At 31.7% G+C, this 72,089-nt stretch overlaps 6 protein-coding genes across 7 annotated transcripts in view; 4 read left to right on the forward strand and 2 right to left on the reverse strand.

Moving 5' to 3' along the window:
* Positions 1–5,112: 5,112 nt before the first annotated feature.
* LOC130968711 (two-component response regulator-like PRR37) lies at positions 5,113–13,284 on the forward strand. Its single transcript, XM_057894121.1, has 12 exons — positions 5,113–5,325; positions 5,473–5,532; positions 6,160–7,048; positions 7,616–7,777; positions 7,882–8,015; positions 8,377–8,538; positions 9,974–10,154; positions 10,239–10,686; positions 10,788–10,815; positions 11,353–12,123; positions 12,723–12,796; positions 12,899–13,284. Exons 3-12 carry the CDS (start codon positions 6,709–6,711, stop codon positions 12,963–12,965), a joined length of 2,367 nt encoding a protein of 788 aa, XP_057750104.1. The 5' UTR covers positions 5,113–5,325; positions 5,473–5,532; positions 6,160–6,708; the 3' UTR covers positions 12,966–13,284.
* Positions 13,285–29,648: 16,364 nt separating this feature from the next.
* On the forward strand, positions 29,649–33,257 carry LOC130968869 (probable serine/threonine-protein kinase PBL7). The gene is made up of 5 exons (XM_057894344.1): positions 29,649–29,928; positions 30,660–30,913; positions 31,064–31,253; positions 31,345–31,736; positions 32,740–33,257. Exons 1-5 carry the CDS (start codon positions 29,832–29,834, stop codon positions 33,037–33,039), a joined length of 1,233 nt encoding a protein of 410 aa, XP_057750327.1. The 5' UTR covers positions 29,649–29,831; the 3' UTR covers positions 33,040–33,257.
* A 2,482-nt stretch (positions 33,258–35,739) lies between these two features.
* LOC130968868 (uncharacterized) lies at positions 35,740–38,158 on the reverse strand. The gene is made up of 3 exons (XM_057894343.1): positions 37,079–38,158; positions 36,393–36,935; positions 35,740–35,986 (listed from the first exon to the last, which is right to left on the reverse strand). Exons 1-3 carry the CDS (start codon positions 38,009–38,011, stop codon positions 35,879–35,881), a joined length of 1,584 nt encoding a protein of 527 aa, XP_057750326.1. The 5' UTR covers positions 38,012–38,158; the 3' UTR covers positions 35,740–35,878.
* A 5,292-nt stretch (positions 38,159–43,450) lies between these two features.
* Positions 43,451–53,112, forward strand: LOC130968890 (phototropin-1-like). The gene is made up of 21 exons (XM_057894373.1): positions 43,451–44,271; positions 44,412–44,594; positions 46,507–46,598; positions 47,329–47,644; positions 47,807–48,017; positions 48,333–48,403; positions 48,674–48,780; positions 48,942–48,991; positions 49,080–49,184; positions 49,273–49,332; positions 49,412–49,501; positions 49,584–49,660; positions 49,882–50,047; positions 50,155–50,258; positions 50,995–51,044; positions 51,137–51,243; positions 51,353–51,475; positions 51,648–51,699; positions 51,982–52,094; positions 52,650–52,790; positions 52,875–53,112. The coding sequence occupies exons 1-21, from the start codon at positions 43,757–43,759 to the stop codon at positions 52,977–52,979; spliced, it is 2,838 nt and encodes a 945-aa protein (XP_057750356.1). The 5' UTR covers positions 43,451–43,756; the 3' UTR covers positions 52,980–53,112.
* Positions 53,113–56,734: 3,622 nt separating this feature from the next.
* On the forward strand, positions 56,735–59,205 carry LOC130967836 (BTB/POZ domain-containing protein At5g60050). Its single transcript, XM_057892866.1, has 2 exons — positions 56,735–57,391; positions 57,879–59,205. The coding sequence occupies exons 1-2, from the start codon at positions 56,843–56,845 to the stop codon at positions 58,839–58,841; spliced, it is 1,512 nt and encodes a 503-aa protein (XP_057748849.1). The 5' UTR covers positions 56,735–56,842; the 3' UTR covers positions 58,842–59,205.
* Positions 59,206–59,492: 287 nt separating this feature from the next.
* The window catches only part of LOC130970234 (DNA-directed RNA polymerase III subunit 1), a 12,843-nt gene continuing 246 nt past the window's right edge, over positions 59,493–72,089 (reverse strand). Inside the window, exons 1-27 of one of the 2 annotated variants that reach the window (XM_057896245.1) lie at positions 71,997–72,089; positions 71,644–71,793; positions 70,898–71,057; positions 69,543–69,730; positions 69,243–69,352; positions 68,285–68,381; positions 67,678–67,893; positions 67,235–67,383; positions 67,000–67,141; positions 66,784–66,924; positions 66,225–66,413; positions 65,470–65,686; positions 65,081–65,174; positions 64,557–64,791; positions 64,093–64,284; positions 63,545–63,643; positions 63,013–63,216; positions 62,635–62,901; positions 62,293–62,440; positions 62,017–62,168; positions 61,674–61,829; positions 61,472–61,588; positions 61,259–61,344; positions 60,917–61,121; positions 60,629–60,831; positions 59,888–60,032; positions 59,493–59,809 (exon numbers count right to left, since the gene is read on the reverse strand). The exon at positions 71,997–72,089 is cut by the window's right edge and continues 246 nt beyond it. In XM_057896245.1, coding sequence (XP_057752228.1) covers positions 59,978–60,032; positions 60,629–60,831; positions 60,917–61,121; positions 61,259–61,344; positions 61,472–61,588; positions 61,674–61,829; positions 62,017–62,168; positions 62,293–62,440; positions 62,635–62,901; positions 63,013–63,216; positions 63,545–63,643; positions 64,093–64,284; positions 64,557–64,791; positions 65,081–65,174; positions 65,470–65,686; positions 66,225–66,413; positions 66,784–66,924; positions 67,000–67,141; positions 67,235–67,383; positions 67,678–67,893; positions 68,285–68,381; positions 69,243–69,352; positions 69,543–69,730; positions 70,898–71,057; positions 71,644–71,793; positions 71,997–72,089 — 4,065 coding nt within the window. In that variant the 3' untranslated portion in view covers positions 59,493–59,809; positions 59,888–59,977. Of the gene's footprint in view, positions 59,810–59,887; positions 60,033–60,624; positions 60,832–60,916; positions 61,122–61,258; positions 61,345–61,471; positions 61,589–61,673; positions 61,830–62,016; positions 62,169–62,292; positions 62,441–62,634; positions 62,902–63,012; positions 63,217–63,544; positions 63,644–64,092; positions 64,285–64,556; positions 64,792–65,080; positions 65,175–65,469; positions 65,687–66,224; positions 66,414–66,783; positions 66,925–66,999; positions 67,142–67,234; positions 67,384–67,677; positions 67,894–68,284; positions 68,382–69,242; positions 69,353–69,542; positions 69,731–70,897; positions 71,058–71,643; positions 71,794–71,996 lie in introns of those variants that run through there. The other variant, XM_057896246.1, reaches the window with a different exon arrangement.

The raw sequence follows: 72,089 nt of genomic DNA on the forward strand, positions 1-72,089 counted from the left end.
ATTTTATTGAATAATTATGTAAAATTATTTTACAGTATATGTACATCAAATTAATTCCTTATTAGTTTTTAAAAATATTTTATTTAATTTTAGTGTTAAATTCCATGTGACTCATATCTCACTCATTCTTTAATTAACTACCCTTTAGGAATAATTCATTCATAATTTTGTTAATTTTTAGTATAAGAAATCACTTTCAAATATTTCAATTTTAATGAAGATGGATAGTAGTTTTAATTACCACGCAAAAGAAGTTATATAGCATATCATTCACGTAGACAAGGAAATTTGTTTCTTTTAAAATGAAAAATTTTCTCTAACTTTATTTTATTAAACTATCTTCCTAATCTTCTTAAATAAAAAGTTGAGTATTTTTTTTAAATGATTTTAAGACATTTAATTACATTGAATTTTTTTAGTAAAAAATTAGAAAAAATAACTAAAATATGTTGAAGAGTATATTATTATTATTATTATTATTATTATTATTATTATTATTATTATTATTATTATTATGTGTGCAGTCCTTGATGAGTTGAGCATGTAATATATTTTTTTGTGTCTAGATATTTCTCAATTCGAAAGGATAATGATTAATTTGTTGTAAATTTAAATTTTATGATAGAAAAATTATTTTAAGGTTGAGAGATCATATTTTATTATTTAATATAAAAATTTAAAATTTAGAAGATCCAAATTTTTATTTAATAGAATTCTATTAGCCAATAAATTACTATATATATAAAATAAAATTCGAATTTTCTGACACTTATAGCTTGTTTGGGTGAGTTTTTAAAAAAAAGATTTTTTTTGAGTTATCTTTTTCTAAAATATCTTATGAAAAAGTAAAAGTAATTTTATATTTGGATATCTCATACAAAAAGATCTTTTTATCTATCAATTATATTTGGATATAATAACATAAAAATACTTTTTTATTTATTTATTACATGAAAAATATCTTTTTTTTAAGGAAAAAATATCTTAAAAAAATGATGTAAATTACAGGTTCTCAAATTTTTTTTATTTTTTTAGTATTTTTATTTCTACTACTATAAATTTATCAAACATATTAAAAAATAAATAAAAAATTTTATCAAAAGCCCAAATAATCTTAAGCGAACAAAAAAATTTAAACGGAGGAAAAAACTGATCACTTGCTAAGTTAACGCATGTAATATCTTTAGTTTAATTATTCAAGAGATTATTATAACCCTAATTATTACATCTTATTAAAGTGGTATATTAAAAGAACTTCTATTTGGTTTACTAATATAGATGCTACTAGCTAGAGAGTTTAACCTCATTTAGAATCCAATAGTGGGGGACCAACGTGGCTTAATTATATGCCATGAAACTATGGAGATAACATGTTCCAAATATCTATGATTCATTTATTAATATTAATAGTATTTGCATTTGCAACTTGCATATATAATCATTACATCCAGGAATATCACATGAATGAACATGCATGGTAATATGGAAATATTTTTCAACAAATAATAAAATCATTGGTTGCAGAAATTACAGGGGGAGAAAAATAATGAATATTATTAGAATATGTATATCTTACATAGTTTATATAAAAGGTCCAAAAATGTTTTCTCATCGTTCTTATGAATACCTTTCTCTGATACCACTCACGTCATCTTAGGTTTCACTATTTTCAAAGGAGGTATTTTTTTTAATAAAATAAAAAGAGGGTAGCCTTTATTATTATTATTATTATTATTATTATTATTATTATTATTATTACGAATTCATTTTTAAACATATAATTAGAGATTAATATTGATTAAACATTTAAAGTGCTCAACTAGCTAACTATATATGATTCATATAAGCAAAAGTAGGAAAAGTTAAGCAAGTATATAATTATTAGAGTTTAATTTTTATGTATTTAGTCATGAAATCACAATCTTTTTTTTGGATAATTATTTATGCGGTTAACATAAAAAATAGTTATTTTTGTTAATATAATATTATGTGATTGGATATACGTATACAATAATTTTATACTGACAGTATATTAAAATTAAATTTTAATTATTATGAAACCTAAAATTAACTGGACAATCTTCAATACAAATTTTCGAAAGTAGAATTCTCATCCTGTAATTAAAAGAATTACATAGGTTATATTTATTCATCTCAATCCTCACCAAACACTTCGTAAATAAGAACGTAAAAAATCCAATTTCAAAGTGAAGTAGACATAATATTCTCAAGACAATAAATAAATAAATAACTCGTAGTCCATAACTTATGTCTACGGTACAAATTGATTTCGTTTGAGATATAAATAATACAGATAGAAATAGTAACATATTAAAGATAGATACAAAATATGAATATAAAGACGAAATCAAAAGTGTAAAAAAAGTTTTGTTTTAGTATTCTATTTTTACAACAGTTTTTATAAGAAAAGAAAAATACATAACTTTTTAATCTCCACCAAAAAATTACATTACCATTTCTTAACTATATATCTTAATTATCAAATAAATTTATATCTCCCATAAAAATAACGAACTTTCAAATACTATTTCTAATATAGAATGTAACGTTTTCGTTTGCATATCAATTTGAACACTATTATCTATTTATTTTATGGCTGGATATGATCTGTTTTGCACTTCAAATTTTATTAGGGGTGGTAACGGAATAGGTAGTGGCAGATTTTTGCTCTATCCAACCCCGCCTCGTCCTATAAAAATTTGTATCGAATTTATTCCGTTTCTACCCGCAAATAATAAAATGTTAAACCCTAATCTGCTTTTGTGGGTACTCGTCCTGTCCCTACTCGATCTTATAATTATTAAATTTAACAAATAAAATTAAATTTTAAAAATTATATAACCATTATTAACTTACATAACATAAATTAAAATAAAAATTTAAATATGATACAATATTATTAATCATTTTATATATATTATATATATCGGAGCGGGTAAAGGCGGTCCATCCCGTCCCATCTCGATGCGGAGGCGGATAATTACCCGTCCTAAATGGATAAGAACGAAGTGGGTATCCGCAAGTTTAATTCGAGTAGTGTTACTACCCCTAAATCTTATGATTTTATTTTTGATAATATAAAAATATTAAAATTCGTCATATCTACGCATTAAAATTAAATACGTCTATATATTAAAAAAAAAATTCATTCTCCTCTCTAATTGATGTGAGATTCACATAGCCCCTCCACCACCAATTTGTTGAATTATCTTCAATTAAAAGTCCATTGTGTTTTTGTCTGAGTTAATTAACCTAGATAAACATTTAGGTTAATTCCGGCCTCTTAAACACTAATAAAGTAGTGACACCAAACAAATATCCAAAACTAGCATCCATGAAGAATAATTTTAACTTTGACAACTTTTCCCCCTTCCAATTAACACAAATTCCCCAGGACCATCTAAGTATAAAGATGTACTTCTCATTCTCATCCTCCAATATGTGAAGTATGGTAACATCATTCTCATACCTTTTAAGCAGTGCTCGATGATCGATATTTATATTGTTTAGTTATGTAAAAAAAATTTAGCCAAAACGTGTTTTATTTAATATTTATTAATTATTATAATAATTAATAAATACTAAATAAAATAAATTCTGACTGTTTTTTTATTTTTTTAGTATTATCGCTTCTAAAATTTCAACTCATAATTACATCTTTAATATTTGATAGTCAATTAAGAGACAAGACAGGGATAATACTTTACAAAAATATATTTAAAATTAAATATATTTATTTCATGTTCTAACTACCAAACACACTATTTTAATAATAAGAACAAAGATCACCTTATCCAATCAACCCTGTCTCGTCTCTCCTATTACACAACACCTTAATTATTAAAAGAGAATATTATATATTCTTAAAACATATTTAATACATACTATATAAGCAATTTCCACAATTTTTCCAAAAAAGCAATTGCAATAATTAACTCTACAATGCTCATCTATAATGTTAAAAATTGAAAAAAATAATAAATAAATAATTACAAATATTGATATTTGGTTAGATAAAAGTCAATATAAACGAGTTTCACTAATATAATGATCAAATCAATAAAATATGACTCATCGTTAAAAATCCTTACTAATTAAATAGATTTTAATTATGTATTTATTATATTTTCTATTAATAGTTTAAAATTTTAAAAAATAACTTGTTAATAAGATTAACTATTTTTTAATATTATAAAATATAAAAAGTCAAAAAATACTAACTTATTTGTTACTTTTAATAGTTAAATTATATTATAAAAAAGAGTAAAGTGACAAATAAATTTTTTAAAAATTTATATTTTGAACATATTAATCCCTAAAAAAATACTAATAAAGTGATAACAAACATGGACAAATTAGTTTAAATTAAGATCTTCTTTATTATAGAGGCTAATTTAAAGTTAGTGTGTCTACATATGTTATCCTAAAAAAATTTATTGATATTTTTTAAAGAAAATATAAATCTTTAGTAGTTTATTTGTTATTTTACTGTATAAAAAAATACTAAAATACCTAATTTTTTAAAGATGAAAATTTAGTTACAGTTAACTTCATATGAAATTAATAACTAAAGTTTATTAAATAATCTGATAGATTTAATTAAATTATTATTTAACAATTTTTAACTATCAACTTCACATGAATTTAACTACACGGAAATTTTGACATTTTTCAAAACACATTAGCCAGAAATAAGAAAATTAACCAGATTCATTTTGTTTTGGTGTGGTGGATAAGCCCAATTGGAGGCCCATGTTATTGTATACTATTATTGGAAGAAGGTGGCACCGAAACTATAATCTATTTGTGCATAGTGAGGGGCTTGTGGGTTTGAAGAGCGAACCTTTATACTCCAAACGAGTGAGCCACGTGGTGGGTTCCAGATCTGGAAGATCGCATTTGATTCCATCTCTCTCTCCTCTCTCTTCTCTCAGCTTTTGATTTTCTCCACCTCACTCCACAATCCAATGCCTCTCACACCCGCCACGTCATCGTCCTACGTGGACTTCCCCAGCCACTCAAGCCTTCATTTTGTCCACGTCATCACCTCCCCTCCCTTCCCTCAGAATAATATCTTCTCCCTCTCTCTCTCCCTCTCCCTCTCTTTCTCTCTCAACACTCTTTCTCTCTCTAAGCAAAAAAAAAAAAAAAAACTTTTAAGCCTTCGCTATTTCTCTGCCAGTCAAGTATTTTTCCACACACAAACACCGCGCAAAAGCATTTTTCGGTTTTCGCAGAATAACGGAGGAGGAGAAAAGAGGAAGAAGAAAATTTACGGAAGAGAGGTTGTTGCATCTGATAAATGTTAGAACCTCGTTTGCTTGCTGAATTTGTTTATTTCTTTAATTTTTATTTTCTGTCTTTTGATATTTAAAACTAGATTTGGAGCTTTGACCATTATTTAATTTGTGTTTTGTTTCTATTTGGATTTGGAACTTTGATTTTTCCAAGTTGCTGAATCGAGCTTTGCGAGAAAATGGAGGTTTGGTTCTCCACGGTGAAGCTTTGAAGGTCTGTTCCGTCACGCTACATCTGTAATTCACTTTACTATGATTGATTCTTAGCTAGCTTTTGTGTATGGAAAAGAATAATCATAAAAGGAAAAAGAAAATAATGAAGAGAAATTTTATTTTAGATTGTAATTCTGAATTTGTGATACTAAGACATAGAAGCTTTATTGCTATATCTGGATTTGTGTATTCTGTTTTCTAGTTATTTTTTTTTCATAGGATAGAAGATGCTTGTCAGATATTTGGTGGTCCTTCTTCTTGTTGTTGTTATTTATTAATCTATTTATTACTATTATTTATTAATTAATCTATTGTTGGATCTTCCATTTTTCCTGCCTTGGAGTGCATCCGACTCCATGTTAATAGGTGGATAAAAATTACTGTAAAGTAAAAGAAAGGGAAAGAGAAAACAAAGAAGAAGGTATTGTAGATTATGGTTTATGGAACTTGTGGTATGTTTTGTCTTGATGAATATGCCATTGACTGTTTGAATTTCTGAAGTCCCTGCTGATGTCTCCCTGTAAAATAATATGTGACCAGTCTCACTATGCACGCATGTCATGTCAGATTTCGTCTGCAGTTTCTGTAGGAATGGTAAGTGAGTTTAATTGTCATATTCGTTTCTCAGGGTATCGTATGAATGGAAAGTAAAACTTTGTGCTGAGTCAGGACTCAGAAGCTTTGAGGGTTCTTTGATGCAGGAACAGGTTGTCGTTCCATTTCATTAATTTGCTTTGAAATTTTAGTTTTTGGGCTTTTGGTTTCTGTCTGGGGGCTGGAGTTTGGAGGTATGAATTTATTATACTTCTATGTTAACTTTCTTCCAAAGGACATTTATGTTTGTATAGTCAATTCAGGATTTTATTTTATATATTCTGTTAGCAGCTGCTGATATTACTGTTTGTGATATGTGTGATGTGTTTATACATATATTATTTTGTTTGAGCCTCTCTTGGGTGGAGTACCCCCAGGTATAGGGTATTCTGTCCTTCAGAACTGTGATGTTTGATAAAGTTTTGACTTGACTGATAACTATAGTTAATGTTTGCAGAAGTTGATAGTTGAAGTGCTTAGGATGTGGAGAATCCATGGGTGAATTGATGAGGGTATTGCGTTTGTGTAATCCTGTTAATTCTTCACCCATGTTTTTTGAGTGTGGTTGATATAGGGTGGTCCAATGAGCAATAATGTTGGGAAAAGAGGTCTGGCAGAACAAAATCATAAGTTTTTTGACAATAAGAGGCTCAATAATGGAGTAGTTAATGGAGAGCTGGGTTCTGGGTCATCAAATGATGATAACACAAGATTTAACAGGCAAACCAGGGATGGAAACAATGGGTTGCGGGGGCAAATTCAAGTCCATGACAGCATGCAGATTTCGCAACAACCACCTCAAGGACCAGTTATATGCTGGGAGAGATTTCTCCCTATAAGATCCATAAAAGTTCTGCTGGTGGAAGATGATGATTCAACACGCCATGTTGTCCGAGCTCTTTTACGAAATTGTAGTTATGAAGGTATTAATGTTGTCTGTTCCTATTTGTGGTTAATCGTTCCTTGGCACTGGAGTCCATTTCTGTCCACTTGTAACTCCAACATGATCGAGACACAAAAACAACACAAACATGACTTTATTATCCATTCCAATTTTACTAGGGGGAAAAAATTGATACTCTTTAGCTTTGTTTTGCCGAAGTCAGATGCTCAACTGCTAAGTATCAGCTCCTGAGAAAACAACTTATAGCTTACATGTTTCCTTAGTGAACTGAGAGATAGTTGTGGATATTATATTGAAACTTGATAGCCTATACATAATGTACTTAGTACTCCTTGTGTCTGGAAAATTCAAATTTAAAATGTGAGGATAATACTCCCTAGTTTCCAGTGCAAGGATTAGTTTCAATCAATTTTTTTGCATGTAAAAACTGTTAATAAATGGAAAGACTCCTTGGGGTGGTTTTCATAACATGTTTAACATTTTGGTCTTGATGTAAGCTTAGTTTTCTTTCTTTTAAGGAAAAGTGCTTGAACAATGAAGGCGATAATTCTTAAAACAGTTTTTTCTTTATCTATGGTATTTACAGTCACTGCTGTGTCCAATGGTCTTCAAGCATGGAAAATCCTGGAAGATCCAGGAAATCACATTGATCTTGTCCTTACAGAGGTAGCTATACCGATTTTATCTGGAATAGGTCTTTTGTGCAAGATCATGAACCACAAAACACTGAAAAATATTCCCGTGATTAGTAAGTCCCATTCCAAACTTATACTTTATATCAAAACTTAAGTATGTGTTTTTGGTAATTATTTTTCATCTGGTGTTTTGCTTTCCATACACGTTGAAATGCAGTGATGTCATCTCAAGATTCTATGGGCATAGCGTTTAAGTGTTTGTCAAAAGGTGCAGTTGACTTTTTAGTGAAACCTATTCGGAGGAATGAACTTAGAAACCTCTGGCAGCACGTTTGGAGAAGATGCCACAGTGTGAGATGCTTTACATTTCTTTTATGTAGAGATTGATGTATCAAAAAAGCTGTAGATATATAGTCATGTAAAACCTATCTAATTTGCACGTGATCCCAGTTTATATTATGGATCATATGTTGACGAGCTTGAATATCCAACTATTCTGCTCACCGTTTAATAATATCATCCTCAACTGATCTAAGGATTTACTAGACATATATTTATTCCTTTATAAAGAAGCAGTAATGAATTAATGTAGCTTACCTTATTTCTGTGACAAGATAATTATCTGTGGGTCTTTTCACTGATAACTTAGATATCAAAGTTTATTTGTCAAAATGATTTTCACTTCTAAACTTGGATTAACATGCTTCCTCAGTCTAGTGGTAGTGGGAGCGAAAGTGGGACACATAACAGAAAATCTGCCAAGACAAGAAGTAACGATGCCTCAGAAAATAATAGTGACAGCAGTGATGAGAATGATTGTGGAAGTAGAGGCTTGACTGTTCGAGATGGAAGTGACAATGGAAGTGGCACTCAGGTATTGGACAACTCTCATACTTAAATAGATGTGTTTTGAAAGAAAAAACTTTTCTATCTGAAGGTAAACCTATAGCAGTATCCAGTCTCAATAAACCTGTTTATTCATGAAAAAAAAAATAATTCAGAAATTTTATTACAAGAGAAGGAAAGAGTGCAAAAGAGGATAAGATTTCCGTACAAAGAAACCCAAAACAGGCAAAATACAAAAGATAAACCTTGCAAAAATGCATCCCAATCCATTTATATGTTATATGACAACATGCTCAAAAGCTCAATTACCACAATTGAACTTATCCGTTTGTGTGCATGCCAATCCCTATGTGGTAATGTGCAATATATGCCACTATTTAGAGCATTTGGTTCTAGTGCAATTTATGCACCTTTATTGTTAATTTTCAGATAAACAAGTTTTATGGGATAAAATTACACGTCTAGCCTCTATTTAGTGTAAAATCTCATTATTTTTTTTAGAGGACTTTCCCACTCCGACATGTTAAGAGCCAAAATATACAATAAGAGAAAAGGAATTGAACTGGATAAATTCAATTGTAGTAAATTTTGGTGCCTGGGAAACAGGTTTAAAGTTTCTAGAGTTGTATGGGTGTAGAAGGTCTGTAACTATGTACTATGACAGATCAAAATTATGGGGTGTATTTGAGCAGGTTTAAAGTTTCTAGTGGAAGGGCGGCAAGTTTTGTTTCAAATGTGTATGGGAGTGTTTTATTTGGTGGGGATGGTGGGAGGGTTGAGAGTGCCCCCCCTCTTGAAACATTGAGTTTTAGAGACCCACCAAAATTTGGGACCATAGCTTTCACCCTTATTAAATATACATATAAAAAAGTACACTCATAATATAAAAGGGTTAGTATTGGAGGGAAAAAAACAATTATACTTTTTTTTCCACTATTACCTTCCCCAATAACTGACCATTGCATTCCATTATTGATCCTCTTCCACCCTTTTTTGAACTCCCAAACATAGCCAAAGAGTCTAAATTTTTATTTTTGGTAGTTAACCTGAATGATCAATAAAGAAGGCATGAATACAGGGTATCTTTCATTGATCAAGTCCATTAACCATTACAACAAGCGTCATTGAACTGTCTTATTATCCATAAACTTATCATTTCTTTGTCTAAAATCTATTGATTAATGCTCTAAATGTTGGAGGCACTAGGGATATGATGCCATGGTTCATGCTCTTAGGTGTTTCATAAGTTCCTCTAAAAATAAAATATTGAATTTCATAAGTGGATATAACATTTCATATTGATATGTCAATAAGACTTCTTTGATGACTTGTCGGTGATTGTTCCAAAATGAATAAACAAGTAATATTTTTTCTAGGGATTCGTAAATTGTGAGTTCTTATTTAATGATTTAATTTTCATGTAAATACCCAAAAAATCATATTAACATTCCTATTTTATGTAGAGTTCATGGACCAAGTGTCTAGTTCAAGTTGGCAGTTCTCATCCAGTTTCACCTCATAAGCAATTGATTGATGCCCCTGATAGCACGTGTGCCGAAGTGATGCATACAAAGCCTGAAAAAGCTAGTAGTAGGTGGATGCATGCAACAGAAAAAGAGTGCCATGAACTGGTTGACCATCTTGGTATGAATTGATAGTATATATTTTATCACATATCTATCTAAATTTGCATACTTTACCCAAATAAACCTCTTGGTCACTTTACAGATAATGTTGCAATGGGTAAAGATTTAGCTATGGGAATAACTTTGAATGTGCAACTAGAGCATGCACCCAAGGAGTTGTCTAGCAATCCTTCGGGTAAAGGGATAAATATTATGTCTGATGTAGATGGTAAGCAACTCAATAAGGGACATAGTAATGTCTGTGAAAAAGGACAACTGGATTTCAACAGTGATAAAAACAGGCCTCGGGAAAATCATGCTATGAATGTTGTTGATGTTACTGATAGCAGCAGTCCGCAGGCTGAAAGCAGAGACTTGAATACTCCAAATGGATTTTCCGGTTTCTCACAAACTAAAGCAAGTTGTTCCTTTAAACAGCATCCTTCCCTTGAACTGACTTTGAAAAGACTTGGAGAAGCAAGAGATACTAAAATTGTCACAAGTGATGAATGCAATATTTTGAGACATTCAGATCTGTCGGCATTCTCAAAGTAAGAGGAAATCTTCTAGCATGATTACCTTATGGCTTATGAGTATAAATATTTATACTGGTTAGTACTTAATAATGTGTTTCTCTTTTTTCCTTTTGCAGATATAATACTGCTTCTTCTGCTAACCAGGTGATGTTTTGTGGCCCTTAAACAGCAGGAACCATATATATTTGAGAGAAATTAAGGGTGCATCTGGTTTGTGTTTTCATATTCTCTCTTCAAGGAGAGAAAACTGGAGGTGAAAACAGAAAACAGGATTTTATTGTTTTCATTGTTTTTTCTTTTTCCTTAACAAAATTTTGAAAACAGAAAACACTGAAAATGAAACATAAAGCAAACACATCCTAAGGTTTTTGTATTGCATATGCATATTTCTGCCCAATTTCCAGTCATATCGTGGATTTATGTGGTTATTGCTATACTCCTTGATATGTGTCAGATATGATGTGCAATTATGTCTAACCAACAAGGAGCAGGATAGTGAAAGAATAACTGAATTATCATAATAGTTCTCACATACAGGATTAAGAAAGGATAAACATGCTGTGACTCTTAGTACTTAATAGTTGGTTGGCTAGTAAATGCCAGTAGGGTTGCTGGAGAATAGTGTCCAGCTCCAAACCTCTATCCTAGTGCGAACCTTATGTTATCTGTTCTTTTTATCAGGCTCAAACTGGAAATGTTGGAAGCTGTTCACCACTTGACAATAGCTTAGCTGCACCAAATGCAGAGACATTACACAACTTTCCATCTCATTCAAACAGCACTCCTCCAAATCAGCAGTCTAATGGGAGCAACAACACCAATGACATGGCCTCCACTAATGCATGTCTTGGGACCAAACCTGAAACTTTGGACAAAAAGCCAGAATCTGCAAGAGGGATTGGCTCTTTTAATTCTTCCGCATTGCAAACTGTGCAGCACAATAGTATCACTTCATCTCAAAAGAAAATTTCTGCCCAAGGAGAATATGCAGAAATTGTTAAAGGACAAGTGGAATGCTCTGAACAAGGATTACAACTCCAGCAAAATCACTATCAAATTCATCATTACAATCACATCGCTCACAAAGCTGCTCTAGATCTCCGGTCAGGTCATGATGATCCCTCAATGAAAGGCTCCTCCAAGGCTGCCCAGCAATGTGTATCATCAAATGTCTTTGGTGGGCCAGCAGAAAGTAATGCTGCAAATTTTGGCATAGATGGAAATGCGGTTGAGAGTGATCATGGGAGCAATGGACAGGATGCATGCAGCAACACCTTGACAGTTACAACTATGAATGTGGAAAACGGTCATGTAGCAAGTGGGAGCAATGGAGGATGTTGCAATGATAGGAAAAACATTGGGAATGGTGCAGATGAAGAAAGAATGGCGTTGAGAGAGGCTGCCTTGACAAAATTTCGTCAGAAGAGAAAAGAAAGATGCTTTGAGAAGAAGGTGATTTATTCCTAATTACATCGTCCATAATATATCTGTTATATGCTGAAATCTTTGTAGCCTGCAGAATTTTCGAGTATAAGGATTTTTTTCTTGCGCTGCTCATCTTGTAATTCCTAGTTGGATTGATGGCTCATGGAAGTCCCACCAAGATGGAAGATGCTGTTAATAAGATCTACTTGTTTGAAAGAGTCTGATCCTATTATGATAATATCCTGTATGAAAATTTCATATGCCTCGGTTATGTTTACCATTGACAAGAGCTGTTATCTGGCTCTTCACCTGGCTTGGTGAAAACGTTTGGATTATGTAAATTTTCACTTGAACAGATCCATTCTGTATTGCCATGGACATTATCTCTCTGTGGCCTAATGTTCTACTCTCCATTCTGCATATTTTAAATTTCAGCTAATTTTTTCAAATTATTTCTGCCTTATTTACCCTTAAGATATCTTCGTAAAATTTATTTTCGTTGCAAGATGTGCTGTTCATGTTCAGGTCAATGACATGATCTCATTATTACTAGGTGCATACGTTTTATATGCTAACATAAATTTGACTTGTTTCTATGTTCTGGAATTGCCCTTTACTCTTTCCAGGTTCGATACCACAGCCGGAAAAAGCTAGCCGAACAGCGGCCACGAATCCGTGGACAATTTGTTCGACGGATAGCGTATGTTGCCACATTCTTGAATTCATTTAATCTTTTTCTCTTTTTTACGCATCTTTATTGTAGTGCTGGGCTAACTTCTGTCCATTCTTTTTCTCCCTTCAGGTCTGACCCCAAAGAAGAAAAAGATATAGAAAGCAACAACATGGATTCAAGCGATGCTCTCCAATGACAACAGCTGAGCCCACAAGATGCTTCTTGTTATTTAACTGATTTCGTTCGAGTAGCTGCCTCTAGCTTCAAGCTATCAAAACTAGCCACTTACACGCTCAACTCCAAAGATTTGTGAAGGTTTGTGCTAGAAAAATCTGTGAGTAGGTCTACCTTTGTTGTGTGAGAGACACCTTTATTAATTTGAGACCTGAAGACATTGCTCTATATTCTATTTATTATGTCTGTGAAACTTGTAAAAACTCCAATGGACCCATGGAAGTGGTTGCCTTTGGACAGGTTAACCTCTGATGAAATAAATTTTATCATGTTAGCGTGCATTCTCTGTGGCTAACTGTTATTCTAGAGAGTAGAGACCCACTTCTGAGTTAGGTTTTGTGGAAGTGGAATTAGTTAAAGTTTAGTTATGGTGGTTGAAAACGAAATGGGAGAGGGTTTACCTTGCCATGTGTTCATGACTAGGAAGCGCGTGAGGTTCAGGGGAATGTCTCAATCATGTGCATGTGTGTGAATTACACGTAAGGCAAATGTGTCAAACCTCAAAAACCAAGTCCATTTCATGTCTCAAGTTTCAACCATGTTCACATTCATCCAAATGAAAGAAAATCTAACTCTTCTAGATTGTCTTCAAATGGCAAAACTCCTCTTTTAAATTTTTACTATTTTTAAAAAAGCTGACATACAAACAAGCCAATAATAAATTATGTTATTCAGTGTTTGGTTCATGTCCTCTGACTCTGACAGATAAGAGACAGAAATGTAAAATTTGGGGGGTTTTATTTTCTTTTAAAGAGAGAAACACACAAAAAAATAGAATTGTCTTCGTTTGAAAATAGAGGTTCAATGATTAAATCGATTTTTTTTTTATATTACAAATTTACAATTGAACTGTTTCTTAAATATAAATCAGTTATTTCGTGAACCGTAATATGACACGTATAAGTCATTGAACTTATATTTTTTTATTTGAATACTCAAAATTTCGGTTTTTTATTTTGAAAATACAAAAACTATCATAAAGACAATTCTAAGTTTTAGTCCATATTTTATTTTCTTTCAAACATTTGAACTAAACGATACCTATAGCTCCTAGCAAGGATTGTTTTAGTTTGAATCCCTGTATGTTCAATCATTTTCTTATGATACTCGGAAATGTCATGTCACCGCTCTCAATTTGCTGGTTGGAAAGCAACAGAGAGGGTTCCTTCCTTCCTTCCTTTTTCCATTCTTCTCTGGATTGGATTCTAAAATGATTAAAAGCAAGTTGTTAGATCCAATTGGTTTCGTTGAAGCATTGGGGACCACACTACAAACCAATGCTATTTTGCTTCATTAGCCGACCTAATGATGCCTAGCTACCTACCTATATATGTTTGTAGCTCATCAACTTCCTTGGAGTTTAGCACTTGCTAGTCATAAATGATGTCTCACCTCTGAACCATAGCAGATTTATAGTAGTACATTCTCAGGGCACAAACATTCTTATTGGTTATTAAGCACTTGCCCATATTCCATGTACCTACGTCCATCGAAAGAGGGGCATCATCTCTTGTTGGGAATCCAGTTGCATTGCTATAATACCCCTACGGCCCTACATAGGGAATAAAACGAGTAAATTGGATCATTTTTTTGGGGGCAACACAAGAAGTAGGTCATTGCTTTATCCCTATTGCATTTTATTTTTGTTCAATCTTGTTATATATTTTTTCAAAAGTATTATGTATATATTAAAAAATAGCTATTAAATTAGATGTTATGTATTTGTGTATAGATTAATATTTTGTTTAATTTATTTTTAATGTGAATTTTATATTTTAATATATATTTTATATGAACAATTGATTTGATAGCTAATTTTTAGTGTGCTGATATTTTTTATATTAGATATTATTTTGATATTAGTATTCTTTAGTAATTAATATATTTTTGTTTTATTAAACATATTACTAATGACAACTATATTTTATATTGATATCAGAAATGATTAATATATGAATAGTATCATTATGTTGAGTTTGAAAATGGATATTTAACTCTCATCTTTCTTTCTTTTACCATCTTTGTTTTTTGTTCAAAAAAAATAAAGTGTTCGAATTGACATGGTTATACTATGTTTAAGTAACATAGTTAGGGTAAAACACTAAAATGTGTGATTCAAAGTGGGCTAGCTAGTAATAGAGGTACCTTCTTTCTTTCTTCTTTCTTTGACCCTAAACTAAACAAAGGTCCATACCCTCCATCGTGGAGCACATGCACTTTTTCATTGATTAGCCATATTGGCGCTACCATTAAAATGATGGTGGATTGGAGAATCCCTTCACTAAATCGAGTACATAGCCAAAATACCATAGGACAAATAAAGTTCGTGCTTTGGCAACCCAAATAGGCACAGTTTCCACTTTTCACTTCTGCTTTTTGTGGGGTTTCAAAGAAAAAAAGTTGCTTAAAGAAACCACAACCTCAAGCTACGAATATCTAACCAAGTTAATTGTGGAAGAAATACTTGAATCAATGGAACTTCAATTCGTTTACAAAATGATATAATGGTAAGAAGTTTGTACAAAGTTTGAGGTTCAAATACTATTTCTACCAATCTAATTAAGATGTTATGAAGTACTTGTGTATCTACCTTTTGTAAATTAAAATAAATAATAATAACGAATTTGAAATCAAATAAAATAGTATGTTATATTAAGATCAAAAGGTCGTGTATTCAATTTTTTTTTTATAAATTATATATATGATGAAAGATGTTTTGAAAACAAAATTATACCCAACTTTCGTCTATGTTTTCTTTATATATAATATAGATTTGTCATTTTAAAATGTTGATACATTTTTTTGCTAAGAACACGTAAATTAATAGAAGCGAATATTTCTCTCCATTTTCCATTCATATATCATATATCATATATGTGCTGTTAACCATTTGAAAATAGTACTCCATTTTCTTTACAGTTTGACATAAATAATTCTTAAATTTTCAGTGAGTTTAAGTGATTTTTACATTTATTTTATAATAAATTCTCAAAATTCTAAGGTAGGTAAACACTTTAGCCAAAAACATCTGTTAAGAAGCTTTTCAACTGTGACAAAATCTAAAAGTTAAAATATCTAACACAAACTCAGTTTATAAATAGTTTGAATCACGCGTTCTCCACGGGTCTCATTCTCCATCTCCCTATATTTAACATTCATATGAAAATTATAATAAAAAATATAAAAAAATAAAAAAAAACAAACTATAAAATATTAATATAAACACACAAACATATCTTATCTAAAATTATAAGTCTAAAAATATAACATAGTAAATCATAGTTTATAAAATAAAATCTTGAACAATAAGGTTAAAGTTTTTCAATGAGTGAAATTACTAAAAAATTCCTATATTAGAAATAAAATAAAGATTATTAAGTAAGTTCAAAAATTCGAAAAATTATTAGGGATGGGACGGGATCCCCGCTCGGATCCCCGCGCCTGTCTCGGAGGAATTTTGCTTCCCATCCCTACAAGAAAAATTTTTTACCATTAGAATCCCGAAATTCCTGCGAGAATCCCTACCTCCTAAAAATTTTTGACACCCCTATATTTAACATCTTTCATTTATCAATTTCATATAATAAAGATAATTGCATGCGAATATTTACCGTTTAAACTAATAATTCGAACATACACTATAATGCCATGTAAATTAAATGAAATTAAATTTGCTTTGTTCCACTAAGAGCTATAGTTGTAGTGAGGTGGAGACAGAAGATATGTGCATATTCGTCATCAACTTCCCTTGCATTGGCACAAATGGGATATGGATATCTCATAGGATCTCTCTTTTTTCAAAAGAATAATAAAGGTGGCTGGCTATATAGGCTTAGTGTGCTATAATAATACATTAATATTAAGTAATTTTCTAATACAAAAAAAAAAATATTAAGTAATTTTCTTCCTTAGTCAATTCGGTATCAATCAATGTTTACTTGAATAAAAGATTTGCTCCCCTATCAGCGTAAACTAAAAGGAACCTCTTGCGGACACATGTTCTAACAAAAAGCCAATTTTTAATAAGAAGAAAATGAATTTAATTTTAATTTTTAATAATATATTATAAAAAAGAGCTTTAGATTTTTATTCAAACAACTAAGTGTTCTTATTATAAAATTTAAAGATAAAAGAGTCGGTGGTTAAATTAAACACTGCCTCATATGGCAATATATTGCTTATACAGAAAAAACATATTTAATTTGCTAACATGGAATAAATTTTACAAATTTTTATTATCAAACAATCAAATACATTATAATCACAAGGAAATTTAGGTTATGATAGTTAAATTTCTTGTATTTCAAAATGTGAAGATAACTGTTTGGATAATTAAATATGATATTGACCTGTTTTTTAATATATTATTATTATTATTGTTATTACTATTATCAAATGATTTTAGAGAAAATGAATGCAATACACCAATTAACAGATATTATATCCATATCTATATATCCTTATTTTTTTAAAGTAAAAAAAAAAGTCAAATTTAAATGTCGTTTAGTTATATATAATAAAAACAAAGAGATAGAGAGAGAAAAAATATATCTACCATAAAAACAAAAAAACAAAAAATCCCTGACTCAAATGATTCAAAATCTTTAAACAATTTTATTCGGAACTAAATGATGTATAATTGTTAGGGGATATTCTCGTAAAGATGTGTCTTTTTATAAAAATATTTATGTGTTGTATTATTATTAAATGTATTAATGAATCGGTTATTTTTAAATTTTTTAATAAATTAAAATAAAACTGATATTTTTTTATAATAATAACAATAAACCCAATTTTTTAGGAATTTAATTGTATTTTTAAATTTTTAAAAATTTAAATGTCCGAAAAATAAAAAAGTCAGGGATATAATTATTTTTTTATCAAAAAATTTAAAATATTTAATTTAGATGGTATAATTTGATTGGATCAAATCGGATATAATAATTATAATGTAGATAATTGGATTTATTATTGTTGTTATAATAAATCGATTTTGTTTTGATTTATAATAAAAAATAACATAATATATATGAATGTCTTTAAAAAAAATATTTTTAATGTCTTTATTAAAGTAGTCTCTTAATTGTTGTTGTTTATTATTTATTTTACTAACTACTTGGAGAAAATTGTCGGCTACGAGTTTCTGGTGGATACATAAGTTTAATTTAATTAGTTAAACCGGAAGGAAAAGATTATTTAGTTAAATATGAATAGCCTGCAAAATACTTAATTATATACATATGTGAAATGTGGCTATCAACATCAAGGACCGTCCACACAAACTTAAAAATAAAAATAACATTAATAAGAGAGAGTAAAAGGAAACAAAAATTATTGTGCTCTCTTCAAAGTAATCCATGACATTATATATTATCTTCTTAAAAGGTTAATCATATATTCCGCATCATTAATCCGAACTTAAAAGTTTCCACCTTAAATTTAATGACATGTGTGTGTATCTCTTGTCACCTTTCATGTCTTATTATCATTCAAAAAATGTCGCAATAACATACATTGATAAAAACGGTTGAATGCGTACCAAATCAACTACCAATCTTATTCCATGTGTCTCTTTCACAAACCCCCCTACTTTGCTCATAAACTTCTTATCTGTTAATTAATGACATACAATAATAATGATTATTAATTAAAAAAATCTGAGATTATTCTAAGCAATACGTGGGCTTAAACCTGTTCCTTTTTGGTAATAATTAACCAAAGCTAATTGCTGTCACCACAATTTTTAATTTTCACATTACTTAATAGGTAGTGCTTGAAATTTGGAATTTGAATAGTGGCAATATATATATATATATATAGAGAGAGAGAGAGAAAAAAAAAATCAAAAAATGGAACTTTCTAGATTACTTATTATGTTTTGTTTTGGTGAACCGACCATGCAACGTGGTTATCCCTACATTTCCCTTTTCATATTCTTCAGTCTTCAGCTCCGATACTATAATTATTATTTTTAGGTTTAATTATTTTATTGGTCTTTATAATTTTATCAAATTTTTAATTAGATCTTTATATTTATTTATTTTTTAATTAAATTTTTACATTATTTTTAATTTTATAATTATGTCTTTTTTATGTTAAAAATGTTAAAATTAACGTAATATTTTTATCAAAATACATGTAGTCAAAGATTTAATTAAGTTTTTAATTATAAATATATTTAATTTATGAAAAAATATTCAGTTAATTTTAATATTTTTTACACTAATAAAAATTTAATTACAAAATTAAAGCAGTATAAAAATCTAATCAAAAAAAATATAAAAACCCAATTAAAAATTTAATAAAACTATATATTAGAACAACAGAATAATTAAACTTTATTTTTAATTTTTAAACTTTTTAATAGCAATAAATTTACATTAATATACTGCATTTAATGAGTTATATTAATTCTAGAATAACAATTAATATAAATTATTTGTGACAAATTATTATCTAACTAATAAAACTATAATTTAACTAACTCTCCTATAGTTTAAAAACTAATATAAAATAATCTAATTTTTTTAATGTGCAAATTAACATACTTAAAATTAATTGGATGAATTAGTCAAATAATTAAATTACTTGTTTACTTAAGTCAGTGTTATTGTTTAAAAAACTCAAGTCACCAAAAAAAAAAGTCACTAAAAAAAATCGTTTAAAAAACTCTATTTTATATATGCACTATCTAACAATTTATTAATTAATTAATAATAAATTTTTAATAAAACTCAAATATATTTTTTAGCTAATTAAATTAAAAAATATAGCAAAAAATAAAGAAAATAACATACATACAATATTTCAGATATCATTTTACAGAGAAAGTTAATTATTTTCCATTTAAAAACGGTCAGATTGGTAGAGTGTAGAATACTAGAATCTATAATAAATAATTATTTTTGAATTCTCTGATGTTTAGAGTTAGAGCACAAGTATTGGAAACTGATGAAGTGCGATACGCGTAGGCAAATGGGTCCCACATTATTACGTCATCATGTGGGGCCTAGTTGAATTTTCGAGACGTTGACCTTTTCTTTTCTTTTTTTTTTTAATTTTATTTTTCCTCACTTTATTTATTTATTCAAAGATGATATATGTGTAATTAATCAATGTGATTTGTATGAGCCAATGCCACCGGCGAAAGACAAAGATCTGTGTTTCGAACCAACTTCCACTAATTTGCACCGAGCCAATCATTGGCAGCCACGTCACCAAATTGTTAACCTTGAAGGAAAGATGAATGCTAATTATTCAAGTGGCCAGTTCATTTCCATTTAAACATGTCAAAAATTCAAATTTTATTATGGTAACTTTACGTGAAATTGATATCTGAGAGCTGTTGGATAAAAATTTAGTCAAATCAGTTAAATCATCTAACGACTCTTAGATATTAACTTCACGTGAAGTCGATTTCAACTGAATTTTCACCTTTTATTATATAATAATGTGTCAAAAATTCAAATTTTACTATATATAATAATATGTGAACGGGGCGACGCTTAAATGAAATTTAGAATAAACAATAAATTAGTTTTTTATTTGTTGAAATTAAAAATATCGTAAATTCTCGAATAATCAAAAAACAACAAAATTATTTATTATTTTCTCCTATTTTAAATTAGAAATCACTTTTTTAAACAATATTATATATAAAAAAATTAATTATTGTAATTTTTTATATAAATATACATATTATTTTAAATATATTTTGTACGTGTGATTGTGATTAATTAATAGACTAATTATATATATATATATATATTATTCTTATTTTTATAATATTATTTTACACATATTTTTATATTATATGTTGCATGATTTATAAAAAAAAATAATATTATTAATATAATTCTCTTTACATATACATAAACATAAAGACATTAACTTTAATTAAGTATATTATTATATTAATAAAACTATTTGATTAAATAATTAATTATCTTAAAATTTGAATAGTCAAAACTACTTTTTAATCAAAGACACGGAGAAAAATAAATAGTAGCCAAACATAAAACATCACCACTAGATACAAAAAAATTAACCACTTAATTTGATCATAAAATTATTTGATAATTTTTTGTGTTTCAAGAATAAATGTTATTTGATTTATATTATTTATTGTTTAACATATCAACAATGTAAATTTATTATACTGATTTTAGTTAAATTTTTTTATATTATTAGTATTTTTAATAGCCATTTTTAGAAGTTAACTTAAAACAAAACCAAAATTTTGCATTACTAACCTATCAAACAATGAATGACATAGTACAATGGTACAAATAACTTATTTATTATTAATAATAACCTATCCAAAATTTGCTACCTTTTAAATCTCAAACTTTATTTAATTGATCCCAAATTATTTACGATATGACACCAAAAAAATTATTTACTATATAAACTTTACTATATTTTAATAATTTCTTAGTATATTTGCTAAAACCTTATCCAAAAATTACTCAAATATAAACACACATTAAAAATAAAAACTAAATAAACAAATTTTTTATCAACGAATTATAATCCAAATAGAATAATTTTTTCATCCTCACTTAGAGTCTGTTTGGAAAGCTTTAAAACTAACTTTTTTGAACTTTTTTGACTTATCAAAATTGCGCCATCTCCATCGCGCAGAACTCCTGCACGTCATGAAATTTCTATACAGAAGCGTCATCGGCCTTCCTCCTTGCAGAACTCGCCAGTTGATAAAAATGGTGGCACATCGGAGAAAACTTTAGTAGATGGAAGCATGGCAGGTGCAGTGTCAGGAGGTCCGAAGGTGGCAATTATTAAGGATCAGAGTGTGCCAGTACTGCAGGACAAACCACCTATTGAGGTTGGTGATTCTGTTTAGAGTTTATGTTCTTATTTATTCTGTCCCTATTATTTATGGATAGTTTAAATATGATTGTTTGGAATATTAGGGGTGCTTCTAATAAGTTAGCCCGGGTGCATTGTAAGGAACTTGTTAGAAAATTTAGACCTGTTTTCTTTATTGTGGTTGAAACTCACTCCCCTTTTCAGCATTTAAAATTATTTTGGGAAAGGTTGGGGTATCACTCTGTTGGTATAGTAGAAGCAGAGGGGCATAAGGGAGGTATTTGGTTTCTATCCTCTATGAAGGGTGTTTGTTGTAAGTTTATTGATGCTTTTGATCAGGGTGTTACTGTTGAGGTTCACTTTGATAATTTAATTTGGAGGTGTAGTGGTATTTATGGCAGTCCTCAATTTAAGAAAAGGGTTCTCTTTTGGAATTATCTTGTTGCACAATCCATAGTTTTTCAAGGACCTTGGATTGTTCTTGGTGATTTTAATGAAGTCAAATTTTCTCATGAATCTAAGGGCTGTCAATTTTCTCATCAAAGAGCAGACATGTTTGCTACTTCATTAGGGGATAATGGTTTGTTTGATCTTAAGACTATTGGGAGGCAATTTTCTTGGTACAGGAGGGTGAAAAATTATGTTGACGTGACAAAAAAGCTTGATCGAGTCTGTATAAATAGTAGTTGGTTATCTATCTTTCCAGAGGCTTATGCAGAAGTTTTAAATAGGCTTCAATCTGATCATTGCCCTATTCTGGTGCGTTGTAAAGGTCGTCCTCAGCTTAAAGGGAATCGACCTTTCCGATTTGTTGCTGCTTGGGCTACTCATCCTGGGTATAGGGATATTGTGAACTAGTCATGGTGGTCTGGTAATAGAGGGATTCATGACAAGCTTTCGGAAGTACAGAAGAATTCACTAGAGTTTAACTCGAAGGTATTTGGTAACATTTTTGTTAAGAAATATGAATTAGAGTAGCAGATTAATTATTTACAAAAGCGTTTGGAAGTGGTGGATAGTATTTATTTGCGTCAGAAAGAGCAACAATTGCTTGATAATTATAATAATACTCTAGTGCAAGAAGAGCTCCTATGGTTCCAAAAGTCCAGAGAGCAGCGGGTTAGGTTCGGGGATAGGAATACAAGATTCTTTCATATTCAAACTCTTGCGCGAAGGAAGCATAATAAGATTCATGGCCTTTTTCTCAAGGATGGAGTGTGAAAAATTGATCCAGAGGTTCTGAGTCAAGAAGCAGAGTCTTTCTATAAAAGCTTATTCTGTCATTTGGATGATGTTGATTTGGGTTGTCTTGGTGATGTGCCTTTTCCTTCTCTGAATGAGGAAGCTTGCAATAATCTTACGGCACCAGTTACTATGGAGGAAGTCAGAACAGCTGTTTTTCATATGAACTCTTTTAAAGCTCCGGGACCTGATGGATTTCAAGCTTTCTTCTTCAAAGAATATTGGGAGATCATTGGTCTTGATGTTTGGAAGATGGTTAAGCAGGCATTCTCCGGTGTTACTCTTGATCCGAGAATGTTGGAGACTTTACTGGTTCTCATTCCAAAGGTTGAATCACCGGTATCTATGAAATATTTCAGGCCGATTAGTCTCTGCAATGTAGTTTACAAGATCATCACGAAGGTCCTTGTTAATAGGCTTCGTCCTCATCTTGCGGAGATTGTTGGCCCACTTCAAGGAGGATTTATTCCGGGACGAGGAACTCCTGACAACATCATTATTGCTCAAGAAGTCCTCCACTTTATGAAGAAGACTAAATCAAAGAAAGGCACACTGGCCTTTAAGATTGATCTGGAGAAAGCTTATGACAGAGTTGACTGGAGGTTTTTAGCTCATACCCTTAAGAGCTTTGGTTTTCCTATTCCTACACTTAATTTGATTATGAATTGTGTCACTGCTTCTTCTTTATCTATTCTTTGGAATGGGAGTCGTCTGAATGGCTTTACTCCTAGCCGAGGTCTTAGACAAGGAGACCCTATGTCACCCTATCTTTTTGTATTGTGTATGGAGCGATTGACATGCTTTATTAGTTATCAGGTTGATTTGGGCTTGTGGGAGCCGGTTGCTATTTCTAGAGGGGGACCAAGAATATCCCACTTAATGTTTGCGGATGACTTGCTTCTATTCTGTAAAGCTACAAAGAGACAAGTGCAAAATGTGATATTGGTTTTAGAGACTTTTTGCAAAGCATCTGGGATGAAGATTAATGTGGAGAAGTCTAAAGTGCTTTGCTCTAAGAATGTCTCTGCAACAAGGAAAGAGGTTTTCACTGGGGTATCCTCTATCAGATTTGTCCAGGACTTGGACAAGTATCTTGGAGTTACCCTTAGCCATTCTAGGGTGACTCGTTCAGCTTTCAATGGTGTCCTGGATAAGATTCGGAGTAGGCTAGTAAGCTGAAAAGGGAGTTTACTCAATTGGGCTGGTAGACTCTGCTTGGTTAATTCTGTTGCTGCCGCTATTCCCATGTATCAGATGCAGGTCTCTATTTTTCCCAAAGGAATCATTAGTAAATTGGAGTCTATGATGAGGAATTTTCTTTGGAAAGGACAAGTTGATGGAAGAGGATTGAATCTTGTTAGTTGGAAGGTACCGGTTACTCCAAAAAAATATGGAGGTTTGGGGATTAGAGATCCTTATTGTGTAAATATTGCTCTTCTTGGGAAGCTAGTTTTGACTTTTTTCCAGCAGCCAAACAAGCTATGGGTCCAATTGTTGGATGTCAAGTACCGATCATCTCTATATGACTGTTTTAGTTATCCTAAGAACAATGACTCTCCCATTTGGAGGTGTCTTTGCAAGGCTTGGGAAGTGTTGAAGGATGGGTTTGCTTGGTGTATTGGAGATTTGAACCAGAATTTTTTGTTTTCTAGCTGGAGGAGAGAAGGACGATTATCTAATGAGATGGATTATGTTCACATTTCTGATTCGAATCTCCGGATACAGAATATTTGGTCGGTTGGTAGGTGGCATTTGGATACTCTTTATTCTCCTTTATCTCAAAATCTGAAAGGTAATATTCTCTCTTACAATCCAGATGAACAAGCAGGTCCGGAAGTGGGTTGGTATTGGAGTGGGTATGTTGCCAAAGTCTATAACTCACGCAATGGTTACTTGTGATTGTGTAAGCAACTGTTTGGTTGGGAGGAGTGGGAGAATTGGTTTTGGCTTTGGCGTCAGCTTGTTCCGAAAAAGCATAAGTTTTTGGCTTGGTTGTGTCTTAAGGAGGCTCTTCCCACTGCAAGTTTTCGCTTTAGAAGAGGGATGTCGTCATCGGATAGGTGTCCAAGATGTCTTTCTAGCCAGGAATCAGTTTTACATTGTATTCGGGATTGTCCCAAAGCTCAGCTTGTCTGGCATATGTTGGATATTTCTTGTCATCCTTTGGATTTAAAAAACTGGTTCTTGTATCATAGCAGAGAGCATCCGTTCAAGTTCTTTTCGGGACTTTGGTGGATATGGCGAGCAAGGAATAATGACATATTTAATCCCCATGAAACTTGGCCTCCGAAAAAAGTGATTTGTCAGGCATTAACCTCAGAAAAAGAGCTTAGGAATATTTTTGAATTACAACGTATGTCCCTTCCCTCTACTCTAAATGATTTTTGGAATCCCCCATCCATTGGTACTTTTAAGATTAATTGTGATGCTAGTTATTTTGGTTCGGGTGATAGTGTTGGTTTTGCTTGTGTTATTAGAGATTGTAATGGGAGCTGGCAAATGGGGTGTTTGGGAATGATTGTGAGTAATAGTATTCTTCAAGGAGAATTGTTTGCTATTTGGAGAGAATATCTCTTAGCTTGGGATGTGGGTCAACGAGATGTTATTTGTGAGACGGATTGTGTGGAAGCATTTAATCTTGTTACTCAATATGGTTTTGGGTTTATTGATCCATTAGTGCTCAAAATAAGAGATATCATGCATTGGAATTGGCGTGTTGACTTTCGTTTAATTATGAGAGATGCAAACATGGTGGCAGATACTATGGCAAAGATGGCGATGAAGTTACAACTTTCGCATGTGGAGCTTCTTTAACCTTGGGAGGAGTTTAAGAGTAGTCTTAAACAGGACTGCCCTTCTATTTAAGCAGTTCCTTATTTTATTTGTTTTATTTTTTTTGTTTAATTTATTTTAGTCACAAAAAAAAGTAGTAGTATTAATGTCTAGTGCGATTTTTAAAACCAAATTGCAGCTTTCTAAGAAGCTATTTAGGCCCAGTTTAGATAACCAACTTAATTAAGCTCCTTTTGATAAAATAACTTAAACAATAAATGAACATGGTATTAGAACCGTTCCTCTTCCATTCATGTCAGTATTTCGTATAGAGGTTATTATGTCGGCGATGATGTCCTTACCCATAGGAAAATAAATGTTACCCTTTACTTATTTTTGATATAATCAGCATGCTCTGTATTTTATATTTTCTAATATATATTAGAGTAAGGCTCAGGATTCGGTGGTCCAAGAACCTTTGGACCACTTAATAGTCCCATTAGAAAACATATTTTTAGAGTGTTTTTAACAATTGTTACATAGTCCTTGAACTAATTTTAATTACAAATTAACCCCATATATTTTATTTAATTATAAAAACTATTTTTTTATTTTATAAATTATTATTTTATTAATTATCTATTATATTTATTAACAATCAAATACAAAAATAACAATCAATTATATCCTCCATTGATCCTAATAAAACTTTTGGCCATTCCAATCGATTAAAATATTAAATTTGATCTCGTGACGTTCGTCCATGGCTTATAAATTGTGTTTCCTTGAAATTCAATCGATTGGTTTATCAAAACAATCGATTGAATTGTAACTCAATCGATTGAAATACAGTGTATCACAAAACAATCGATTGAAAGTTGTAAGGTAGAATGGTTTTCGCTTAAACCAATTGATTGTTTATACTTTCCAATCTAATGAATGCCCAAAAATAATCGATTGTTTTTGTTACTCAATCGATTGAATTCACGAAAACAACATGGATTTGCCAAATACAATCGATTGGAAAGTGATGACATTGAAGTTTAGCCAAATTCAATCGATTGGTAATGTAATCCAATTGATTGGAAGGTGATGAAGTTGAATTTTTTGCCAACTTCAATCGATTGGTAATGCTACTAATCGATTGAAATGTGTCATGTGCCTATTTCAATCTTATTATCTTTTTAGAAATTATCTTATTATTCATCTATCTTATCTTTAAAATTCTATCTTCAATTTTTGCTATTTTATTTTGATATAGATAAACTAATCTTATCTTTTCCTTAATATTAATGTAAATTTTAAAAAATTGAATAAATTTATATTTATTTTGATTACATTCAAAAGTGAATTATATGTATTCTTATAATCAAGAAATATGCTTAACTTCTTTTATAATAAGTAAGTTTTTCAATAATTTAATTTATTAAAAAAATCTCATCTTTTTATTTATCTTACAAAATAAAAATTCATATTAATAGTTTTGAATAAGACAATTAAAATAAAATATAAAAATAAAGCTTGAATAAAAAATACAAAGTTTTCAATCTAAAAATATAAAATAGTTAAAAAAATAAAAAAATTATTTAAATATAATTTTTCAAAACACTCTATAACTTAGATGAATAAATATTATTTTTAAAATGAATCATGATATATTGATACAAAACTTATTGTGTGTAAATTTTTTTAAAAATTAATAAACCTCTCTCGTTAATAACAATATTGGAACTTAAATTTGAACGCTAATTGATATTATATATTGTGTAGGTATTTAGAGTATATTAGAAAAGTACGTTAATAATTTGAAGAGAAAAATTATTAGTGTAAATTTATTTTTTTTTTAAATTAATCCTTATTGAACTATTCTACTTTTATTCCTTCAAAATTTATCTTAATAAAAATATTTGTAACAATAATTTACATCCAATAAGAATATCTTAACGAGCAGTTATATCATTCTGTCATGGGTTAATGCAAAATTTACAGAACGTGAGTATGTAATTGAGTATGTTGTTTTAGATTATAAACATAGGGGTAAAATAGGAAAAAAATAATCAACACTAAACCCTCTGTATTCCTAATATAAATTGTTATAGATAAGTATAGTTTCTTAAAATTTTAGGGTGTCCAGGCCACTACTCGCCCTCTATAGGTCCGTCCCTGGTTACTAGCTAATTAATTAATAATAAAAAATAATAACATCTATTTACTTTTTAGTATTTCTCAATTTTTGTGAATTAATAAAAGATAAAAAAAATATTTTTTCCTTACACAATCAATTTCACAAATAAAGTATCGAAACGAATAATTACAAAATTAGAGATTCTATTCACTAACCTCGATTTTGTAATCAAAACGATGGTTTATTTTTTGAACACTATAATGAAAAACTTGATTGGACCTTTGCTGATTACTGCAACGGTAATTAACGATGAAGAAATACTGGATATTAAATAAACAAATAAAAAATAAAAAAATGGATATTGAGTAGATGGATATTTCAAAGAAAAATAATTAAATTTTTTATAATCAAAGAAAATGATACACGATTTCAATGGTGGGATTGAATGATTAGTGATGGATTATTCACCAATTTATAATGTTAATATTAACAAAAAGATAAAGATTAGTTTATCTACATCAAAATAAAACAGAAAAAATTGAAGATAGAATTTTAAAGATAAGATAGATGAATAATAAGATAATTTCTAAAAAGATAATAAGATTGAAATAGGCACATGACACATTTCAATCGATTGGTAGCATTACCAATCGATTGAAGTTGGCAAAAAATTCAACTTCATCACCTTCCAATCGATTGAATTTGACTAAAACTTCAATGTCATCACTTTCCAATCGATTGTATTTAGCAAATCCATGTTGTTTTCATGAATTCAATCTGATTGAGTAACAAAAACAATCGATTATTTTTGGGCATTCATTCGATTAGAAAGTATAAACAATCGATTGGTTTAAGCGAAAACCATTCTACCTTACAACTTTCAATCGATTGTTTTGTGATATACACTGTCAATCGATTGTTTTGATAAACCAATTGATTGAATTTCAAGGAAATACGATTTAGAAGCCATGGACGAACGTCACGAGATCAAATTTAATATTTTAATCGATTGGAATGGCCAAAAGCTTTATTAGGATCAATGGAGAATATAATTGGTGGTTGTTTTTGTATTTGATTATTAATAAATATAATAGATAATTAATAAAATAATAATTTATAAAATAAAAAACAATTTTATAATTAAATAAAATATATGGAGTTAATTTGTAATTAAAATTAGTTCAAGGACTATGTAGCAATTGTTAAAAACACTCTAAAAACATGTTTTCTAATGGGACCATTAAGTGGTCCAAAGGTTCTGAGACCACCGAATCCTGAACCTTTTTATCATATTTTTATAAAATAAACACTTTTAAAACTAAAAACCTAAACACAAAATAACTTATAAATTATTTTTAATATAATTATTTATTATTTAAGTTATTTTTTCAAAAATAACTTAATTAAATTGTTTTTTTAAACTAGGCATTAAAAATTTCAGATTCAAACCTTATTCTTAACTTTGAAAATTTTTTTTTTTAATTACTAAAACCAGAGTCTTTTAAAGAAGAAACGCGAATACATAGGCGTTTGGTGAATGCGAGGCAGGCTATCATATCCGCGTGAGTATGAAATGACGAAAATACCCTTTTCAGTACTTTGTTTTCTTATGTGACTTGTGGCACATTTGTTTGTTTAGAATTCATTTCCACCTCATATTGAACCCCCGAATATATTAGACCCTCTAACGTTGCCCACAACTTCCATCAAAACCCCTCCTTCTCTCTTCTTTCTCTCTCTAAGCTTCACTTTCTATAACACTCTTTCTTGATTTCCCTGTTCATTCTCTTGGGGGGTTTTCTTTCTGTCTTCTAAGCTCAGATAGATTCATAGATAGATACAGCCCCTTAGAGAAAGAACATGAATTGCTTTTGTTTGTCAGGGAAATCAAGCAAGAAGAAGCTTGAGACTGATGATTATACCCACACTCAAAAACCCTCCAATCTCTCTCCTTCAGGTAAATTTTCTGTCTTCGGTTCGTGTTTTACTTGAATGTTTCTGTTATGAAATGCATTTCACTGACACAGAAAAAAGGCACCATTTTTGTTGTGCCCATTATCTGTGATCATGATTTTTTTTTTAATTTCTAAATGGGTTTGTTTGTTTTAATATGAAGTTATTGGTTGTGGCTTGTGGGTATGTCTTAGACTGATCAAAGTTTTGTTCTTTTTTAGTCACTGGGTTTTTTCTTGTGAGAATTGTTGAATGGTTCTGTGTTTTCAATTTGGAAAGCGCGTTTCACTGGAATTATTACCTTTTAGGGGAAAAGAAAGAGAAAGATTACACTTTGGTATTGTTTGAATTGTTTCCAACAACATAATTAATTTTAGTAATTGTTATTCGGTTGTAACGCACCTTTATGGCAGTTTCTGCTAACTTTAATAAGCTTTCTCTCTCTTCTGGGAATTCATTGAATGAGTTTTGAACGTTGAACGGTATATTTTTTAAGGCTCGGTAATAATGATCATAGTCATCACCATCATCAAGCTCAATTTGTTTTTTCTTTCTGGTTGATGGTTTGATCCATAAGCCCAAGCTGTGTGAATTGTTATTTTTGTGCCTTATTTGGCTTCAAACTTTGGTGGCTGCATTATCTGGTTTTTTTTTCTTATATTTTTTCTTTAAACAATTTTGTATGTGCTATTTTGTTTGATATCTCTCTGTTTTGTGGTCTTTGGTGTGTTGCAGATAAGGTCAAAGTTGAATTGAAACCAAATGTTAAGAAAGAAGATACTCCAAAGAGTGATCAACTTGCTCAGGATGTGAGGAATTTGAATATGAAACAGGAAGTTTCCATTGAAGGAGAAGACAGCGGTAGTCGGGCAGAGATATTCACTTTCGACGAACTTACTGCTGCGACCAGAAATTTTGCATTGGATTGCTTTTTGGGCGAAGGAGGGTTCGGCAAGGTCTACAAAGGATACTTGCAGAGAATAGACCAGGTTTGTGAAAAAAAAGTTGGGAGCAAAAGATGGAACTGCTGATGTATTGAACCTGATTCTACTCTTGTCATTTACTTGCATATTTATAAGGTTAATGGATTCATGTGGCATCATGTTAGATTGCGTGTTTATAGTTTCTTTGATTTGTAGGTTGTAGCTATTAAGCAATTAGACCCTAATGGACTTCAAGGAGTTCGGGAATTTGCCGCCGAAGTGTTGACACTGAGTAAGGCAGACCACCCTAATCTGGTCAAGCTGATTGGGTTTTGTACTGATGGAGATCAGAGGCTGTTGGTTTACGAGTATATGCCGTTGGGATCGCTTGAGCATCATTTGCTAGGTATATATTATCTCAATTTTCTTATTATAGAATACAATTATATGTTCTTTTGTCTCTGGTACATTTCATTTCCTCTTTCTGGTAACTGTAGACCTTCCGCCCGGTAAAAAACCACTTGATTGGAATACAAGAATGCAAATAGCAGCCGGTGCAGCTAGGGGGTTGGAGTATTTGCACGATAAAATGAAGCCTCCCATCATATATCGTGACTTGAAATGCTCTAACATTTTGTTAGGTGAGGGGTATCATCCCAAGTTATCTGATTTCGGGTTGGCAAAAGTAGGCCCGAGTGGTGACAAGACACATGTTTCAACAAGGGTGATGGGTACATACGGGTATTGCGCCCCGGATTATGCGATGACAGGTCAGTTGACATTCAAGTCAGATATTTACAGCTTCGGGGTTGTTCTTTTGGAACTCATCACGGGCAGGAAGGCCATTGATCATACGAAATCCGGCAAAGAACAAAATCTGGTTGCTTGGGTATGTCAATGCTCTTTACCTATATTTATACTTAACTGATGACTCCTTGTTTGTTCACTTACCTTTGTAGTGATTGTTCTTGTCGAATTGCTGTTGCCAACAAATGAGTTGCAAGCATAATTAGTTGTATATCCGTGGTATTACTTTTGGTCAAGTTTGTGGTTAGTTCTTTGTTATCTTCTCTCATGTTTCGAATTTTCGATGGTGTCCTATAATTTAATTGGCATGGGAAGTTAGTTAAAATATCCTAGTAGGGATTTATAGGACACTACTGACTCTTCTGAACCATTGCAGACAGATCAGCTTCTTTTTTGTTGTGAATTTTCTTTCAGGGACACCGTAAAGTTTGGCAGCTAGACATTTTTTCCGATCCTTGTTCATTTTATGCACTTCCCCCTTCAAAAACTATTAGACAATTAGTTAGGAGCTTGACCATAAAAAAAACCCCATCCCCCTCGCACTTTTTCTAAGATTATAATTTTTGTCATATGAAATTTACAAGTTTTAATCAATTAGTCTGAAAGAAGGTACATTCAATGTTTTGCCATAGTCTTGAAATACTGTTACAAAAAGGTAATACTATGTATGCATGTATTAAGCATGGGGACTATGCATCTTAAGAGCTCGAGCGATTCCACGCTGTGCAAAGCGGTGCCTAGGGTTAACCTTAGCCCATCAAGCATCTTGGTGAGGAAACAAAATCCGATCTGAGCTCTCACGGTGAACATCCTCTCTGCCACATTGAGCTCAATGCTTGGTGGTATGCCTTTCCTTTGTTAGTCTCTCGAAAAATAATGTGTTCTAATTTTCATGCCCTTGTTTGTTTTAAGGTAACCGGCTTCGGCTGTCTGATGCCGTAATCTAGCATTAAAAAGTTTCCATATACCGCATTCTATCTCATTTCTGTATGCTGTGAATTTATTTTCTGCTTGATGATTTGTGTGAAGTTCAGTTACCAGTTCGAGAACTATGAACTTAAGAGTACTTGTTATTTGTTTTTCAGGCAAGACCGTTATTTAGAGACCGGAGGAAGTTCTCACAAATGGTCGATCCTTTGCTTGAAGGGAAATACCCCGTGAGAGGTTTATACCAAGCTCTTGCTATCGCGGCGATGTGTGTTCAAGAGCAGCCTAACATGCGGCCGGTTATAGTTGACGTCGTCACAGCTCTGAACTACCTCGCATCGCAGAAGTATGATCCTCAAATTCCTCCTGTACAGGGCTCTAGAAGAGGTCCGAATTCTCCGAAAGCGAGAAGGGATGATGACGGTAATGAGAATGAGTCAGAGAAATCTGTAAACTAGGAAAGGTAGGTTAGATTGGTATATTTGTCTCTGTTCATAATGTGAATGTGCCTAGTTATCAATTTTTGTTTGATAGAAAGATAACTTGGTGCCTCAAATGTAAGTCTTTCACATACAGAAAAAAGAACCCAAAAAAAAAATCACCTTTTTAGAGTACTCCTTGGTGTACATTCGAGCTTATCTTGTTCTATAAAATTTCTCAGCTCCTTTCATCATGATCTCTACTATAGCTTTTCTCTTTGTATTTCTTTTGGTAATTTATTTTGAAACATGTTTCATGCTCAATAGATCTCAATGGGAATCCACACCAAATATTGAAGAATGATTTATATGTTAGTAAATAGGAATGCTTCTATAAAGATGCGTAAAATGTCTTTTTGTAAAGATGTTTACGTGCTGCATTATTATTGGACGTATTAATGAACTGATTATTTTTTAATTTATTAACAAATTAGAATAAAATTAATTTTTTTATAACAATAACAATAAACCCATTTTTTTAGGGATCTAATTGTATTTTTAAATTTTTAGGAATTTAAATGTCTGTAAAACAAAAAGTCAGAGATATATTTGTTTTTTTTATCAAAAAATTGAAAGATATTTGATTTAGATTATTTAATTCGATTTGATCAAATTGGGTCTAATAATTATAATACAAACAATTAAGTTTATTATTGCTATAATAAATCGATTTTGTTCTGATTTATTAAAAAAAATATTAACCGGTTTAATAGAGATGTTCAATAATAACATAACATATATAAATATTTAAAAAAATATATTTTTAGTGTCTTTATTAAAGTGGTCTCCTAGTAAAAAATGGATACCACAACGCATGACAAATATCATGAAACTATTTTTTTTTTCTTTAAAAAAAGTGACAAATTTTAGTTGCAATCTTGAGTTTGAATTTAGAGTTGATATTTCAAAGAAGTCTTCTCTATTTGTTTGAAACACTAAATCTAAAACCACTTGGACAAATCTTAGGAGAAGCAAACAAAATGATGATCCAACTTGTTGAATGGTGTTGTGCACTTGTGCCATAACGATAAACAATACAAATCAATAACTATAATTTAAATAATTTCATGTTTTGATTACGTAAGTATCAGATTACATTGATGTATTTACTAGTAATAATGTAATATAAATCGATTCATTCTTAATGAAAAGCAAAAAAAATCTTTAAAATGAATAAATATAGAGAACTAATCTTTAATTAGTTAATATTAGTCATTTTTTAATTATAAAAGCTTTTTTTTGAGAATTTAGATTTTAAATTTTAAATTTTAGAATTGAAGATTTAATATAAAAATAAATAATATTAACTTAAAAAAATTACTTCTCTAATTGATATTAACTTAAACTGTGGTATGAATGTAACTAATTTGATCCCAGAAAGTGGGAAACTATATATTTACCTAAGTATGAGTTATTTTCTATTTTATAACTCAAATTTAACACTATTAAAAAGAGAATATATTTTTTTAAGAGAAAAGGAGAATTATGCAATGCAAATAATATAATAGTATAGCACGTGAGTTGCACATGCGGACACTTTCCCGCCAAAAAGTTGTTAACGGGCGTAACAACCCTAGCCAGAAAACAAAATCACGAGCTTCTTCTTCCACTTTCATAGCTCTTCACCCTTCTTCTTCTTCTTCTTCTTCTTCTTCTTCTTCTCTACGTGCTTCGAGATGCAGCAGAGATCTTCAAGCTCGAGCTCGCGCTTCACGGGCGACGAACACAGAGCCATCAACATCGCCGCAGAACAGCAGCAGAATCAGCACACCAAGCGCCGAAAGACCACTGAAGACAACGAATTCCTAGACGGCCTCCCGATCTACCACCTCCGCACCGCAGCTCCCGTCCGGAGGGATTTCTCCAGTCGCTCGTCGCGATTGCCGCCGGAGAAATGGATCCATGCTATCCCCGCGCTCGTTCTGCTCTGCCTCTTCACTCTCTGGTGGTTCTCTTTTCCAGGTACCTCAACGTAACTTCCTTCGTTGTTTCTTCAATCTCATATATTCCTATCGCGCGTGATGTTCTTTCATGTTTATTCTCTTATTATCTTTCCTTATTTGGCCGGCCATGTTATCACGCTCAAGATTTGTGTTCAGATTTCGGATGCAAGATTATATTAAAATAGAACAAGCCGCAAGTAATATTGTTCATTTGTGCTTCTAAATTAGAACAAAATGCATTTATCACAAATTTCTAGTATCAATTGCGATGCAATTGCTTGCTGAAACTGATTGGTTTGCCACTCAAAGTATGTGTTGATTTGGAATTGAATTACGTTCGTTTTTGTTTAGTGAAATCTTTTTTCCTTTTTCTATTCTGAAGCAGTTGATGTGGAGATCAATAATGGTAGGATTACAACCATAAGGCAGATCAACATGCCGCTACCTAACGATTCTCGTATTGATCTCACAATACTCGCAGTTTCAACAGCATCACCGATTCCTTCAATTCCTCAAAACGTGTCATCCGGCGAGGACGAAACAAACTTGAATCCAGCAAGTTCGCCTAATTGAAGGATTGGTGCTATTGGGTTTTTTTTTTTTTTGGTAAGAATTTTGAACTCTCTTTGGATGAATTTCAGGAACTTCTTACATAGAGTGCATTACAAGAAAACTATAACTGCTGCTAACATGCTTTGTTGAATTTACATACAATAAATTTTAAAAAATGGTGAAAACTGTAGAAACTCTAGATTTGACATGACATCATGATCAATATGGCATAGCTGAATTTTGTGTTCTGTTCGCTATCTAATGCAGGTACGGCCAATAATTTGGGCAAACTAACAGTAGTTTGGAAGATCGGGGTTTAGCCTTTAAATAAGCAACTCACTGGCCTCTCCTTCTCGACAACGTCCAACCCATAGGCGCATAGTTGACTTCTTGCGTGATGGCTGGACTCTACAACAGTCCCTCCTTGGAGACTGCAAAATAATACAAGCATATGGTTCAGTCAGTAAGAGAATCGTATCTCAATGTTTTGATATTGATTTTAGCACAAAATATGTCAACACAAACATGTCATAGTAAAGTACACTCTCTGATAGAAATGAAAAGATATAGAAATTTTTACATGCTTGAATTTAATATGCTACACTGCTGCTATTGCATTCAAGATATAGTGAATGTGAGAAATAAGCTAGATAGCTAATTATAGAGCTAAGCTATAAATGACATACAGCACAGCAATCTTTTCGTTTTCACTTTCTTTTATGGGTTTTCTTGCTATAGGAGAATTTTAAAAATATACTGAAGAAACAAACCAAGTTGATAGTTGTGTCATTATTGTATACTAAGCATGCATATGAATGAGGTTTGGAGTATCCCTACCCGTTGCCAGCGGAGAGGATCTGGCCTTTTTGAAACAATGATGGTATTGATTTTCTCTGGTGACTCCATCTCCCACTTGCACTCAAGACTCCTGGATCTCAAGCGAGAATAAGTGCCAATAATTCTCTTTCTGACTGGATCATATCGAGTTCTGTTCATGTAGTAAATAAAAGGTTTCTGACATGCGTTTTTGCTGAAAGGCCTTGTGTTGAATGAATATCCAGTGTAATCAGCTCTTCTGTACCAATTCAGGAAGGTCCGAGTCGGCATCTCTAGCTCTCGAGGGGACATGACTCCCCTGAGAACCTGAACGACATATCCCCATGAAACTGAAATGGACCAATACCTTTTATTGTCAAAGCAGATTGATTGTTGCATTATGCTAGCCGAGTCTTGCTTCACGGCTTTCATTAGGTGTCGTAGTGATTCCACTCGATTCATGCTTGGGAATATTGGCTGCACTATATCGAGGTGGTGCAATGTCACTAGTGGGGTCACAGGATGTGCCCCTAGAAGTCCTAACAGGTCCCCATACACATCATACTGTATAAGCAACCAAGATAGATATAAGCAATTTTCAATTCCCGATCCTTTCTGAATAATCACTAATTATTTAAATATAACCACCGCTGTCTTTGTTTTAGATATAGCATCTATTTACATACATTAGATTCATTCTAATTTACCTGGTGAAAGCCAGCTTCCTTGGTTACTGGGACACCTAGCTCAGCCATGCATGCTTGCATTCTGTCATCACTGCCATATAATGCAGGGTATCTCTGCATGCAACGATCTTGCATCTTTGCAAGCTCCCTAGCCAATGGATAGCTTATAGCGAATCCTCCTCCACCATATGCCATTGCATACGAGAAAAATATGTTCTGGACGTGGCTTTCGGATGTGCTTCCAACATAATAGAACTGTGTGTGGTCGTACTTGGACAGAACCCTAACCAAGTTATCAACCACAAACACTGTGTCATCGTCTCCCATCATGAACCATCTCACATCCTTCATCCCAAGCTTCAGCGTCTCCGTTACCACCCTTGAAATCCTCAATGCAGATCTCATTCCCTGTTTATTCGTGTATTTGAATTCTGATGTATCCGCTGAAACCCGAACCTGTGGTAACCCTTCGCTTGGATTTGTCTTCACTTTTTCATCCAACCACACCACCCCTCTTGTTTGATTAGGCTTCCACCACACCTTGATGTATTCCTTCCTTATGTTCCACAAATTTGATGATGCCGCTATCCCAAAAACAATGTGCTTAAGCTCTGTGTCATCTCTTTGGGATAACTGTTCAATGGGTATCTCTTCTTCATCTTCCTCTTCTTGTCGTTCCACCACCACAGGTACCACCACCTCTTCCTTCTCTTTTTTCACTTCATCATGAACAACAGTATCTTCAACCGTAGCAGTTATAGTTGTGGAAATGTTATTAGCAATCTCAAGTACACGTTCATCCGTGGCGTTTTCATCTTCTAAATTTCGCACCGCCGTGGGACAATTTTTCTTGTTGCCTGTGAAGAGGAAAAGATTGGAAGAATATAGGATGTATAGTAAAATCATGACAAGGATGAACCAAGTGATGAAGCGTTGCCTGAAAGAAGAGGGCATTTGGTTCTTCCAGTTTAATCTGTGAGATTAATCTGTTCCTCCTAATTAGTCCTTAGCTTCCTCAGTTCCTTTCTGGTTGTTGCATTACTATTTCAGCTCCCAAGTGTAGGGATGGAAGAAAGGTGGTGGTGACAAAGGCATTCAAACTCAGAATTGTTCGGATCGCACTGAAGGAGAGAGAGAGAGAGAGAGAGAGACAGGGGGGCATTGCTATTTTGTTTCCTCTATGGATTAGATGTTTGTGGGTGTGCTTCTAAGCCAAGGTTATTGTGTCATGAAGCGAAGTTGAATGCGGTTAAAATGGAAGCAACGTTGAAAGTTGCATTACATGTTTGGTTTCTAACATGTAGTACTAGTACCTCAATCTTTGTCCCAATTCGAACAAGGATCATCCTTTGGGTTTATTTTATTTTTTATTTTTTTCTTGGTCTCTACTCTGAATTTTTTTACCAGAAGAAAAACGCATTCTCATAGATTAGCTCAAAGTTTACCAAAAAAAAAAAAAAGATTAGCTGAAACGCTCTATCGTTTGTTTTTGTTATGGCTCTATCATATCTTTGTGGACAGCTTCTTTCATGCTTTTGAAATTTTGGGCTGGACTCAATTGTATAAAGAGAAATATGTTTGCAATTTGCATCACTTTTATATATTTTGTATACTTTTTGTGGCATAAAATAAATTTGTCATTTTTATCAATTATTTTTATTACTAAAACAAATAATATATAATAAAAGTACACAAAAATAAATAATGTATATAATATTTTTCCTGTATAAAAATAGTGTCGCAACTGTGGCTCATTAGTGATTTTGGTCGTGTTGACCTATTTTCATGCAGCATACTAGTTTGGTAGGACATAGTATTCTACAGGCCAAAGTTGTTTACAACAAAGAAAGAATTTTTTTTTTTAAATATAATATTTACACAACTTTAATGCTTATAAAATTAACTAGACGCATAATATGATGATATATATTCATGTGTTCCTAATTTCCTATCTTTGTCCATGAGCAATATCTTTGTATCAATGAGGGTTAACTCTCTTCTATCACTTTGTTTATGAAAAGATAAAAATAATATATGAAACAACATATTAAAGTATCAATGTTGGAAATTGGAAATTGAAAACAATATATAAAAAATTGTGAACAAAACATATAATTGTGCGGATGAAGATTATTAGAATTAGAGCTCAATTGTTCAATTCAGATTTATTTTGATTTGATATCTCATATATATACCTTAATACCTAGCCACTTTACTTTAACCTTCGATTAGATTCGGCATCAATCGACTCACATTTCGAATCATGTTAGTGGTCCTTACTGTTAATTTTCCTGATTTATTTTAATTTCCCAGATCCACACGTACATTTGCTGTATGTGGATCTCTGCATCACTTGTCTTTATTTCCTTATTAGGGATGAAAATGAACGACAGAACCCATGTGGCAGTATAATCAAATGAATAATAATGTGAGGATCTTGTCGCCACCAAAAGTCCAATTATATGAAGAGCAATAAGTACTATCACCATTCACTATATAGTATTCACTCAGGACTAGAAGGAACTGCTGCAATCTGAAAGTGATCTAAGGCAAGCGACACTTGGGTGACAGGTAGAGAGGATAGACTTCAAATTTCATCTTAATTTTATAGTGAAAATTTATATATAGTTGTCTTTATGTGGAATTGATTATCGAACATTGTTAAATGACAATTTAATTAAATGAGTCTCGCTAGGGAGACAATGGACTATTTATACAATGTGTACAATGAGCTATTTAGTTACAAAATGAACATCCCCATACTATCTAGAATAATCATTCGAGTACTAGGAATAATAAATATCTTCCCAAAAATTTAAACTGATTTTGGAGTTTACCAAGGATCGAACTCTTGACCTTTCGAATCTAGTGCTCTAATTTTAAATTTCACATGAAAACAGTAAATTTTTTCCTAATTTTATTTATTTATTTAAATTTCATCTTAATTTTACGGGAAACATTCACATGTAGTTATTTCATATGAAATTGATAATCAAAAACCATTAAATAATAATTTAATCAAATGTCAAATTATTTAATAAATTTTTACTATTAGTTTTATATAAAAATAACTGCAGATGAATTTTTTTATTAATTTTATTCATTTGTTTAAAATTTTCAATTTGCATGATTTTTGCCTACATTCTAATCAATTTAACCTAATTTGTAAAAAATAAATTTATTTTCATTCATAATATTTAGTCATTAACACTTCGTAATATCAAATATTATTTAAATTATTAGCAAATAAAATTATTAGTTTAATGATATTAAATACTTGTAAAAAAATAAAAAATTTGATTTAAATTTTTTTCTCGTTCATATATACATATATTTTCATGAACATATACATCTCTACCAAAAATTATATTTTCCTTTTAATAAAACTTTCATATTTCATCATATAATAATGAAAGAGTCGGTGTACGTAGTATTTATTTTTCCTCGCTTCGGTGTACGTAGTATAATTCAAAATGTGATTGAGCCGAGAGAATTGACTTTCTCTTAACTAAGTTAGATAATTTGACCTTTACTCTAAATATAAATTGTTTTTTAGAATTTTTGGACTAACTATATATGTTATTCATAAAGTTAGATAATTATTGAACATATTTGACCGTGATTGAAAAAAAAAATTGTCCTCGTACTTATGTATCACTCATCTCAAAAGATTAAGTTGATTTTAGAATTTATCAACAATCAAATTTTTGATCTTTTAGATCTAAAACTCTAATATCATGTCATGATACCACTCATCCCACAGACTTACGCTAATAAAAAAAATAACACTAATAATTATATCTCTAATATTCCATAAACCTCTATTATACACATTGTACAATATTTTATTGGCTTCTCCATACTTTCCCATATAAAAATTCATCACATGGTTATGGGACCTCATCACCAACATTTCTGGGGGCATCGCCTACTCATCGTTTCTATCTACTATCTTCATTTTTTAATATACATGTGTATGAGTTGGATAATTCATTTTATTTTGACATTATTGTATTGTCTCGTATATATACACTATTCATCATACTAAACATTCACAAAAAATTAAAACTAAAAAGTATCATTTTAGACAATGAATAACAAGGTGGCATAGTGTCCGAAGAAGGCAACATTCTTTTACACAAAATCAAAACAAAGTTTCAGCCATGTATGCATGCGAACAGGTTATTATTAGGTAAGGTTAGGGCAATAAAAAATAGTTGAGAATCGTTATTATACTGTTTAATATAACATGTTTATATTTTAATTATTATTTTTTTATGAAAATTATTTTTATATGAAATCATGTATTAATCATTAATAGATATATAGATTTTAATTATATTCTAGAGATATTTATTTGCTTGGAATTAGAAACTTAATTAAATGTACAAATCCATCTCATCTCATCAACCAATTATCATACTCTAGCATGTAACGATTGACTTAATGATTGAATAATATAATGTTTTTCCTTCTTTTTTTTTGCAACTTGGGACTTGGGAGGTATCTATGATTGATTGATAGTTGAAGTATAACTTATCTAGTTATATGTCCTAGGTATCCAACTATAGACATCACCACGAAGTTGAAAATGATCAAGGAATTGAATTAACTGAAATTCGGTTACGTTTATTCATCACTACATCAAAATTATTTTTAACTTTTGGCATGCAACTTTATACGAAATTAAAATCATATATATTAGTTAATAATGTAGAAGACATATAATGTGTGGTCTCACGTGGACCTTGCAATCAATCATATCTTTGTGACAAGCTCCAATTTTGTGAATAATGCTATATATCCCTCTTTTTTTTTTCTTTTTTTTTGTTCATTTCCCTGATAAATTTTCGGAAAAAAGTTATATAGGCCCAGTAAAAAGTTTATACATAACATGTAATATATATATATAATCAAACTGGATATATATTAAAATTAATCACTAAAATTATTATTATTAATTGTAGAATATATTTTAAAATATAAAAAATATATTAAAAATAAATTAAATTGTATATATATTCATATATAAATACATTATGGAGGATTCGGTCACTGATTTTTGGTGCCTCCAAGTATTTTTTATATACATATATTAAGAAGACTTAACATTTTGTTACTGCTGGTGGGAGAAGAAATGATTCAAGGTAATATAAAAAAGGTTAAGAATAATGAAGGAAGCAAGAGAAACAGTAGAAGAATCATTGTTTTATCCCTGTGAGATAGAGCGAGGAAGGTTTTTAACTCTTGAATATTACTATGGAATAGTCATTATGGTCTGTCTGTATTTTTTTTTTATAATTTTATTTGCGTTTTTTTTCGATAGTTCTGTTTACATTCTGTTTTAATAATTTCTGTTTTAGTAGTTTCATTTACACTCTTATCATGTTTTATGTGCCCTCTTTTTTATCGCATTCTATGCGTCTTCTAAAGATCAATCTTATTGCATTCTACGAGCTTATTTTTTCGTTTTTTTTTTAATATATTAATTCTACTATACCACTACTGTATATAAAGGATCGGAACATTCCTTTGATGCATAATTGATATATATGGAGAGATTGAATTCAATTATAATCCGAAAGGTGTCCTTGTTGTCTCGATGGGATTTGGCTGGTCCCAAACACAGAAACCTGGTACTGTTCTTCTGGCATAATTAGTGGCATAATTAGCAAACATTGTCATAGTCTTAATTTCTGTTGCACCAATTTGTGTCGATCAAAACAAACCATTCATCTTTAATTTACTTAATTACTCTCCCTCCTCCACACGTTTTAATCCATCCATTTCTGAGGTCCTCATAACATCTTAATTCTGAATTTTACTGTATATAATAAAAGAAAAAAGAGTCTCGCTAAGGAGATAATAAACTATTTACAATGAACAATTGAGTTACAAAATGAACATTCCTAGAATAACTATTCGAATACTAGGGATAATAAACATTTTCCAAAAGCTTAAACTGATTTTAGGGTTCACCAAGGATCAAATTTTTTACCTTTTAGATCTAGCGCTCTAATACTATGTCATAATACCACACATCCCAAAAGTTTTAGCTGATGAAAAAAAAGTAACACTAATAATTATATCTCTAATACTCCATAAACCTTAATTGTATAAATTATACAAATATTCCATTGACTCTTCATACTTTCTCAAAAAGAAATTTATGGTTAATATTTTTATTAAAATTTAGTTAGCACTTAATTAATAAAAAAAGAATGAGTAATTTTATATTATTAAATATAATTTTATATTATTAAAAATAATAATAATGACTAATAATAATTAATTAATAACTACAAATTATAAAATTTACTGACCTCCTCACATTTGTCATGATAAAATATATGTATCACAATGACATGCATGCTTCAATTCGTTCCACCACAATCAGTATACCCGGCCCCCACTATAATTGGTTCCCCTTCAAATCCTCTATAAGAAGAATCAACAGCAACAACAACAAAATTCATCGAGTCATCTTATCTAAATATGCATATGCAACTGCTACTACATTAGTCTCTTCAGCTACACATACACAATCATTTATATTAACCTAAGCACAAAATGCTACCATATATACATAACTTAGTTGCACATTAAAATTAAACCCTCCCATTATTATTCCCATTTCATACTACAACTACTAATTCAGGTTATAATAATATAATTAAACTCCTCATTTTTATTTGGTTGATGCTACAGAGGGATATGGAGGAGAAAACATCGTCGTCGCCGTCAAACAGAACGACGTCGTTTCGGGGAGACCCTAGCGGCACGCTCCAAGTGTTGTCCAACCCTTCTTCGAACGAGAAACCGCCGCAAATCTCATCGCCGTTGCGATCTCAGCCTTTGAAATCTGCTCCTTCAGAAGCGTCCATTCCGTCGGAGGCGGCGGCGCAGAGGGCGGCGGAGTGGGGACTGGTGCTGAAGACGGACGAGGAGACAGGAAAGCCGCGAGGAGTGGCGCCTCGGACATCAGGCGGGGAGGTTGGCGGCGGAGCGAGTAGCAGCAGCAGTAGTAGTAGAGAAGTGAGGGTGGCGCGTGGAGTGCCACGTGTATCGGAGGATGTTAGAGCTGCGCTGTCGACGTTTCAACAGACGTTCGTAGTTTCGGACGCCATGAAAGCAGATTATCCAATTCTGTATGCGAGTGCTGGATTCTTCAAGATGACTGGTTACACCTCCAAAGAAGTCATTGGCAGAAACTGGTATCCACTCTTATCTATCTCCATCTACATGGTTACGTGAACTTGTTAATTTAACATATTTAATTAAATTATTTAGTAATTTTATAAAAATAATTGTATGCTACACATTAATTAAATTTGAGAGTGTGTTGTGCGTGCAGTCGGTTTTTACAGGGGGCAGATACAGATCCAGCTGACGTGGAAAAGATAAGGGAAGCTCTGAACATGGGGACAAGCTATTGTGGAAGGTTGCTTAACTACAAGAAAGATGGCACTCCCTTTTGGAACCTTCTCACTATTTCTCCAATCAAAGACCATGATGGAAATGTCCTCAAATTTGTCGGGTAATTATATATATTTATTAATTTTTAAATATTAAAAAAAATAAATTTTTTATTTTTTAATTTAAAAATACATAACTTTTTTACTAATTAAAAATACAAAAATGTTATTCATTTTTTAAAATATGAGACATTTAAATTTTTTTATTTAAAATATATAAAGATAAATTAATCTCTTAAAAAAATTTAGATGTCTTATTTTTAAAAAATGAAAAATATTTTTATATTTTTAATTAATCTATAATTTATTTATCTTTGAAATAAGAGGTCAATGTGCTATTTATTATTTTTTTATTTTTTATTAAGCAAAATTTTTTTTAACTATTTATTATATTTTATATTAATAATTTAGATTTAGTATTTATAATTTAGAATTTTAAATTCAAAATTTTAGAAATTACAATTTAGAAATTAGAATTTAATATTTAAATTTTAGAATTCAGAAAATGCTACATTACTTTTTTTTTTCACAATGCATTGGTATTTGTTGAAAACAATAAATAAAATATAATATTATTATATTAAATAATTTAATCAAATATATTATTTTTACATAATAATATCTTAGTATGAATAAGTCACCATATATAAAAACTCATTGTCGGTTAATTAGCCCCCACTATACTTTCCCATATCCTACGTCCTAAATTGTTTCATTTTAATTTGGAGGTATATTAATAATTGAATCAAGTAGCATATATATATATATATATATAGCTGGCTATTAACGATATTTGTAATTTGTATCATATATATGTCATTGTCTTGACTATATTGGTTTGATTTGATGGGGCATATGCATATGTATATAGAGCTTGGGACCTTGTAGATATAGTGTCCAAAAACAATTGATGACTTTTAGTTGGTATAGTCATTTTATAGATATAAGTAATGTATGTCTTATATGAAATCACAGGATAAGAGTTAGGGGAGGCCCCCATTGAATCCCAGTTATGATAATGACCACTCTCTTTCTCTCTCAGAGATTTCTTTTTCTTTCTATTTATTAATAAACTTCTTGTGTCAAATTTCGGATATATCATATATCTACTTATTACTACTTGTTTGTAGGGTTTGGATATATTAATAAATAACATTTAGTGACTGCACAAATTAAATATCGTGATAGGTCTATGTAAACATGGTCCTACCATGATAGGAATATAATGTTACGTACTATATAGCAAGAATTGAATTGATACTACGCTTTTGAAATAGTTCTTTCAAATTGAAGGAAAATAAATAATTTGTTTGACGGTGGTAGGGGTGTTTTCGGATCGGATCGGATATGGCCAAAATTTTAATTCGATCCGCATTAAATTCATCGAATCGGATCCAATATTCGCAGTTTTTAAGGTTAGATCCGATCCGCTGCGGATCGGATCGGATATCGGATATATCCGTAAAACACAAAAATATTTTTAAAAGCTTATTTTTTTTTTAAAAAATATCAATAAAAATTTATTTTTTCTATTCTTTTAAATATGTTTACTCTTAAAATAATATTAACATACTTTTCTTAAATAATAAATTAAAATAATGCAACATATATGATAATTGTTAGTTGAAATAAAACATAAAAAAAATATTTATTTATTTATTTCTTTATTTTTGCGGATACGCGGATATACAAATACCAACACAAAATTTGCAATCCAATCCAATTAGTATGCGGATCCGATCCGATCCGAAAGTTTTACGGATCGAATTCGAATAAACACCACGAATATAGAGATCGAATCCGATCCATGAACACCCCTAAACAGTATAAAAATAACTATGTGTGAATTTTCATTCTGTTTGATACTTAGAATCTTAGATACAACTCATATATATATAGATGTAACATAATGATGTGTGTTTATAATAACATACGTTGCATGAAAATGAAAAATGGAAAATGGGTACGTGGCAGAATGTTAGTGGAGGTTAGCAAGCACACAGAGGGGTCAAAGGAAAACATGTTACGCCCCAATGGACTCCCTGAATCATTGATTCGATATGCCGGTATGCAACTTTTCTACACTCCTTTTCATCAAATCACTTCTTCAAATTAGTTCAAAATATATAAATAATTTATATTATTAAAATTTAAGATTTGATATTTAATAGTTAAAGGATAAAATATTGATTAAATATTAATAAAAAATAATAAATTTTGTTGGTTATTCAATGTTACTCTTTTACATATTATATAATTATAATATGTAAGAATTTGTTTTAATTAAATTGTAAAAATTTTGCATATGAATACTTTTTATTTTTTTATACTATATTTTTTATAATGAATAAGAAATAAATTTTAGATTTTTAGCAGTATAATTATGATATTAGTAATAGATTATTTATCCCACAAATTTTATTTGATAGGAAAAAGCATATAACAATTAGAAATATAAATATTTAAAATTTTCGCAATAAATCGTTTTATGAGAAACGATAGGCCTATTAAAGTGGACAAATTTTTTTTTCAAATAAAAGGAAGTGAGAACTAAAATAAACAAATTAAATAAAAAAACTTGAAACTTAATCATATATCATTACTAATAAAAAATATTCAATAATAAAAAAAATTAACAAAAAATAATTAAAATTTATCTTATTTAATATTCATTAGTTGTTATCAGAATTAATAAATATTAAATAAAATAAATTAATTTTTTTTCTCTCTAGCATTATCAATTATTAATAAATTTGTAATAATAACATAGAAATATATATGACTATGCAAATGCAGCTAGAGAGAAAGAGAAGGCAGGGAATTCAGCAAGAGAGTTAGTGGAAGCCATGAAGATGAAGATGAAGAGGCTCAGTGAATCAAACACAAACTCTAATGACTCCAATAATAATAATAAGAAGAACAACAAAGCAGCTCCTCCAAGATCAGCATTATTAAGGAGAAAATCAGATAGTAGTATCATTACTTCTTCTACACGTAAATCACTTTCAGAACATTCTAGAAGCAACTCAATGCTCTCTCGCGTTCCTCCTCTTCCTCCTAACAACAACAAACATACTAAGACTACCTCCCGCCGTCGCCTTTCTTTCATCGGGTATGTATGCTATAAACTACTAAAATTGTACTCGAAAGATTCATACGTTAACAAAAACAATTGAAAATGATAAAAAAAATTTAAAATAGACAAAAAAAGACCTATCATAATTTTTAGACTTCATCTTTTGAAATTATTTTGTTTTGCTATATTATGTAACAGATTGATTAGGAAAAGTATGTCGAACTATGAAAGTTTTAACTATGAAGCTGACGAGGACAGTGACGAGGAGGATGATAATGATAATGAAGAAGGAGATTATGACGAGTGTAATGTGAGGGAAAAGAGAAAGGGCTTTGATCTTGCTACCACACTCGAACGCATTGAGAAGAACTTTGTTATTACAGATCCAAGGCTACCTGATAACCCTATAGTAATAACACTGATTTACTGTGTCATTTTACACGTCCATTCAATTATCTAATGACACATCAGTAAAAATAATAACTTTTTATATTAATCGCGTGAATAATCATTCAAGAAAACGATGTGATTACACGACTGTATTATACTGACATAAATTTATTTAATTTTCATTACTGACAGTATAAAAGAGTTTTATATAAACAACAAATAGTATATTTTCACAGTAGTAAAAATAATTATTTTTGAATTCACAATTTGAAAAGTCTTCTAAATATTCTGCAGCAGATGGTGAAGAAGCTAAAGTTTGTGTATGGTTTTTCAGATCTTTGCATCTGATAGCTTCTTGGAACTTACAGAGTATAGTAGAGAAGAGATCTTGGGAAGAAATTGCAGGTAATGTATGTGCATGCATTAAATTAATTTTTACTATGAAAATGAAAAACCAACATTACTTACTTTACTTTTGGTTCATAATAGATATATTATATTATGACATACAAATAAGGTAGAAATTTAGTCCCTAAAAGTATGCATTAAATAAATTTCATTGTGTAATTAATTATGCTTCTAACTTTTTCACAGGCTTCAATTATTATATGTATAATTGTTTCTATGATCATAGTGATGCTTATTTTAATCTTGATTCTATTTGGTTGATTTTAGATTTCTGCAAGGACCTGAAACTGATCGAGCCACAGTGAGAAAAATTAGAGAGGCCATTGACAACCAAATAGAAATCACTGTGCAGCTCATTAATTATACAAAGAGTGGTAATAATTAATATAAGCTTCTTTAATTAACATTTATTCTTTCTATATCCTTTGATTACTCTGTAGTCTACACTCTACAGAGAAAAATAACAAATTTTACAATGTAAATCTTATTATTCTACTTGCCACTGAAGATTCTTAATTTCTACTCAATAATTCAGGTAAGAAGTTTTGGAACTTGTTTCATTTGCAACCTATGCGAGATCAGAAGGTACAACACGCACGCGCACGCGCACACACACATAGATAATCACACTAAATTTAATTAACCAGTTTTAAGATTGTGTTTTTCTTAACAGGGAGAAGTTCAGTATTTTATTGGTGTTCAACTTGATGGTAGCCAACAATTGGAGCCTCTTCACAACTGCATTGCAGATGATACTGCCAAAGAGGGACAATTATTGGTCTGTTTAATTTCTAATCATTAATTAGTTCTTGCAATTCTCTCTATTTTACATTGGATAATTGTTGGTATGTATCTGTGTTAATCAGGTAAAACAAACTGCTGAAAATGTTGATGATGCTGTTAGAGAACTTCCAGATGCTAATATGGTAATTAATTATATTTATTTGGCCACTCTTGTTATTATTGAGTGCTCATAAATGTGTTTGCATGCATGAACCTTTTCAGAAACCAGAAGATCTATGGATGAACCATTCAAAAGTTGTTCACCCTAAACCTCATAGAAAAGATGCTGCTGCTTGGGCAGCTATTCAAAAGGTTTGTTACTAATTTTTCACTAAATATTCCACTAATTAATTAATTAAGGGTAAATCATGAGGGTATTATGGGATTTTTGCAGATTTTGGATAGTGGAGAACAGATAGAGTTGAAGCATTTTAGGCCAATAAAACCTTTGGGAGCAGGAGATACTGGCAGGTAGGTCCACTATAAGAAATTACTAGAATAGCGATCGATTTAGCGACCAATCCTTTTTTAGACATAAAAAAATCTGATCGGTCGCTGTTAGCAACCGATTTTATAGGTCGCTAAAAACGGTTGCTATTCCAACAATTTCTTATAGTATCTTTTAATGTCAAGAAATATTGTTCTTCTGAATTTTGATTTGATTATTTATTGGATTATTTTTTTTTCATAAGTGTGTATTTGGTGGAGCTATGTGGAAGTGGACAATACTTTGCAATGAAGGCAATGCAGAAAGATGTGATGATGAATCGAAACAAGGTGCATAGAGCTTCCACTGAGAGAGAAATCCTTGACATGTTGGACCACCCTTTTCTTCCTGCTTTATATGCTTCCTTTCAGGTTCATTATTATTATTATTATTATCATTTCAATTTAAAAGAGAATATATATAATGCATTCAAATACTTACTAGCTTCTGATTATTGCATTTGACATCATATATACAGACTCAAACCCATGTTTGTTTGATAACTGATTACTGCCCTGGTGGTGAATTATTCCTACTTCTTGATCGCCAGCCATCTAAGGTTCTCAAGGAAGATGCTGTCAGGTACCTATACATATATATATAATAACAAAGTCTTACCTCACTAGATCGACTATATAAATTAAATAATGTCATTATGTATTATATTTATAGTAAAACCGTTTATGTACAAATTTTCTTCAATTTTGTGTAAGATCTTCTTCAATTTTCCGTTATCGATATACCTTTTAATCGGATGTTCTACCAATATTCTTTCTATATGTACAAACTATCTAAAATAATATTCTACCACATTTATATTAATAAGTACTATTACAATTTTTTTCTTATATCCTCATTTTTCTTTGTCTATATGAGTTTAACCGCTCATTCATCTAAATATCTTTATATTTGTCCCACTAAATTATAAGTTTATGCCCATGCTTATCTTTAATTACTCAACACTTCGCTTAAACTAATTAAATATATTCGGTCATTTTACAATTTTGACCGGTCTGCTTGAATCTTATGTTTTAGTTACATTCTCTTCAAAAGATCCTTAAATCTCATTTATGTATATTCTCATTTCATCAGCTATTATATATACTAAAAATTTAATTTTGATGTACTATATCAGTGTAACGTACATTCAATTACGTAACACCACATCAGTAAAAATAATTACTTTTCAAATTGATCGCGTGAATAATCATCCAAAAAACGAATGTAATTGCACGTCGTGTAAAACGCGTTACACTATCAATACATCAAAATTAAACTCTTTATACTAATCACTAACTCTATTGAATAACAATAACAGATTTTATGCTGCTGAGGTAGTGGTTGCATTGGAGTACCTTCATTGTCAAGGTATAGTCTCTTATCTACTACTAATGATGTCGCTAACTTCTCGTTTAATTGACAAAACTTGTTAATTATTTGGTGAGAATACACTAATACAGGAATAATTTACCGAGATTTGAAGCCAGAGAATGTGTTACTTCAGAGCAATGGACATGTTTCTCTAACAGATTTTGATTTATCATGTTTAACATCCAGCAAACCACAGGTATCTTAATAATAATCTCAATTTAATTAAGAGATATATTAATATACCTTTGATGATTGAACTAATTTCATTTATATTATATTTGATTCTTATATATATATATTCACAGCTTATAACTCCAATTACAAATGAAAAGAAGAAACATCAAAAAGGTCCAGAAACTCCAATATTTTTGGCAGAACCTATAAGAGAATCAAATTCTTTTGTTGGCACAGAAGAGTATATAGCTCCGGTTTGTTATTAATTATTTCTGCTCATCAAATCAATACAAGATTATGTATATATAAAAGCATACATCACATACATGATATGATTAATGTGTTTTTATTAATAATTAAGCTTGTTGCTAATTAAATACACATTCATCCAATTTTTATCGACAATTTTATTCAATTCTTGTGCAGGAAATTGTAACTGGTGCAGGCCATACTAGTGCTGTTGATTGGTGGGCTCTAGGTAAATTTTGTTTTTTATTTTTAAAAAATATTGCAATAAATAAAAGTCTTTAAATAAAAATATATTTTTATATAAAAATATTATTAGAATATTATCATATATTATATTAAGTAGTTTAATAAAAAAAATATTAAATTATTTAACATAATTTTTTACTATCATTTTTACATGAATATATAACTTGACACATAAAATATTTACACTATTTATTCTCTATATTTATAATCATGAATCCTACTTAGAATTTGTTTGGATCTGGTGCAATAATATTTTTTTTTTCAGGAATTCTTTTATATGAAATGCTTTATGGATTTACGCCATTCAGAGGAAAGAATAGGCAAAAAACATTTACAAATATTCTCAATAAGGATCTTAAGTTTCCCAAAAGTAAACAGGTGAGATTGTTTTATTTCCATCATAATTATTTACCAATTTGTAGATTTTTATTATTATGATTTAAAATTTAAAATTAAATATTTAGAGTATAGAATGTTGATTAAATATTAATTAAAAATAATAAATTTTATTGATCATGTAATATTCTTATAATATAACAATATTTTCTCATGATTTTTTTAGAATAAGTAACAAATAAATTTCTAAAAATTTATATTTCAGATAAATTAATTCTTAAAAAAATACCAATAAAATTTTTTAAAATAACAAATATAGACACACATAGCTCCTATAATTAATTTATTATCTTAAAAGACTTTATTAATATTTTTTTAAAAATTAATTTATCTAAAATATAAATCTTAATAAGTTTATTTTTCACTTTATTTTTTTTTAAATAATTACATCTACTATGAAGTGTTGCAGCCATTATACTACAAACACTATATTAAGTCCGGATGCTAAATCTATAAAATTTTTAAAATGACTCTGATAAAATAATCTAAATAACCTCAATAATAATATTAATAAGAATGGAGTGTGTGATTATGCAGGTAAGTCTGCATGCAAAGCATTTAATATATGGATTGTTACAAAAAGATCCAAAAAGCAGAATGGGTTCACAAGGAGGAGCTAATGAAATTAAGACACACTCATTCTTTCGTGGTGTCAATTGGGCCCTTGTCAGATGCATGGTAGTAACATTCATAACTATAATAATTAGCTACTTTTTAATTAATTAATTAATGCTCATCATATACTATAATCATCTTTTTCAGAATCCTCCTACACTTGATGCTCCTCTATTTGAGAAAACTGAGGAAGAAGAAGAAGAGCAAGTAAAAGATGTAAATTCAGACATAGAAGAAATAAATATCTTTTAGAAATAATGTTCTTCTTATTATCTCTCTATGATTATATGTAAAATTTAATTTTTGATGCACACTAGTGTAAATTATTTTACATATTTAGTTAAACTCTTTTATATAGTGCATCGAAATTAAATTTTGTATATCTATCTATTTATTTATCTATATAATAATAAAAATTATTATGTAAATTTATAAAGTACTTGATTAATAAATTATACTCATCATGCCATTTATAAAGTGACATGTTATCTAAATTCTATATATATTATTGTATTGTATATTTAGCTAAAATATGAATTTATTAGTAATATCACGGAGTGCATTATATTTAAGCACTCTATTAGCATCTAAGAATGTCTCATTTTTTATTCATTATACAATTGGAATCAGTAGCTAAATTATTATCTTTTGGTCTATATATCAAATGATGATGAAATTGTATCTGATTTACAAATTGTGGCATAGAATCCATGATATATAATAAGAAGGTTTATTGAAAAGTTAATGGAATTATGATCTCTTTTATTTGCTTTGGTGTTGGCCAGATGGGCCAGTTCATTGATTATCAAAGTTTGATCATTTATGTGCATTCTTTTATTTTAAAATCACCATTATTTTAACCATTTCTATGGTTAAAAAGTCAACACAACAACAAAGTATTGTCTTATTAGGTGGGGTCGATTACATGAATCAAACGACGTCATTGAACTCTGTCGTGTATCATGTTTACAAAGAAACCGTTTATATGTAGATCTTATTTGACCACCTCATGGATAGTCTTCTTAGGTCTTCCTCTGCATTTCACCCCTTGTCCAACTTCCATCTCATCCACTCTCCTGACTGGATGTTCTATCGGTCTTCTTCTCACATGTCCAAACCACCTGAAATGTGATTCTACCATCTTTTTCACAATGGGTGCTACTCTAACTCTCTCCCTTATATCTTCGTTCCTTATTTTATCCAATCGCATATGACCACTTATCCATCTCAACATCTTCATCTATGTCACACTCAACTTATGTTCGTACTTCCCTTTGACCGTCCAACACTCCGTATTATAAAGCATAGCCGGTCTTATAGCAGCGCGATAGAATTTACTTTTAAATTTTAAAGGCAATTTTTTGTCACATATAAAACCAGATGCACTCCTCCATTTTGACCAACCTGCTTGGATCCTATGATTTACATCATGTTCAATCTCTCCATTATCCTGTATGATGCACTCAAGATACTCAAAACTTTTAACTTTTCGTAGGATGTTTTCTCAAATCTTTACCTCTATGTTAGATTTTTCCCTTCTCAAACCAAACTTACATTCCATATATTCCATTTTACTACAGCTTATACGCAGACCATATACTTTTAGAGCTTCTCTTCATAAGTCAAACTTCTTATTTAGGTCTTTCCTTGACTCTCCCATAAGGACGATATCATCGGCAAAAAGCATGCACCATGGTACGAGTTCCTGAATGTGTTCTGTGAGTACTTTTAAGACTAATGTGAAAAGGTATTGACTTAAGAATGATCCCTGGTGTAATCTTATACCAATAGGAAATTCCTCTATCACACCACCTTGAGTTTTCACACTAGTTGTGACCCCATCATACATGTTTTTAATTGCACGAATATATACGATCCTTACTCTCATCTTTTCTAAAACCTTCCATAAGACCTCTCTTGACACTCTATAGTACGCTTTTTCCAAATTAATAAACACCATGTGTAGACCCCTTTTATTACTATGATACCTCTCTATCATCCTTCTTAACAGGTATATCGCTTCGGTGGTGGATCTAGCATAAATCCAAATTGGTTTTCTGTTACTTGTGTCTCTTTTCTCAACTTCCGTTTTATCACCTTTTTCCATGACTTCATGGTATGGCTCATGAGTTTGATCCTTCTATAGTTTCTGCAACTTTGTATATCCTCTTTATTTTTGTAGATAAATTACCAAGGTGTTCTTTCTCCACTCATTAGACATCTTCTTTGACTTTAAAATAAATCTCATTATAAAGTTTGGTTAAAAAATTAATACATTTAAATATATAATTTTTAATATATCAAAAAATTTAAAATAATAATTATTTTATAAGATACTCATTATTGTATAATTTACTAATAAAACCCTCAAAGATTGATCATGAAATTATTTTTTGCCTAATTTATTTTAATGAGACAGAAATCCCACCATGCATCAAATTTGTCTATAATATAATTAAGTCCTTTAATTTAATCATGACATGATATGTCACTTACCTACAACTTTTCAGCAGATATTAATAATCAAGATTTGCGACAAATTTTTTAATGTTTGTGCCCCTTTAACTAAGTTGTCTAATAATATGTATATTATTGCCACAATAATTGGGGCCATTGTGTAGTTTCAAGCACTTGCTCCGATCCAATAAAGTAATTCACATGAAAGAAAAAAACACAACAAATCCTTGTACATCTCGAAAAATAATTAACAAAAGAAGTTAGTTTACTAGAATCTTAATTATTATTAAGGTGCCAGCTTCAAGTGTAATAATCCTCCCGTAACTGTAGTATTTAATTGTTAATAGATTAATCTTATTTTTTGCATGTTCATATTTAACAATATATATAATCAAATTGAATTGGTCTAAAAATTAGTTTATTAATCTGTTTAAATAAAAATTAAGAATTTAAATTTTATCTTATACATGCAATAATCGACGATAAATCTTTAAATGGAACTCTATAAAATTTCATATCAGTATAAAAGAAGAATAAAATATATAATGTGAATAATTTTTTAGACAATTTTTGATTGGTTGAATAATAAAAATAAAACAGGAAAACTTAGTGTGTTAAAGCAGATAATATCTTAAAATTGATTGAACATAAAAAAAATTATAATATAATATAAAGATATAAAAGGTAAATAATTATTTAGTAGAAACAAGATCATTGTAATTTGGATCAGCACGTCAATGAGGTTCCAAAGAAAAAAAAAATAATTATTATTTATTTTGTCCCTAGAGATGAGAGTGATGAATCTGTTTAATTTGTATGTAAATGAGAGCCAAATCAATGTATTCAAAAAAAGAGTTTTCCGAAGAAGGAAGGCAGTTGTATGCACATGGCAGCAATAATCTCCCATCACTTTCCAACTAACTCCCACTTGTTTTTTGTTTGGTTTCCCTCATTAATATTTTACTTTTTTATTTCTAAATAAACATTAGATTGGAAAGGAACTTCATCTATCTGCTAGATCCAAAATTAGAAACATGTTTAAGAAGGTGATGTTTGATTTTTACAGATTAAAGTACACACAAACTATTAATTTTTACTTTAAACAAATTTAAGCCATTCCATATAACAATGTAAGTGTAGTGAAAAGTAATCGAGTCCAAATATTATATTAAGAAGATGGAGCCTTCAGTCAATAAAAATCTATACATAATATACAATAAACTAAAAAAAATAAGATATATTATCAATAAATTATAACTCAAATGGCATAATAGCGTGGTCGAATCTTCGAGTCACTCTAAAGAGTCAATATCAGTAGGCACTTCCTACTATAACATGAATTGATTTATGATCATGCCCAAAAATCTTAATCTAACTTATTTAATTAACATTATGTTATTATACAAATACAAAAAATTAGTCTATATAATAATAGATTTAATGATTTAATTTGTTATGCATAATATATTTGTTTAATTATTTATTTATAGAGAAGAATATATTTATATTTATATTTGTAAATTGTAACAGGAAGATGGCTGTCTTGGATTCTCTGTCTCTCTGAAAATCTAATCTCACACTCACTCACACTCTCTTTTCTTTCTTTCTTTCTTTCTTTTTTTCGATTCCAAACTCAATTGCTTGCTTAGCTTCCTCCAATGGCGGCACCTGCATCTGCCAATAGAGACAGAGACAGAGACAGAGAAAGACAAGTCTCAGTCTCCGCCATGATCAAGCACGGCTTCATCCCCGACTCTCCGTCAACACTCTCACCTTCCAGAACCTTCTCATCTTCTCCTCCGCCGCCGGCGCCGCCTCCACACACACAAACGCTCTTCGAAATGATGTCCGGTACTAAGCACTCCGACGAGAATCGCCGCAGAATTCAAGACAGAGTCTCGAAGCTGCTCCAACACGCTCCCTTTCACGCTAACCCTGGTGACGTCAGGGTGACGGTGGTGGGGAAGGACGGGTTCAGAGTCACCATGGATGTGGACAAGAGTGTGCTCTCTCAGAAGAGCAGGTTCTTCGCCGACAAGCTTCGCGGCGGTTCATCGCAATCGCAGTCGCACACGGTGGAGATCAGCGAGTGCGAGAGTGATGACGTGGAGGCTTACGTGGAGGTTGTGGTGTTCATGTACTGCGAAGACAATGTGATGAAGAAGCTCATTGGTCAATCTGTTTCAAAAATCTTGACCTTGCTCAAGGTCAGTTTCTCTTAATACTCTTAAACCATTTCTATGTAATTATCCAAACATTTAATTCTTCACTCTAGGACTTTCATTTTCATGCATTCATAATGTGAAACGGTTTAACCAGTCTTCTAGTTACGTTTATTCTTTTCTTTTAGATGACTATTTACACTATAAATAGCTAAATAGCTGAGAACTGTAATTGTAATCTAAAGAATCTCAATTATCAATTTCAGGCGAAAATAATTGTACGTGAGTTTACATCTATATAAGAGTAGACATTTTTGCTGGCCGTATCATAATTAGAAGGGTGAAAACTCAGGTGCAGTCGACTTCATGTGAAGTCTATGAAGTCGATAGTTGAGAGCCGCTAGATGAAAATTTAGTCAAATCAGTCAAATCATCTAACGACTCTCAGTTATCAACTTTACGTAAAGTCGACTGCAGCTGGATTTCCACCAATTAGAAGATGCATGTAAAACTAATTTTGAATTCTGGTTAGGTTTCAGCGGCTATCATGTTTGATATTGGGGTTGCGGCTTGTTTAGACTATTTGGAAGCAATTCCATGGACAGAAGACGAACAAGATGAAATCATGTCTCAGCTTGGTTATCTTCAGCTTCATCGCTCTGCATCTCAACTGCTTCTTAGACTATCGTCTGATCCATCTACCGCGCCGAGAATGAGTGCCGACGACATCTTTGCAAGCCTTCTGACCGGTGTTTTACAAGCAAAAGATGACAAAGCTCGTAGGGAAATGAAGGCTCTGCTATCAAAATTGCTTCAAGAGGATCCGTCTTGCTCTCATGATAGAACCAAACTCGATGTTTCTAAAGACACGCTTTATCATCTTTGCCACAATTGCATCAATTCTCTTGTCTTGTGCCTCTCTGACGCCAGCAGCACTGCCGAGAGGCCGGATAGAGGGGCTTTAATTACCGAAATAGCCCGGGAGGCTGACAATATTCAGTGGATTGTTGACATCTTGATTGCCAAGAAGATAGGCGAGGAATTCGTTAAGATATGGGCTGACCAGAAAGAACTCGCTGCACTTCATTCTAGAGTTCCGACTGTCTACCGGCACGAGATCAGCAGGATCACTGCACAACTCTGTATTGGCATTGGAAGGGGGCACATATTGGTTCCCAAGGAAACTCGATTTTCATTGTTATCGACATGGCTAGAGGCTCTGTATGACGACTTTGGATGGATGCGTCGAGCTTCTAGAGCGGTCGACAAGAAATCGGTTGAGGATGGACTGTGCCAAACAATACTTACACTCCCTTTGCTTCAACAGCAAGCTCTGTTGCTCAAATGGTTTGACAGGTTTCTTAACAAAGGAGATGATTGTCCAAATATTCAGAAGGCGTTTGAGATTTGGTGGAGAAGAGCTTTCATCAGAAAATATTCAGCAGATACTGATCATTCCAAGTTGCAAATAACTCTCTGTGATTACCAGAGCTGAAAGTTATATGAAAAACCTTAAATGAAAGAACAAAACAAACGGGAAAATGAACTTCATTCATATTTGCAAGTGTGAAGTGATAGTTTCCATTTCCACTTCTAGTTTCTGCTGCTATGATTTATGACCTGAGCTAAAGTTCTGGGTAAACAGGGACAAATAATTGAAGGGGAAATGAACTGAAAATTTGTTCATAAAATATGTAAAGCCAATTTCATCTTTGTAAAGGTTTGAATTGAATTCTGTTAAGTTTGGCAAAGTATAGAGGAATGACATGGATGTATTCATGAGCATATAATAGTCAACATACCAAATATTACAGTAGAGAATTGATATTGATGTTGTTGGACTACTGATGTGTATGTTTTCTGTTTATGCGGTAAGTTATAAATTATTAGTTTTGCTAAAGGTGTAAGTAAACGAATTTGCGGGAAAACTGAGATTTTGTTTTCATTACCATATTAAGCACTAAAATTCATGAATCAATATTTTCATTAATGTTGAGTTCCTTTTGTTTGTGTTTTTTAAAAAGGAATGAAAAACATGGTTAGTCAACACAATACTAGTGTAAACCCCCTCAAAACCGGAGCAAATAGTAAAGAAATAGACAAGTCTCTAGAAGACCAATACTTTTAGTGAAAAAGAAAGGTTGGCTAGTATTGATTCATAAAAAAATTGTTTGTTATCTAACTTTTCTCAATGACTATATCCACAGGAACAAAAGCATTAGACTAGTGGCAACTAAACTACTCTATGGACAAAACATCAAAAATAAAAGAAAATAAAATCTGTACAATGAGGTGCAAAATTAAACTCTACCGTCCCCCTTTTTCACTTTTTGTTTCTTTCCTTTTCATTTACAACATAGTAGTGTGGTCATTTTACCATCAACCTCACCCCTCCTTACCAATCAGCCCTTTTGCAGTGTCAATTGTAAGCAGCTCACAATATTCAACTTGGTGAAAAGCTAGCTGAAAATATAAGACACAACATGATGAGATTGAATACGAAAAGTAGCAACAAAGGCAAAGACAAGAGAAACAAGTTACCTAATCTTAACAGTTAACAGTCAACGCAAACCCTTCAATTGCACTCTATATCATGCATAATCCACTCTTGCCGCAAAAACATAGACAACTTCAAACATAAGATAGAATAGGAGGAGTTCCTTGAAGCAACTCTGGAGGGCTCAACCTGAAAAATGGGAGAGTTTGATAAAGAGTTTTTCAATGATCCTAATTAATACTTCCTGCAATCCCCTTTATCTATCACCATCACTTTTTTTATATAAAAAATTTTATGTGCACACTAAAAATTAACCACCAAATCAATCACTATGTATTTGTGTATAAATAAATGTGTTATTTCAAACACTTTAAATGTGTATGTATTTCAACATGTATTTTATACGGATGACTGATTTTTTCTGTAGACGTAGCATGGTTGTTTTCTTATATTTAATTAGAACAATAAATTGGATCTATTGTATCCAGCTAAATTGATTCAAAAGATGTACCTAAGAGGGAGAGTGATAAATGTCTTATATCTATAGATAATGATTTAATTTTGATGCACCCGCTTTTGTTTTAATACAAATTTATGATCATATTTTCATAATTTAAGTTATTTATAGACATTATTAACTAAGACCCATTCATAAATATATACTTTCACTCAGGCTAACACCAGTAAATAATTTCCTAATTCCTATAGAAATTTTATAGGTAGATTTTGAGTTGATGGATGCAACAAGTAGGGCTACATTCGCATGACATGCATCCTTGCCTTACCTTTGTTTGACCTTGATCATTCCGGTGCCTATCTGAATCGGTATACCCATGATTACGCGTTCACTTACTCCTTCAATCAGGTCCTCTGTCCCATGTACCGCTGCATTGAAAAGATGATCCGATGTCCTCTCAAAAGACGCAAGCATCAATACACTTTTGCCCATCTTTTGAATTCCGAATCTGGTTATTCCAAGGACTCTGCCCTGCATTAATAAATTGCACGAGGAAATATAAGTATTCAGCATAAAATTTCTTTATAATTTTTGCTGAATAACTGAAATAACTCACCATAACAGTCATCACATCTGCTAGAAGCATCATATGGCGTATGTCTATACTCATACCGTGACTTCCCATAACTACTTTTATCTCCTCAATGATAGTCCTTCTAGCAGCTTCAATTCCCAGAGACTCACTCACTTCATCTATATGATTACTAAGAGTATTAAGTCCATCAACCCCTTCAATTCCCATAACATCTAGAAGACCCGTGCTGAAGGTAAATACAAAGAAAATAGAATACATGAAAATAAGGAATAAGAAGCGGCAATGCCGCAACAGCCAAGCAGGTATATATATACAAGGGATTGAAGGAAGCATATGTTATATTGAAAAATAGTATGAACTAACCCTTCCACCAGTAATTTGAACTTTTCAGTTTTTGCCTCTTTATCTTCTTCTTTACTGATAACAACACGTTCAGCAGTTTTAATTCCCTGGAATTAAGAAAAGAAAAGTTAGGTGCACTTTTCAACCTGACAATAAATTTAAATATGAAGATATCAAAACAAACATGGTATATTCTTCATCAGGTAATCCATCAAGAAATTCAAATAATATTACCTTCACAACAACTGAAGGAAGCAAATTTTTAAGATGGTTAAGTTGAAATTGGATTTTACTTCTATCACCATCTGGGGGAACAATCCTGAGCTTTTTGATATCTAAGATCTTAACATTCTGCATATCAACAAAGACTTTCAATAATGCAAGCATGAATGGAGAAATGACTCAAAATTACAAGAGAGAACAAGTAACCCCTTACGTCTTGCTTCAATTTTAGTTTTGGAGTATGCAAAATCGACTCTTTTACAATATTGGCATCTACATGCAGATGTGCATCTCGAATTCTTTCCATGTCAAGCGAGATGACAATTGATGCTGATCTTGAAGTTATAACAACTTTTATACTCTTTGCGACCTGTATTAATTGGCATGACATGATTGTGTTTTTGAGACACTTTCGTTAAAATAAACACTATTTACAATAAACTTCTGATATAATACCTAAATGACAGCTGAAAAAAATGTAAATAACTAGGTAGAATGTTCAAAGGGTCATTCATTGACAAAAGCAATATTTTTTTCCCCTCTCTACAGCTGCATACCTGGCCTAAGTTGGTTTTTTCTATGCGACCTTTTACTATCCTTGCGGTATTTGGATTATTATCTGTCTCAAGTATTGCAGTGATGATTGGTGTGCTGATCTTTTTGGATCCATTTATAATTTCTTTGATGCGAGGAACTCCAAGGGTCACATCTAAGACGCTAGGTTAAGGCACAACTTTGAAAACCCATCAACACACAGAAAAATTCCAGTATAGTGTCAAACAGGACAATAATGATAATCAAAGCAGGCAACAGAGTCTAATAATAAAGGATACTCATGCTTGCAACCCCAGCAAAGTGAAAAGTTTTCAAAGTCATCTGGGTTCCAGGCTCTCCAATACTATGAGCTCCAATTGCTCCGATGGGAGTTCCAGCCTCAATTTTTTTTGAATGGTAACGAGATAAACAAATATCCAGAAAAACCTGAAATATAGAGAGCATACAGTAAATTGCAAAACAAAAGTAAAGTAAATAACAGAAATATATAGCATAAGAAAATTAGAGTACTGTGTGGAATGTAAATGAAATAAAGAAACTGCATAACCAACTGAAAGCAAACAAGATTAGCATTGGGGACAAACAGGCTTACGACAATGTAAGCACTAGACCATAAATACCTCTAGTTGTCTGCGAGTAATCCCAGAAATCCTCTGAATAAACTTTTTCAGCTTTTCAGAATCCTCTTTGATGGAAGGTTCTGTTGATTCTATTTTCCCTTTGACAAAGGATTGAAGAGAATTTACGAAGCCGGCAGAGGAATCATCCGCTGAAGCCTCTTGCTTGACTAACTTGCACATACCAACTTCTGAAAGCTTCCTTTGAACTACTTCATGCACATCTGAGGAAGACAAGATATCATCGTCTTCATCACTTGGACATATGGCCTAAAAAGAGAATAAAACAGCATATAACAAGAAAAACCAACTATTTTATAAGTTTGAGGGAGTCAAACAAAAATAATCAAACCATAAAAACAACAGTATCAGCTTTCAAACCTGGCTTCTCAAAAACAGCCGGTCAAAATTTAGTGGTTTTCCATCTTTTCCTTCCATGCCAGCTGGATCCATGCCATCATCTCCATAACAAAATTGAACAATACCACCAGCAGCATTTCTTACAGTGTAATCATACTGTAAGAACAAATCCTCCAGACATTTCATTAATCTACGAGACATGTATCCAGTGTCTGCAGTTTTAACCTGCAAAGTGACAATTATCACACAAACTATTTAATGAATTTCAAAGTTTTGGCTACCGGAAAACAACAATAATAATAAACTAATAACCAACCCAGCAGCTCCTACATTTTATCAATTTTATTAACATGAACCATTCCCAAGTGAGAAATTTGAGGTCCACTCTTATGACATTCATAATTTCAGATCCAAGGATTTTTTTTTCCTTTGGTGGGGTTGTCAGGTAGCTTCTGATTTTAATAAAAAATAATAAAATAGTAACTGTTGATTTAACTGAAAGCAGCTCTGATTGATTATATATTGCATAATATATTCAAAATATGCACCCTACCGCTGTATCAACAAGCCCTTCACGCCCTCCCATTGTGTGAAAGAAAAACTCAGTAGCAGACAATCCACTGTAAAAAGATTCGGCAACAAAACCTTTAGCCTGCATCAACAGTGACATACCAGTTTTCGATGTCAGAAAACAGAATATGTAATGCACAATAATAGCAATAGCTACACCAGTTCTGGTGTCCGTTACAAACAAATAATATTAAATGAAAACAATATTCTACAATAGTACTTTACTACTGTCCTGTCCTGATAATAAAGTGAAAACAATTGCTTGTGACGACAATATATGACAAAGCTTCAAAGTTATGTACAAATTCCAAGATAGCTTCTCATGTATAGGTGTGTTACATAAATGTGTATGCAATATTCTGTTTGTTGTTAACTTCACAACTGTGAATCACTTCAACATTAATATTATCAATGAACAAATACAAAAGCAGTATGGATGAAAAAGAAATTAACAAATTAAGGATATGCGGCAATTGAAATTGTCCACAAACATTTAAAATTCTACTTCTAAATGATGGAAACTGAACATACGGCTGGGGTTTTTGCTTTTCTAGGGAAATGAGGAAGACTACGGTCCACGAAACCATTAGGAGCACGACGACCTCCAACTGATTGTTGACCCACACAAGCAACCATCTGACTGATATTAATTGGAGATCCTTTGGAGCCACACTGCGACATGATCAGTGGGCTATTTCTCCAGTGTAGGGTTTGCATGCAAACCTGGGAAAATTGTATAATATAATGGAGTCAGTTACCGATACAGGGAAAATCAGAATAAATTGCTTTTCTCTTATGTGAGGGATAATGATTAGATTTTTGGAGGGGCACCGTTGTATTTTACATGTAGCTTCTTTTTGAAAAAAATTAAAAAAAAAAAAGTAAAGGTGAAGGTAGGGACTATCCACCATTTTGTTGACAATGATCTTAACACTAAGAGATAGATATGTGTGAAAACACAAGGACAGAATACTTCACATGAAGGAAATAGATACCTTTCCTGCTGTATCTCGTATACCATTCAAGACACCAGTTATCAGAGTTTCTAATGTCTGAGCAGCATCACAACCGGCTTTGAGTTCTAGCTTTCCTTTATTGAAAGCTGCTATAAAATCATCACATTTTTTATAATTATCAGATATTGTTTTATCTTTCTGTTCTATCAAAACCTCTTTTGGTTGGACATCATCAATGCCAATTGAGAACCCATGATTTCCAATCCATCGAGCACTGCATCAAAGCAAAAGGATCATATAATTTCTTTAGCTTGGCAATGGATAAAAGAAAAAACATCAAACTGCCTAAACTCAAATATTAGCAGAGATTACATTTGATAACATTTTTTGTTCACCAATGTTTTCTACTCCCTCTGGGTGTGAGACTAGTCCTCACTCATGGGACTGATGGAAACAGTTCCCACTTTAAACAAGTGCTTTCCTACAAGCTAACATTGCAACATTTCATCTTATTTATTACCCCTTTAGCACTTAAATCAAACATAATGCAGATATATTTTTACCTCAATTTAGCTACACGATTCATGCAAGCAGCAGCAGCATGTGGTTTATAGTCTCTTAGTAGCACAGAGAAAAGACCATCCTTATTTCCATTCCCTGAATTCATGCTAAAAAAGCAGGTCACCAACTTATATATATATATATATATAAAAGCATGAAGTAGTGGAGTTTGAAAGAAGTTTGACATTAAAAAGCTACAACTTAGAACAAAATAGGAAAGCAAAAGCATAAAAGATTAACTATGGCACCACTCATTCAGAGTTATTTTCAATGTTTAATAGAAGCACGCAGTAGTATTAACAGTTACTTGACATATCTACATTAATACAACATTATTGAACGTACAAAATGAAATCATAGATAAGATCAAAGTTCGTTTAGAAAAACTAACCTAAAGTCACCTTTCCAAGTTGTCCTGATATCAACTCACTATTGCGAAAATAGACAAACCCATCACTTGGGCACATCGTTTTCATTTCTCGTTTCTTGTCATCAAGCTTTGTACTGTATATTTTCTCCTTAACAGTAAGATTCACATAGACCCTCACATTTGCATTTGGGCGCAATAGAATGCTAAATAACTGTTTACCACTCCAAAGCTCAACTGGCTGAAAAGAATATCGCGCAAGTAAAAATATGCACCAAATATATAAATTAGCAAACATGACTGAATCACCAGGAAAAAGTTTGGTTCATGCAGCTTATTATATCAAAGCTCTGAAGCACTGATCTAAACAAGATACAAAAAGAATATATTAATTTCAGTGAAAGTTAAACTTCATTAATCTAACCACAACCACCATTAAATTTCATTTGGCATTTGGCATAGACCAAATTCATAAATTTTCAAATACTTTAAATCTTAGTTGATATTTGATCACGCCACTTTATTTGGTACACAGTATTGTTTTAAAATATTAATAGACATTGACCATCTACTATATGTTGCATGATCTTTCAAGACTTCAACATAACTTTTCACATTATTAACAGCTTGATTGGCCATAACTTGAATACTAGAAAAATGTCATTCAAAAATGTAATTGCAAGATCCTACAGAAAGTGGATCACTTCTCTATTTCAAGAATATAAACAAACATGTGAGTATATCTTGTAATGTGCATCCATGAAAGCTCCAACTCTCACCTTAATAATTGCGGGAGTTGGCAGATCAACAAGATCCATGCCATCCCCCATGTATGAGCAAATAAGTGAAAAGGTTGAACGATCATAAAATGTATCTTTTCTAGTTATGAGATAGGAAGAGGTTAAGAAGTCTTGAGTAGAGGCAACCAAAATTTCGCCATTTTTTGGTGTGCACAGATTATTTTGCACCTGAAAACAAGCAAACTCTCATTAGGATCTACATGAAGAGAACACGCAACAAAAAACACATTGTAAAAAGTTCATGAAATGCTTACAATTTATTGACCATCATATACAGTTGAACAAATCACATAACACATAACACTGTAAATACTGATAACTAAACAGCCAGATCAAGTAAAAATAAAATATTCTAACCCTATTGCATGTTGGGACTAACTTCTTTTTGAATAAATATAATAGAGTGGCTAGTGATTTTTTTTTTTTTGAGAGAGAGAGAGAGAGAGAGAGAGTGTGTGTGTTTTGGGGGGGGGGGGGGGGGGGGATTATAATTGATTGACAAGTAATCCTCAATGACAATGAGAAATGCTGATTTTACCCCCATCAACAAAATAGCCTCTGTCCGTGCTTCCTCAGTCTGTGGCACATGTAAGTTCATCTCATCACCATCAAAATCAGCATTATATGGGTTGCAAACAGATTCATTGAATCTCAAAGTTCTCCAAGGCATAATCCTCGCCTGCATATGCAAAAGAAGACTCATGCAATTTGTTCCAAATTTGACATTATCGATATACAAAGTTCAATGAATTACCCTATGACACATTATAGACATCCGATGCAAGCTTGGCTGCCTATTAAAAAGAATAATGTCGCCATCTTCCAAATGACGATCAACTATATCACCAAATTTCAGCTGGTCTGCAAAGCGCTTCCTGTGAGGAACTCTTAAGGTCCTGGAAAATTATGAAAATAGAATTAGATCATTAGCAAAACAATATAGCTGGCTTGAGATTAATCAATATAAGGGAAAAAGAAACAGCAAAAACCATGTGGAACCCGAGGCATCTCTATACTGTCTTGCACCAGGATACTTATCAGGACCATTTCTTATACACTGTCTCAGCTTTTCAATGTTGTGATGTGAAACACGCTCAGGATAACTCAATATACGAGCCATAAGCATGGGTATTGCAACCTGAAGCAAAAAACAAGTCACAGTGCAAAAACTTGTAAGAACCTTTGAGAAGGGAAGGCACTCCAGGGTCTTATGGTTTTCATGGAATAATACTTAGGGAATGTGAATTGAGAAATGTGCATCGTATTGGTTATGTCACAGAGAAGAAAAATGAACGAACTGTGTAAGTAAGAAAAAATTAGCCTGTACAGCAAACATCACATTGTTTTTTGTTAAGTAGATATTCAGGTTATTGGCTCATGCTTCATCTAAAAGATAGAAGATAGTATATATGCCAAGCTTCGAATGTCTCACCTCAGTAATCTTTAAATTAGGATCCGGTGAAATAACTGTCCTGCCAGTAAATTCAACACGTTTCCCGGATAAGTTGCCACGAAAACGTCCCTGCTTCCCTTTAAGGCGTTGAACTAAACCCGCCATTGTCTTTTCCCGTTGCTGGTGGTATGGTATACCACGAACCTCACTATTTATGAATTGAGCAGCCTCAAATTGAAGCGTTTCCCAACCATCCTAAAACAAAACCATCAACAAAATCACAACCGCAATTCATCGGAACTAAAAGAAACAATCTCGAGATGAAAGAGAATATCAGAAGCGAGCAGATAAAGTAAATTCTATTATTCACATATGGCAACTTGTGGACATGGCAAATGCCACTGCCCAAATAGGGATAATTCTACACCCTTCGAAGTGGAGACATCTCATTGACAGTATTCTAGAATAAATGTGTGGATAATCCAAACGACTAACCACATACTATATATTCACATTTAAAGCACACATGAAAAATGAGCTCATTCAATTATTCCAAGCATGTAACATTTTGGAAAACCTGTCATTATATCAATCAACAAGTCCTGAAAGTAGCAAAATTTTGATCACTCAAAAGGCACATCTATACCAGAGATCTTAATGAAGCAATTTCTTCTAATTCCTGGCGCACATGAGCATTAGCTTGGACTATTTGCTTTAGCCTCTCTGTTACATCATTTTCATTGCTGCATAAATTAAGACAATAACCACAACATCAGTTTTCTTTTTTTTTGTTTTAGGAAAGGCTTAAAAATACAGAGGATGGTTCACGAATCCTCCTTAAAACAACAAAATAAGGTTAGGCTAAAATTCCACCAGAAAATACAAGCATAACCTCGTATGATCTCTCTACTCAATCAAAATGTGCAACAAATAAAACCCTTTAAAAACATGATGATGGACAAGGTAATTCTACAAGAAAGCGCAGAATGCAATCCTAACGCAAATAATATTTGGACGTCATAATTGCCACCACCAACAGCTGTAAATTCTAGCATTTCACTCTAGCTAAGTACACTGTATGCTTTCTGTCAAAGAATAGCACCCTTAAACCTTATTGCAATGTGATGGTTTGGAACAAACTGAGTTTTACACAACTATAACATATGGTAAAATTGCTTCTAGGTTCTTTATAATTGGTCAGTGACTTCAAACATTTGGTTCTTGGGAATAGAGAAATTTTCTCCTCTACGTTCACCTGAACTGGAAGTTAAACATTCCTTTAGCTATTAAAGAATGGAATTTTATAATTCTAATATGGCCACTCACACAACAGCTCTTTATGCCTCAAGTGCTACAGTCAAAATACCCACTTACTATATTTTAAAATTTATTCAATCACAGATAAGGTGGACAGAAAAGGTAGTGGCATTGACAACTCAGGAATGGCGGTAGTTTTTTATGTTTTCTACAAACAAAGTGCACAACACTGTAGCATATTTGCAACAAGTATACCATCAGATCATAAATATAAGAATGGCATCAAAGTTAACAAAAGGGAGAAACAGAGAGAGATGTCAATATAGCCGAATACATGTTGGTATTACCTCTGTGATCCATCCATTATGACTGAAGGTCGCATAGCCAATGGGGGCACTGCAATGTTTGTAACGATGAGTTTCTCCGGTCTTTCAGCAAGATAAAGTAATTCACAGTCCTACAACAATATGTAATAAATTATTCTTACTAGAGAGTTAAGTAAACCTCTGCATGGCATGCAATATTGCAATCTTTGAAAAATAATCTACTTAAAAATCGCTATTTTAATCCACACTTCAGAATGAAGTGATGAGGAAAACCAGGCCCAAAAATAAAAAGAAACAACCCGCGTATGTATAAATTTTCACCTCATCAAGCATCCTTTTAAACAGGGATAAAGCTTGGAATGGGTTTAGAATATGAGTATCCACAGCGCTGGTCAATCTAGATTCTCTTGCATGTGAAAGTGCTGTTTGAAATTCTTCAATGCTACTATCATTACATTTTGAGCGATCATGAGTGATTTTTAGCGAACCCACAAGCTTCTTTACTGAACCTGTATTACAATAGCCATCATCAATATCATCATACAAAATACAATAAATGCATATCTTAAGAGGCAACAAGCAATACAATAATAGTTAATTCTCAATCCTCTCAAGCAACATGGTAATTTTCTATAAAAATTAAGAAAAAATCATAATTAGTTCAAAAGATGGTTGTCTAATATCAGCAACATTCCAAGCAAGTCAACAATAGAATCCTTTTGAGACTATGTTAGTTCATTGCTATGTCAATTGTTATGTAAGCTAACACAAGAATTGAATCGAATTCCCAAAGCCTAAACTTGTTTAACAATGGGGCCTAACTTGATAATAACTCACACATGGTAGCCAATATGTAAATGTAATACAAGGTTGTTCATGAGTCCTTAAGGTTTCAAACAACCCAGCACATCGAACATCTATCTAGCCAGGCATTGATTTTTGCATTGCGGGTAGTGGTAATTTAAAATGCTTAGATTCAGATTAAAACATGGAAATGGAATTGCCATAAGTGACAGCCTCTCAATCAATAATGTGGGTACAAGAGTTGTTAGGACCAAGTAAAAAGCTTATTTGTTTGATTGCTAGAACTGAATGGATCTATGTCAACCCTAAAAGCTAATTGATAGGGTACTTATAAACACTGCCAAGCCTATGTGGGACCTTAACACACTACACTCACCCCACAAGCGAACAGATGGAACGTAACGTTTGCACGACTGAATATCTGTGGTGGCTGAACATAAAATGTAGGATACATTGATACCATCTCAAAATTAAATACTTTATTACTTTTCAACTTAGTTCCAAAAGCTAGCTCACCAAGGGCGGGTTGCCAAATAGTTACAAAAGCTTATATAGGCCTTAATTCTGGCAAATGTGAGACTGTAACGACCATATCACACCTGAATTGACCACTTCCCTACCCGTTTAGCCGTTATAGGATAATTCATATAGTGTCAACTGTCAAGACAAGAGCATGGAAATCCATATTCCGTACATTATAAAAAGACCAAGAAAGAAAATGGATTCTAAAATATCTAACTAAATATGTATTATTGATTGAAAGAAAAACTTATACCTAGTATGCAAGTTTAAAACAATTTCCAATGACGAAGTTGAATAAAGTGCTCTATTGTTAAAAAAGGGGGGAAGTCAATGAAAAGCATAAAACAAACCATTCTTATATCCACATCTCGAGCACATTGATACTTTGCTGCATGCCTCTACAACCTTTTTCGCTAATTCAGCCTTCGCCAGTGCATCAATTCTGGGTCTTCTCATTTTTTTCAAACGATCTTTACGTATATCTTCATTGAGAAGAATTCGAGCACAGCACTGTAAAGAAAGCATTAAAAATTTACATATAGATCAAACAAAATATTCAGAAGCAGAAAATTAGGATGACTAAATGTTCAAAAGAATGCTATACTACACACATCTTTCACATTATATAACAGTACTGAAAAAGAAACATTTGACTCAGAGCCGCAAATAGGATGTTCATTAGTAATTAGTATGACATGTATACTTGTGAATAAACTTCCATCACAACCATTCTTATATCTTTTGTTTGCCCTTTTGTCAAAGTCTTACACATATCAGGGAACAGTGCAATTATAAGAATAACAGTGACATGTAGACACTCAATTTGCAATTTTAAAGATAGCACAGATAACTGAAAGTTCAAGCAGGTGCAAAAGGATGCTTGAATCTCGACTGCCCTTCAAAAAGCCATCCCCTAAAGCTAACCATCCGGGTATTATGACATTCAAGTATGCGCATGTTCTGTGAGTTGCTATAACTTATATGCCAAGTTAACATAAACGAGACTAACAAGTAGAGTATCATGTTGATAATTAATCAAGGAAAAGCCAAAATCCACAAAGCAAACAGACAAGGAAAACACAGACGATTCGGATACCTTGCAAATGGACTTCAATATTTCCACAATGGTACCCAAGAATCCAATATTGAAGATGGGAAGGGCAAGAGTTAAGTATCCGAAGTGGCCCGGACAATGAGCAAAGTCACCACCGCATGTCGCGCAAATAAGCTCCTTATTAGCAGGACCCTGAAATCACACACACACAAGCAGAAAAAAAAACATATCTTTATTAGCATTCAATGCAACAAAACCAGATGATCATTAGCCCACTACAAATGGAAGAAAGAAAACATCTATAAACTGTTTATAACCTAAAAACAACTTAATCAACACTTACACTAACAAGAAAAAGAGGACATGAAATTGAATGAAAGAATGAAAGAGTGTACCATGCGAGGATCCAACAAGCCACCAGGGATGGGTTTTTTGAAGTGATCATAGTAAGAGCCTTTGAAGACTTGAACTTCAGCGAGTTTTCCAAT

Source organism: Arachis stenosperma, chromosome 3 (assembly GCF_014773155.1).
Source record: "Arachis stenosperma cultivar V10309 chromosome 3, arast.V10309.gnm1.PFL2, whole genome shotgun sequence".
Lineage (NCBI taxonomy): Eukaryota > Viridiplantae > Streptophyta > Magnoliopsida > Fabales > Fabaceae > Arachis > Arachis stenosperma.

Bases quoted from the DNA above. Each gene is read 5' to 3' on its own strand.
- LOC130968868 (XM_057894343.1), bottom strand. From the start codon at position 38,011: ATGCCCTCTTCTTTCAGGCAACGCTTCATCACTTGGTTCATCCTTGTC. The intron at 36,936-37,078 runs GTAAATTAGAAT...TTGCTTATACAG, and splicing joins AGGAAGCTGGCTTTCACCAG to TATGATGTGTATGGGGACCT. The intron at 35,987-36,392 runs GTAGGGATACTC...ATTATTTTGCAG, and splicing joins ATCCTCTCCGCTGGCAACGG to TCTCCAAGGAGGGACTGTTG.
- LOC130968711 (XM_057894121.1), top strand. From the start codon at position 6,709: ATGAGCAATAATGTTGGGAAAAGAGGTCTGGCAGAACAAAATCATAAG. The intron at 8,539-9,973 runs GTATTGGACAAC...TATTTTATGTAG, and splicing joins ACAATGGAAGTGGCACTCAG to AGTTCATGGACCAAGTGTCT. The intron at 10,816-11,352 runs GTGATGTTTTGT...TCTTTTTATCAG, and splicing joins CTGCTTCTTCTGCTAACCAG to GCTCAAACTGGAAATGTTGG.
- LOC130968869 (XM_057894344.1), top strand. From the start codon at position 29,832: ATGAATTGCTTTTGTTTGTCAGGGAAATCAAGCAAGAAGAAGCTTGAG. The intron at 30,914-31,063 runs GTTTGTGAAAAA...TTTGATTTGTAG, and splicing joins ACTTGCAGAGAATAGACCAG to GTTGTAGCTATTAAGCAATT. The intron at 31,254-31,344 runs GTATATATTATC...TGGTAACTGTAG, and splicing joins GCTTGAGCATCATTTGCTAG to ACCTTCCGCCCGGTAAAAAA.
- LOC130967836 (XM_057892866.1), top strand. From the start codon at position 56,843: ATGGCGGCACCTGCATCTGCCAATAGAGACAGAGACAGAGACAGAGAA. The intron at 57,392-57,878 runs GTCAGTTTCTCT...AATTCTGGTTAG, and splicing joins AAATCTTGACCTTGCTCAAG to GTTTCAGCGGCTATCATGTT.
- LOC130968890 (XM_057894373.1), top strand. From the start codon at position 43,757: ATGCTACAGAGGGATATGGAGGAGAAAACATCGTCGTCGCCGTCAAAC. The intron at 47,645-47,806 runs GTATGTATGCTA...ATTATGTAACAG, and splicing joins CGTCGCCTTTCTTTCATCGG to ATTGATTAGGAAAAGTATGT. The intron at 51,700-51,981 runs GTAAATTTTGTT...TTTTTTTTTCAG, and splicing joins TGTTGATTGGTGGGCTCTAG to GAATTCTTTTATATGAAATG.